The sequence below is a fragment of the Amblyomma maculatum genome, chromosome 3 (genome assembly GCF_055883805.1).
Source record: "Amblyomma maculatum isolate TAMU_Amacu chromosome 3, ASM5588380v1, whole genome shotgun sequence".
In the NCBI taxonomy this organism is placed as follows: domain Eukaryota; kingdom Metazoa; phylum Arthropoda; class Arachnida; order Ixodida; family Ixodidae; genus Amblyomma; species Amblyomma maculatum.
The window spans coordinates 39,841,550-39,913,638 of NC_139346.1; the positions used below are offsets into that span (position 1 = coordinate 39,841,550).

At 46.3% G+C, this 72,089-nt stretch overlaps 1 protein-coding gene, 1 non-coding gene and 1 pseudogene across 2 annotated transcripts; 2 read left to right on the forward strand and 1 right to left on the reverse strand.

The window, feature by feature from the left end:
* Nucleotides 1-1,697: 1,697 nt before the first annotated feature.
* LOC146194613 (uncharacterized) lies at nucleotides 1,698-2,216 on the forward strand (annotated as a pseudogene).
* Nucleotides 2,217-13,358: 11,142 nt separating this feature from the next.
* On the reverse strand, nucleotides 13,359-49,515 carry LOC146194614 (monocarboxylate transporter 13-like). The gene is made up of 6 exons (XM_084596598.1): nucleotides 49,406-49,515; nucleotides 29,729-29,854; nucleotides 26,730-26,876; nucleotides 25,116-25,259; nucleotides 14,491-15,276; nucleotides 13,359-13,567 (listed from the first exon to the last, which is right to left on the reverse strand). Exons 1-6 carry the CDS (start codon nucleotides 49,452-49,454, stop codon nucleotides 13,359-13,361), a joined length of 1,461 nt encoding a protein of 486 aa, XP_084452724.1. The 5' UTR covers nucleotides 49,455-49,515.
* Nucleotides 34,991-35,062, forward strand: TRNAQ-CUG (transfer RNA glutamine (anticodon CUG)). Its single transcript has one exon. It is a non-coding gene; the product is annotated as a tRNA-Gln (tRNA).
* Nucleotides 49,516-72,089: the final 22,574 nt, after the last annotated feature.

A 72,089-nucleotide genomic window follows, 5' to 3' on the forward strand; every position in this document is an offset into this window, starting at 1 on the left:
GGCTCTAACTTTCCGCCTTCCCTGATAAAGGCAAGCGCCCGTGCTGCGTGGTAGGGGCTTCTGGTATATGTGATCCTGCGTGCCCGGAGAGATCATGAAAGGTGTAGCACTTGCTGGGGTGGCGATGGGTGGATTGAGAAGGAGTTGTCGCAGTAGGCATTGTCCTGTTTCCGTGCGACTCAGGCGGAATAATTGGTTGGTGCGTTGAGCTTCTATTAATTCGTTCACGGTATGTGAGTACCAGTGGCCAGCAGACGTTCTGTGCTAACCGTCCGTGGAAGACGTAGGGCGGAGGTTACGGCCATGCGTATTAGGATGTCCGCCTGCTCTGTTTGGCGCTGAGTGAGTATAATATGGGAAGAGGTATGTGATTCGGCTAATGAATAATGCATTGGTCATATTGAGGGTTTCGCGTTCTGACAGCCCATGGTTGCACGCAGCCACACGCCTGATTAGTCCAGCAACCTGCTGTGTCTGTCTTTGCAATACTTGAAGGGTGGCGGTTGCATCAAGTGCGTTGTTAATGAGGAGGCAGAGAATCTTCATCTGAGACACAATGGACACTGGGTTTCCGTACATGTGAAGTTCAATGGGGGATCTCCAGGTATGGGTTTAAGCTGCATTAGTTCCGATTTAGTTGGGGAGCATCGGAGGCCTGTGTTTTCTAGATAGGTGGTGGTGATGTCTATGGCAGACTGAAATATATCCTGAGCTGTTCCAAGGGATCCGCCTGGTGTCCAGAGGGTTATATCATCTGCATATAAGGCTGTGTGGAGCTCTGGGATAGCAGCAAGGGCCTTTGCTAATGGCGCTAGGGCCACGTTAAAAAGTAGCGGTGATTGGACCGCCCCTTGAGGTGTTCCGCGGTTAGGCAGGGGGAAAGGCTGGGAGGCAATATCCCCAAGGTAAAGTTGTGCCGTGCTTCCCTGAAGAAAGGGCCGAACATACTGCCATATGCGCCTGCCGCAGCCCGTGGTGGCTAATGTCAGGATTTGGTCATGGCTTATCGTGTCGAATGCCTTGTGAATACCCAGGGCTGGTATGGCGCGCGTAGAGGCTGTACGGCGCTTAGTGTGTAAGAGAGAGTCTTTAAGGGCGAGAAGTACGTCTTGTGCCGAGAGGTTTGGACGGAATCCAAATTGAACATGGGAGAGAAAGCCTGTTGCTTATAGGAACGGTTGCAGACGATTGAGAATGACATGCTCGAAGAGCTTGCCGACACAACTCGTTAAGGATATAGGGCGCAGGTTTTGAAGAGCGAGGGATTTGCCCGATTTGGGTATAAATCGCATGCTGGCGTGGGTCCAGGTTGATGGGAGCGTCCCAGCGTGCCAGTGGTTATTAAAGAGTTCCGTGAGTTCCTGGAGAGAGACTTCGTCCAGATTGAGTAATGCCTTGTACGTTATGCCGTCCGGTCCTGGCGCCGTGGAGCGGCGAATCTTAAAGAGTGCTCGGCGAACTTCACTTAAGGTGATGTCAGCATCAAGTTCGGAGTTAGACGGAGGTGGATTTAGTGGATCTGCTGACTGAAGGGATATGGGTATATAGGTGTCCCTTAGTTGACCAATTACGTCGGTGCCTTTCTGGAGTTCTAGCTGTATCAGACGTTGTGTGTTTACTTGTGTCTGTGCTTTAGTGGTTGTTGGATCTAAAAGAGCGCGTAGGAGGGCCCACGTGCGTTTAGTGCTTAATGTACCCTTGAGGTCGTTATTAAGGGCCCCACTTCTCTAATAAATCTTCCTGGCTTTAGCCTCACTTGAGCTTGGTGCCCTGATTACATGCATTGCGTGCTGCTGGGCATTGCACGAAACATGACAGAACTCTGGCTGTCAGAGACAGGAGCTGATTTCTATTGTGGCAGGCCATCTTCAGTGGCTGTCATAAACAAAAGGTTTAGTGGGATCAGAATTCCAGGGTGCATAAATCGCCAGCTGAGATCACTACTTCTGAGAAAGTATTGGATTAAGGCATCAGAATGGCAGAACTGGCTGCTGTATTACAGCATTCCATGTCTTACTGATGTTTTGAATTCTGACAATTTGCAACACTGCAGCCTCCTTGTTTCAGAAGTGTACATTATCCTTAAGGACTCAGTTTCTAATGCAGATGTTGAAACAAGTTCCAGGCTGTTACCAGAGTTTGTTGTGACTGTGCAGTTTCTGCATCGGACCACCTTCAAATTACCAAGCGAAGATCGGAAGATGACAGGAGTCTGACAGTACCAACGTTTTGGTGAGCGGACCACCGATTTTTCGATTATCGCAGCACTTCCATCGACTACGCCGGCGTTAGGCTTAGCGCGGCAGCGGAGGAGCGAGTGGGACCGAGAGCGCCCTGCGGCTGGCGGCAGCCACCGCGGGGGCGAGGATCTAGACAAAGGAGGTCCATCCGGGCCAACATTACACATAAGCAAGTTACAGCAATATAAGAATACAAATTATTAGCTACTGACACAGACGTATGGGCGAATTATATAAGCACACAAATATACCACGTGAGCAAAACAAACAATTTTACTAGCAGGCAGGAAACAAAGCTGCTGAAATATACCATCATACACGTAATCAGCAGCGCAATTAGGGGGGAAAAAGAGAAAGAAATTTATAAAAACAGCAGATGAACTAAAAACAATAAACAAATGGCAGTGTGGAAGAATTCAATGTTCTATGTTAACATCAGATTAGCTAAAGCAGATTTAAACGCAGAATGGTCACTCACTTCAACAACCGATGGGGGAAGGCGATTCCATTGTGCCGATGTGCTGGGGATGAATGAGTTGTAGAAGTGATTTGTTTGGCACGAAGGAATACCAACCTTATGACGGTGATCGATCCGAGCAGACATGTAGCAAGGAGGCGTAATGAATTTTCTCTTAAGGATGGGGTTATTATAGCAGATCTTATGAAATAGACAAAGACTGAATATATTTCTACGTTGAGACAGTAGTGGCAGTGATAAGCTTGATTTCATAGCAGTGACACTAGAATTACGATGATAGTTAGAGAGAATGAAACGGGCCGCACGGTTCTGAGTAGATTCGAGTTCATAGATTAGTGTCTCTTGGTAAGGGTCCCAGATGGATGAAGCATACTCCAGTTTACTACGAACCAACGATTTGTAAAGGAGCAATTTTACGGAACTGGAAGAAAGACTAAAGTTACGACGTATGTAGCCTAGCATGCGATTAGCGTTGTTGGTTATGTGATCTATATGAGCCTTCCAGTTAAGATTATGGGAAATAAATACACCTAAATATTGATAACAAGGCACAGACTCAAGGCTACTATTATTAAGAAGGTATGAGGGTAATAAAGTGTTACGACGAGAGACACGCATATACTTGCATTTGTTAATATTTAGTTCCATGTTCCACCTGTTAGTCCATTCAAGGGCATGATTAATATCGGATTGAAGGAGAGCGACGTCAGAATCACTGTTAATTTCACGGTATATGGCACAGTCATCCGCGACAAGATTTATTGTTGAGCATAAGTTATCAGGTAAGTCATTGATATATATAAGAAAAAGAAGAGGCCCTAGCACAGAGCCTTGTGGCACGCCTGATCCAACTGGAGAAGTGAAGGATGATGTGTTATTAGCAGTGACAAACTGTGAACGATCTGTAAGAAAAGAATGCAGCCACCTGAGAACGTTAGGGTCAAGGTTAAGTTTACTTAGTTTCAGAAAAAGCAGTTGATGAGAGACCTTGTCAAAAGCCTTTGAAAAATCAAGAAATATGCAGTCGACAACGGAACCCCTGTCAAGGAATGAATTTAGATCATGCGTGAAGGTTAAAAGCTGCGTTTTACAAGAAAACAACTTTCGAAACCCATGTTGACTGTCAGTAAAAAAATTATTAGAATCAAGGAATGATGCAAGGTGAGAGTAAATAACATGTTCCATGATTTTACACGGAATGCTTGTTAGTGAGATTGGTCGATAATTATGTGGGGAATGTTTATCTCCGGACTTATGCAACGGAATCACCTTCCCGACCTTCCAGTCCCCCGGTATGCAGGCTGTTTGAAGCGATTGCTGAAATAGGTTAGATAGTATTATTGCGCTGTACACTTTGGTTTTAATCAAGAACTTGGAATTAATATTATCAACACCACATGATGAAGAAATGTTTTGTTTTTCGATTATTTTTTCCACACCAACAGAATCAAAGACAATAGAATCCATTGGCAAAAAATCAGCACTGGTATATGCAGGGGTTTCAGAACGCACATATTTAGAAAACGCTGAAACGAATACACTGTTAAGGACATTTGCACACTCATTTGGGTGGATTAGCTCGTCACTAGAGTCTTTAAGGCTGATGGATGAAGTGTCGTTTTTGTTAACTAAGCTCCAAAATTGTCTAGGGTTATTGATTAAGAGGGAAGGTAATGTGTCATTGAAAAATACATCCTTGGTGTGCTTGAGTGCAGTTTTATATTCAAGGGCCGCGGCCTGATAAGCAGACCAACGTTCTTGGGAACCGGTTAGTTTTGCAGAGCGGAAAATGCGTTTTTTCTTATTGCAAAGCAGTTTTAACGATCGAGTGAACCATGGTGATTGTCGATTACAGGTGATGACTAAACGTGGAACATATTTTTCGGTGAGCGCAGCAACTTTTTCTTTAAACAAGCTCCAGTTTGTATTCACGTAACGATCGTGAAAGCTTGGTAAGTAATCATCAAGAAAAACAGAGAGTTCATGGTTAATGGCATCAAAATTAGCATTTTTATAGTCGCGGATATATTTTTTGTGGTTACTCTGATGAGGTACGGTGCAAGATAAAGAAAAATGAAGCAGTAAGTGATCACTTAGCCCTGGTAGGAACGATAAAGGCTGAAAAAGATCAGGCGAAGTAGTAAGAATTAAATCAAGGATGTTAGAAGTAGTCGACATGATCCGAGTTGGCTGCATCACAAGCTGGGACAAGTTGAAATCACTGCACAAACTCAAAAATCTATCGCCTTCACTGGAAAAAGGATTACAATAAGAATTTACATCACACCACACAATGTTAGGTAAATTGAAGTCGCCTAGTAAAATGAAGGGACTGTTTGGATACCGCACAGTAATCATATGGATGACATCATGAAGGTCGTCGGCAAAGGTTGGTGAACTGGAAGGCGGACGATAGCAAGTACCCAATATCAATTTCTTGGAGCACGTGCGAATTTCAACCAAGACTAGTTCTAAATCGGTTGTACAATGGATAGGAAAAGACAAAATAGCATCACAGACGGCGATAAGCACGCCTCCACCACACCGAGCACCCCTGTCACATCGATAAATGTTGTAGCGCTTTTGACAGTCAAAGAGTTCACTGCTATCAACCTTCGCAGACAGCCAGGTTTCAGTAAGGCATACTATGTCGGCATCACAAGCATTGATAACAGAGCAAAGATCGTCGCGTTTTGGAAGTATGCTCCGTACATTTGTGAATAAAAATGAAAGTTGGTTACTGACGGGTAACTTTATTCCACTGCCCCTCGCGTAATGCTAATCAGTGATGGGCTGAGCGGATGAGGTGGAAGGAATAGATAGTGCATACATGTCATCAGAAGATTCGACCAGTGGCGTAAAGACACTGAAAAATACATGCACGCAATCATCAAAGGGATTGTAGGTGCAACACGTTTTGTTTATGTACAATTTATTGAAGCGAAGTTTGAAGGTTAATGGTTGGCTTTTGCCAAATTCAACCAGTTTCTTCCTAGCAAGACGAGTAGCGACGGAATAGTCTTCACTAACTCCAATTTTTTCTTCCTTCAGCTTAGAACTAGCGACGAGTATTTTCTGTTTAAGCTTGTAAGACGAAAATTTAGCAATAAGTGGTCTGCATTTATTCGGAGTATACACGCCGAGCCTGCGTGCTCTTTCGACCAGAATTTCGGTGGATGGAATTTTCAAACACGACGAAAGCATGCTAACCAGTTTTTCCTCTGACTGAGCCCAGGATTCGGATTGTGTGTCTGATAGGCCGTAGAAAAGAAGGTTGTCTCGCCGCTGCCTGTCTTCAAACTCAGCCTGCTTAGAGTGCAGTTGAGAGTTTTCAGTTGAAAGACGATCAATCGACTGGCGAAGACGCTGTAGCTCATCCTCAACTGCCTCAAGGGTGACGGTTTTGCGTTCAACCCCTGTTAGCCTTCTTTCTATATCTGCCAGATTTTCTTGAAATTTAGCCTGTGTTTTTTTAAGATCGTCAACAGACTTGATTAAATCATTCTGATCCCTTTCCATTTTTTCAGTCCGCGTGTTCACTGTTTGCAATATTGCAAGTATATCGTCCATTTGCATAGAACCAGAATCTGACGGAGAAAACACAAAATGCCGTACGACCTAACTAGTGCAGATTACCCGCAATACCGTGGGTTTACTTGCCAAAAAGTTTTTCAGGGTCAACATTCATTGCTCCTGAGTAACCGACGCACACTACAAGTACAAGCTGGAAAGACTAGCTTCTGTACTAGCCCCAATTTTGATTTTTAGTGAAGGAGGCCAGGGATCTTAGCATAATCGCGACAAATGCAATCGAGAGACTGTACTTTTCCAGTTATCACTGACAATAAAAAGATTATAGTACCGTATTTCTGACTGTCGCCAGCGTGTGAAATGATGGAGCCTTGCAGACTGTTCAGCATGCTGCAGAGGACAATTAACCTTATTTTTATACAATGAACATGTTGCCGCCGCAAAAATATCGATGAGTAAGCAGGAATAGAAAACGCAGCGTCAGGTGACGCGTTATTACGGGGAGTGAGAAAGGCGCCTTACGTCGCAAAGAACTCTGTTCTTTCTAGGAATAAACTTCTTTCGACTAATCCTGTGAATCCACTGACTCTTGCGCAAGCCTTGAGGTGTCGTGAATACCGCATAACCATCTTCAGGCCGCTTGCTGCAGTTGTACGCGTAACAGCACGGCATAGAGATTGCAGGCTGCAATAAAGCACAGCGCGCAATATTCGCTTGCCGAGCCTAGGAGAAAAATGGCGCTAAAGGAAAAGAAAAACATAAGGAAAACGCCGGACGCGCGTTGGTTTCCAAGGACAACGGCAGGGAGAGCAATCGTCGCTCAGGAAACCGGACGGAAATCCGGCTTTCAGCGAAGTGGCGCGCAAGGGGCGAGGAGGAGGCGAGGAAGTAGCGTGGCGGCGGCAAAGTTCAACCCGTGTCCGCTCCCCCCCCCCCCCCCCCCCCCGTGAATATCCCAAAGTTCCCAACCAGCCAACTAACCAACCAACCAATTGTTGGCGTTACTTTCAAAGTATCAAGGGGTTTTAGCGTTGCCACCGTTCGGGGACAGCCGCGCGCGGAGAGCTGCGCCTGGCTGCGCTTTCAGGGGTCGGTGTGGTAAAAGCCTTTTATTTTAAGGATATAAGAGCTCCGCTTCACACAGTTTGGCAACACGAATTAGTATATACTGTCATGTCTAGTGCGAGCATGCAGGCACTTAGCGCTTGCTCGGCAAGGATGTATACTGGAGTGTACCCCGAAAAACAATGTGACGGTGGGTCAAGGCCACTCGATTGGAGAGCTTGCATTACCGTGATGTTGCATTCGGATCAAGTTGTTTGTCACATGAAAATGTCACCCGGCTGTGAACAATTCAAAGCCCTTCAGCTGCCATGGTAGCCTAATGCATAACCACTTAACTATGTCGCGAATTCCGTGTGTCATTTTCATACCATTTACTCATTCCTGCATACAGCTTTTATACACAAATTGATGTCAACCTGTTTTAAGCTGACAGCGCAATCCAATAAAAATATATCGTCCTACTGTGAGCGACCTCTGTGAAAATTCGACATGTAACCAACCTTTCTATCTCATTCTGACAAATGTTACGTTGGAAATGTGATGTTTATTAGGTTAAATCTACATTATAACCTGGATTCTTCGACTCACTTGGAGACCTTAAACTTTTTACGCCAGAAGGCTACCCGTCATGGCTTCCCGCATTTTGCATCACCGAACTAAGCGCGCTTCATAGAGCCGGTCTGCCTCAAGGTGCTACGTATATGCGCCGAAAGATTTTATTACTATTTTTATTGGCTGCTCGCATACCCGTACAATTTTTGCTGGTTTGTAATTTTCATTGGAAGAACGCGCATCGAGTGTCCCTGTTGTGAAAATTTTAGCTACGAGCACAACAATGTTCAAGATTCAGGGCGCAACTGCAGCCGAGTAGGCTTATTAAATGGCCACACCAAAAAAGGAAGAAAATTACCAATTGCAGATGGAAAACCTTTCATGAGAGAGGTTTATGCCATAGCCATACGGTCGCTCCACTGTTGAGTTGACATTTCTAGTCCAGCTCGCTATCAGTGGGTGCCGCAACTTAACATAGCGCCTCAGCATGGACACGATCATTGTTTTCATCGATTAGCTGCAGGTACTGTGTACAGTGAGAAAACAATGATGAAATCAAAAGTTACACAGCTTGCTACTTCACCTGACCTCTTCAGACTTCATCATCCTGTTAATAAACGTGCTCGTAAGCTGACACAGCTTGATTACTTCTTTTGCGGGGTACATCAAGCCTCCTTTGTCCTTGTTTTCATCAACCTGTAACTGGTCCAGTTGACTCATATTTCCTGCAACAGGCTTTTGCACGACTGACATGTCGCCTCAAAACCATTACCAAATATCGCATAAATTAAGCAACAACCTTGTAGTAATAAACAAAACTTGGGGTTCTTAAATCTCTTTGCAGAGCCTCGTTAGAGTACCCGCTTTTGCTACCTGCTTATTCACCGTATCCCGTAATTGCTGCCTCTGTCGCATATCATTAGAATGCAGCCTTAAGCCACCGCATTATATGAAATAGCACCCTACACGTAGCTATATAAAGCCCCTCTTTACTGAAGCCGTACGAACGTGCCCTATAGGAGTATAGTGTGCCTGACTTGGGATCTAAGGGTCCCATTTTTAATTCCCATTTCACCCTTACATCTTATTGATCCTCGCTGATTTGGCAGCTCCTGCCACATTGAACATGTCATGTGTTCTCATTTATACATGGCAGCAATTGAATTACAGTAATGAAATTACTGTAATTTAATTACTTTTCTCGGTAATTTGTAATGCAATGAATTCCTTTTTCTGGTTGGTAAGTTAGTAATGTAATGAATTACTATTTGGCAGTAATTTCGCAGCAAAAGTAATTAATTCCTTTCGAAATTACTTTTACTAAAATGCGCCACTACTCCTTCAATAGATGACGAAGTAGAGTGCCGCGAAAACAGGAACGGCGTGCGGCAAGCGAAGCCAGCGTAACGGATCGGCAAAGAGGGACAGAGTTGAGCAGAGCAGTGCGTCTGAGACCTCAACCATTCTCCAAGCAGCAGGATACAAGGCGTAAAGGGAATGTTGAAGGGAGAGATGGTGCAAAAAGGCTGGAGCTGAAAACTAGTTTGGAGCGCGGCGTAGCGCCACTCCCTGTTGCGTCGGCTAGGGCACAGTGGTGCCTGGTTACACTCAACACCACGGGGCGAATGAGGATTGAGGTTCGGGGAGATAAGCGGAAGAGTCCATGACGTGAGGCACCGGGGCTTGAGCATTACTGAGCAGTCAGCACAAATGTACCGACGTCGATTCTTGGGAGTGTGAAAGCAATAAATAAGCTAGCTTCTTCGGGCCCTTCAAATGGCGGAGATAGCTTCGGGCCAGCACCGTTCGACCGTGTTTTTTTTTCTTTTTTGCTGTAGCTTTCTTTTTGTAATGGCACATACTGTAGGATAGAGAGAAGGAATAGCTCTCTGGGACGGAATTTGGCGGGAAGACGAAAGATTGTGTGTGCTTCGTGTCTGGAGAACAAGTTGTTGTTTTGTTTACTAGCTTTGCTTAGTTTTTGCATGGATGGAAACTGGAAAGTAATTTAAAAGTAATTTAATTACTCAGTAAAAGTAATTGTAATGTAATTTCATTACTTTTTGAGAGCAGTGATGAGTAATGTAATTTAATTACTTTTCTGCGATTCTCAGCAAAGTAATTAGCAATGTAATTTCATTCCTTATCAAAAGTAATTTTGCCATGTATGTTCTCATTGCACCAAAGGTGTCTGGCCATATCACCAACGAACGTGCCTCTTACCAGAGAAGTATTTTACCGACTTTCCGACGACAGAGCGGGCGCCGGATTTTCTGTGGAATGTGGCTTTTCAGTTTATCGCATCGACTCAAACAGTCTCAAGAGTATAAACAAATGTGTATGCACAGGCTTCTTTGCTTGCAAGGCCACTCAGAATAGCGCGGAAAAATTTAGAACAAATTGTATGCTTATATATAAAAAAAAAACGCTTCGTACCGTTTTCTGATATGTCCTCGCAACATATCGTGCGAGAAAAGCTTCTGTTGCTATTTTATCGTGTTCATCTGCTTCACAACACATCGTTAAATTCCTAGGTAACTAAATAGATTAAACAGCTTGACGGGAACACAGTAAAAGAGGACGACACAACTAGCGCGGTTGTGTCGTCCTCTTCTCCTGTGTTCCCGTCACGTTGTTTGAACTGTTAACCTATAATTAATCACCAACAATTCCAATCTGCTGTCCGCGGTGGGTGGGATTTTGGACAACTTTCGGCAGAATGGGAGAGGTCTGGTTTTCACTCATGAACTTCCTTCACAGGGTTCATTGCAGTTTTTAGATATTAACGTTACTTTAGGGAATGATCATGTTTGTTGGTTGTACGCTCCGCGGGCACAGAAACAACTTTTGCCCTACTCTTCGGCACATTCTAAAACTGTTAAAAGAGCTATCGCTAGCTAATGCTTAGGGTCTGCCCTCACGAAGTCGTGCCCGCATGCTGTGCAGTCGAGTTTTAAAAGGCAAATACAGCGGTTGCTGTCTGCTGGGTACCCCTGCGCGGTCATTATGTCAGTGACGGAAGCCCTGCTCCGGAAAACCAAGCGAGCCATGTTTGGAAAGAAAACTGCTCCGGTGAGAAATACGACTAAATCTGTAGTGGTACCGTATATGCATAAGATTGCGCACCACGTGAAGAAAGTGGCGAACAGACATGGCGTGCCGGTGGTGTTCTCCGCTCCGAAGAAGATGGCGGAGCTTTGCTCACGCATTTCGCGTGCTGGAAAACCGAGCGGTTGTGAGAAAAAACATGCTAAGCGGTTTGTCGACTGCTGCATGGAGGTCGTTTATGAGATCCCGCTGACCTGTGGGAAGGCCTACATTGGCCAGACCGGGCGCTGTATTAATGATCGAGCAGGGGATCATATGCGGGCTTTAAGGAGTGGAGGGTCAAATTTGGCAGCGCATTGCGCGAACTGCACTGCGTGCGAGCCGCGACTGGCTGACATTAAGATTCTGGGCAGAGGCCGTGACAAGACAGCGCGTGAGCTTTTGGAGGCATTCCATATCGGGAAAAGGGGAGATAGGTGCGTCAGCGATACGTCGATGCGGCTCTGGAAGGCAGAGATCAGTTTTCTTGATCGGGTTTTGTGATATTCCTTGATCATGTTTTGTAATATTCCTTTTTTTTTCTCTGTTTTTATGTGATTGTTATGTACTGCGCATGACCCCTTTTCAGCATATATTTGCTGTTATTGCTGCAATAAACCAGATGTGAGTTAGCGCGTGTCCTGTGTCTTCTTCTCTTGTGTGTGTCTTGCCGTGCGCTTTATCTTCAGTCAAATTTGTTATTTCAATAATTTCTTTTCAGACGGATTTAATGTGTAGGCCCAGTTCGGGGCTATGCTCTGCATCTGGAGGCTATGTACTGGGGGCTCTGAATACATCAGAGGTTTCTGGTACGTTATTTGGGTATTAACGAAGAATTTCTATTACGCATTCTCCTCGCGAATTCAACTATATCCTGGTGAAGTTCATATTCATTAAATCTATTGTTCGTTGGGCAGAAGGCTAGGCCTCATCTTATTTGTTTATCACTATTGCCTAAAGACTTAGCAATGTCAATGACGTTGCTGCCGTCTGTCCTCTTGTAGGTGAAACGCGTCCCTGCTACTAAACTGTAGGAGTTAAGCCTGGCTTGCTTGGTGATCTTTTTCTGGCGTCAGCTTTTCTCTTATGAATTCACTGTGCTTTTTAACTACAAGTTTTGTTCTTTCCTTGTCACTTATTCTTCCATGGTTAGTGTTGTTTTATTCAGTTGGTGGTAAACGCATCCACGTGCTCTTTGACAGTGTTGTGACATGAAATTTTTTCCTGCGCTGCACAGAGAAAGACAAGTCCATTTGTCGAAACGTTGGCTCTGCTTGCGAACTTACCCTTGTTCAGTGTTTTGCCGTTTTATGATATTTGAGCAGAGTAACTGCATTGCTGCTACTTTTCGATGCCGCACAATACACAGGATTGCACTTTGTCACGGCCCGCCGCTGTGACGAAGTGTTTACAGCACTCGACAGCCGAACCTAAGAATGCAAAATCGGATGCCGGCCGTGGCGGTCGCTTTTTTATGAAGGTGAAAATCAAGACATCCGTGTGCAGTGCGATCTCACAGCACGTTAGGAACCCCAGGTGGTCTTAATTTCAGGAGTCATGCACTACAGCGTTGTAACAGCCTGAGTCGGTTTGTGACGTTAAACACTACAAATGAGACCAAAATACAAACCAACCTATACTACGGAAAGTTGAGCTAGTTGGTACATGATTGCAAATTACGAGCGCTGCGACGGAGAACAACAACGAGAGAGTAATGACAAGGACAGGCGCTTTGCAAATTTGCAAACAAACCAACCTGTCATGCATTTGAGATTAGCCAGATGATTACTGTTTGCCATGGTCCACTGAGAACAAAACGTTTACCAGCACGAAAAAAGAGCAGTTCGCTTCAATAATAATCTGAAGGAATCACTATAGTTACGTCCGTAGCAAATAATGAGAACTGAGCCTAATGCATTGCAGGCCACGGGCATGCCAACAACCAGAATGTTCTTAATTTTAGGTTGTTAGCAGCACCGGGCAGTTACAGTGCTTGGCTCGACACAGATCGTAATCTTAAAAGAAAAAGGCAACAACGAATAAATGCAATGGAAAGAGCGCTAAATGTATGTAGTTTTTTGGTTGGACCTTCGTTTTAGATATTTCAGTGCCGACTGCAGGAGAGACGATTCCTCATTAAACTGTTTGTGATTTCCACTGACGCAGCTTCAGTGGTCTTCAGTTTTTAAAACAAAAGCAGTGTTCTTCACTCCTAAACACAAAGCCAGTATTTTGAGACAAACATTTGAATTTCACGAATAAAATCGATAACCTTTCTTGCACGCTGTCTCTGGCTCAGTGTCAGAATTATGTCACCTTTGCCTCTATTTGACGCCTGGTGTAGTGGATCACGCCGTAGGGCACGAAGATGCATAAGTTGCTGAATGTATGTCACGCCATATTTTCTATTGAGTGCCTGCTTGGTGTTTAATGGAGCTTCTACATTCTGCAGTGATGATGGTGTTGTTGGGAAGATCTGCTGTTTGGATTTTCATCTTCTTATGTCTTGCTTCCAATGACAAGACTAGAACCCACATAGCTGTGCCGACAAGGCTGAGAGATCCACAAATGATGAAGAGCCAGTCGTAGGCTCCATGTTTGTCTCTGAAGTAACCTGCAAAAAGAGCATCCCATGCTGTCACGCGCCAGTGAAAAGACTGTCTAGCTACATCATGTGGATAGGGAAAAGCGAAGAATAGTCTGGTTTAGTGCGAAGCGAGGTAGAGGCAAATGTTTGTTTATCACCACACCGTACAATGTCGGACTCCAAAGCACTCTCGCCATGAGTGTACAGGAACATCTTATTGGGAATTCGCCCGTTTCTCATCGCATCAGGAGGTACTGTTCCTACCTGAAGAGCACCTTACCACTGTTACCGCCCTTGACTCATACAGAGACGAACGCCTTCATACCGTCAGTATGCAGGTGGTCTGCTTCTGTTGCTGTGTTAGTTTGTCGTTCTTAATAGACGATTCGTCGTAGGCAAACATCGCGTGGAAGAAATGCTGTTCGTTCTCTTTTTCTTACAGATTAGATGTCGAGGAAAAATAAAAGGCATCGACAAGAAATGGATGAAATGAAGTTTAGGCTTAAACATGCGAGCCTTATTGACAAAAATGCGTAATTTCATCACATTGTTTTGTCGGTCGCATTTATTGTTCCTCATTCTCTATTCCATCAAACCATTAACTTTAAATTAGAGGTATTTCTTTGTATATTAGGGTCGAGGGTGTCATAGCCCACACATGAATTTATACTTGAAATACATAGAAAAAAATAAATAAAAATGGAGGACACCTAATTGGTATCGACTCTGATAAACTGATGGTGTAAGAATCTCGATAATAGTGACACACTCACGCCATGCATAACATCATAAATCTGAGTCCAACAGTGTGCCTAACGATGCCACCACCCGTGATAAACTCAGTTTTATGACGACATGAGTTCGAGTACTTTTTAAGTAGTACAAGTCAATGACTACGCGTTCTTGTTTCCATGTTTTACAGTGCATGCGACACAAGAAAATGTACGTACCCAAAAAGGAAGGCTTCATAAATGACAGCAGTCCTGCTGAGGCGATGACCATTCCAAACGACATGGACAACCTTTCTCGCCCGAAATAAGACGCTATAATCATCGGGAAAAGGACCATGCCAATTCCGACGAGAAAAGCTATACCCAGTGCTGCTGCAAATATTAGCCATGGAGTGGGCATCACTGGTACGAGAATAAGGAGAACACCTTCTGCGCCCAAGAGGAGCAGCATGACAGCTTTGTTCCCAATTAAACCATGGTCTACAGCGACCGGGACCATGAGTCTCCCAGCAATTTCAGCGACCGCTTCCGCTGATGACATCGTCACGGCGGTGGACACAGGCAGCCCTCGATCGATGGCGAAGTCGACAAAAAGCGCCACATAGCAATCGAAAACGAGACTAAAAGCATTGAAGCTGTACATGATGACATAAAAAATAGGTTCTTTGAAGATCGTAAACCCATAATGCAGCGTTCGGCGATTTCCTTCATTACTGCATACCGGTGTATTTTCGGCTATTTTCTCGGTTTCGGTGGAGTTATTCCTCCAACTTGGGGTACGTGGGAAGAGGGCAAATGCTAGACCGTTCATAAGGACGGCTCCGAAGATCAGGAGGGAACCGCGCAAGCCATAGGCTCCGGTGAGGTACTCCAATAGCTTGGGAAAAAACAACGTGCTCATGGTGACACCCGTGTAGGTGAGGCCCGTGGCAAGACCCTTGTGCTTGACGAAGTGCTCGTTGATTACTGTGGGCGCAACGATGAACACCATGCCGCTTCCGATAGCTGCGATAAAGAATTCATAAGAGTAAATGGCAGGCGTTAAAATGTGGCGTGCGAAAAATTTATTCGGATAAGACCCGAGTGCGGTGTAAGTATATCATTAGGTGTTGACAATTCGGTGCGAACCAAACATGTTCGCCGCTCCTCGTGATTCCTATGAAGGAGGAAGGCGCCACTCGACGGTGTCTTGTGAAGCTGCCGTACTGTAAGTATTGCCAGAACTATAAGTGCTTCGGCGTATAAGAGCTAGTAAGTTTACGCCATTTCGTATTGTATTGCTGAGACCACGTGCATTGTCGGATCGGCAGCAAAAAGCCGCCCCCGAAGAACTCGGGGGCGGCATCAAGTGCATTGAGTAAAAGATTTTGTCATTCATCCACACGCATCATAGTTAAATATCATCATCATCCTGACTATACCCACTTCAGGGTGAAGGCGTACCCCATATTCCTCCAATTGACCCGGTACTGTGCTAGCCATACTCATTTAACCCCTGAAAACGTCTTAGCCTCAACCGCCCGCCTAACTTTCTGTCGCCCTCTGCTACGCTTCCCTTCCATTGGAATCCAATTTCTTACCATAAGCGACCATCGATTTCCTCCCTTTGCACTACATGTCCTGCCCATGCCCATTTCTTCTTAATTTCTACTAGAATGTCAGTAACTTGAGTTATTTCTCTGACCCACTCTGCACGCTTCCTTCTCTTAATGTTACCCCTACCATTATTCGTTCCATAGCACTCTGAGTTGCCCTCAACTTAAGTAGAACCCTCTTGGTTAGCCTCCACGTTTCAGCGTCTTAGGCTAGTATAGGTAGGATGCAACTGTTGTATACTTTCCTCTTGAGCGATACCGGTAAGCTGCTAGTCATAATCTGCGAGTGCTTGCCAAATGCCGCTTCATCACAATTTTATTCTTCTCGTTATTTCTTTTTCATGGTCCGGATCTGCGGTTACTACCTGTTCTAAGTAGACATATTCGCCTACTAATTCCAGTGCTTTGCTACCTAACATAAACTTCTGTTGTGTTGGGCTTTATGGCGCATAAGCAACTAAGGCTATCATACGCCAAGGGCAAGGTTAAAATGTGTAATGTTCGGAAAAGTGAAAACAAGTGTGTTGAAATCTACACTTTGTTTAGATAGCGTGCTTATTTTAGGAAACTAAAAACACTTGTTAAGTTTACTAATGCGCTTTCTCCTAAAAGCAAGCTAGGATGGACTGGGATGACATAGTTGAAGAATAAGGTAAAATACTTTTTCCGTAGTGTCTCAAGTTTGGGGCATGTAATTAGGATGTGGTTGACTGTGAGTATTTATCCGCATTCCGCGCAAGTAGGCTTATCATGTTTCATTAGTAGAAAATTGTGTGTAAAGTGTGTGTGGCCAATACGGAGACGACAGGCTATTACTACCATTAACCGTGGATGCTGTGTGCTTGATATCCATTCTTCTATTATGGGTTGTACAAGACGTAATTTATTATTTTCTGTATTATTCCACACAGATTGCCACTCACCTTTCTGTTTACATTGTATTAACTTCAGGCAGCCTTTATGCGAAATGTTGACTTTTTCAATACTTTTATTGCGAGCTTGTGCAGCGCAAATGTCTGCTCTCTCATTGCCGTCGATGCCTACGTGGCTTGGAACCCAGCATAATGCTATGTTATGCCCTTGTGCTGTTATCTTTGCTATATTGTGTACTATATTACCAAGTAATGGCTTGGTTGCATTTTTGGAATTTAGAGCTGTAAATATGATGGTCTTGCTGAACCATAGACTACAGATCCATAATTCAGACAGGAGCGCACCATAGAACGGTAAATGTGGAGAGAGAGAGAGAGAGAGAGAGAGAGAGAGAGAGAGAGAGAGAGAGAGTAAACTTTAATTGTTTAACAGAATAGCGTGGGTGGTTTCCTCAGTTCAGAATACCATTGGCCTGGGCTGTCTCCCGGGCCCTGGTGAGCAGGCTGCGCTGCTTAAAGAGACCCGTGTGGGCCAGCTCTGCCTACCACTCCGCTTGGCTGAGCGCTCGGGCTTTATATTTCTCTAATTGCTCTTTGCAGTTCCATATCATGTGAAGGATGTCCGAGACTCCACCGCATGCAGTGCATGTGTTATTATTGAATTTTTCGGCCCAGATTTTGTGGTACGTTGCTAGGTTTGGGAATGTCCTAACCTGTATGTTCCTCCAGGTTACTGCCTCCTGGCTGCTGGGATCTTTGTGCGGTTCTGCGTATCGTTTTATTTCTAATTTGAAGTACTGTATTAGTTCCGCGTATGTGAGAGGGGTTGAAGGCTCTGGGGCAGCTGACGCAGGTGCCCGGAAAGTATGCCCTCGGGCTATCCTGTCGGCAGCCTCGTTGCCATCGATTCCTTCGTGTGCCGGTATCCACATGATTGTGTGCTTCATGTTGCCCGTCTTTTTTTCCTGCTCCATTATTCTGTGTGCCTGTTTGGATACGCGCCCCAGGAGGAAGGCACGACAGGCCTTTTGGGAATCGCTCAGTATTATGTGTTTTCCACCTTGGCTGCTGGCGTGTTTAACTGCAAGGGCGATTGCAACTTCCTCTGCATCTTCTATGTAGTTATTGGTCTTGATCGATGAGCTGGTTACCCCTCTTGCGGTGTGGTCAGCTGTGGTGGCTACCACCGCTTTCTTCCCCAGATATGGATTGGCGTCTACACAGAGTATGTCGCTATTATTTCTGACGACGTTGTTTTTATGTGGCGACTTCTCGCTTTTCGTCTTTCGCTGTTATGTAGGGGGTCCATGTTTTTGGGAATTGGAAAGACCTAGTATTCAGCTCTGCTTTCGGAAGTGAGTGTTTCTCTTAGGGGGTTAGTTTTCTCGTCGATGGATCGTCCCATGATGTTCAGTAGGTGTCAACCAGTCCGACTTTGTTCTAGTCTGTGTTCCTGGCAGACCAGGATTGCTTCTTTGTGTTCTTCGCAGGTGGCCGAGATGCCCATTGCCATAACAGCCTTACTGGATGCATGACTTGGTAATCAGAGTGCTAGTTTATAAGCTTTCCGAAACTGTGCATCAATTTTCTGTGATTCCGTTCTGGTGACGTTGTGGTACGGGAGGCTAAAGGTCCAGCGGAGGAATATCATCGCCCTTACTATTCTGATCGCGTCCTTCTCCTTTAACCCTCTGTTCCTGTTTGTTATTCTTCGAATCATGCCACAGACCTTACTCGTTGCCCGAGTTACTAGCTTGATTGATGCGTTCTTTCCCTGTGGATCTGTAGCCACATACCTAGTATACTCAAGGTTTTTACTTCTCTGATTTCTTGGTTTTGAAGTCGGATTTTAATCGGCTCTGCCTTGAAGTTTTTCTTGTGAATTCTAATGAACTCGGTATTTTCAGGGGCGCACTGCATGCCGTTTCTTCTTGCAATTTCTTCAATGCCATCCAGGGCCCTTTGCAATTTGTCCTCCTTTTCTCCCGCTGATCCTGTCGTCGTTCACACCGTAATGTCGTCGGCGTAGAGTGCATGACGAAATCCAGGTATGCTTTCCAATTTCCTCGCAATTGGCACCATGGCCAGATTAAAGAGAAGGGGCGAGATGATAGATCCCTGCGGGGTTCCTTTCCCGGCAGTTTTTCTTTCGTCGGTCCTGATACCGCCTACACTTATCGTTGCTGTCCGGGTGCTGAGAAAGTCCCGGACGTAATTGTACGTTCTCTCCCCGTACCCGGTTTCCGATAAGCTATCGAGAATTGATTTGTGGCTGATGTTGTCAAAGGCACCTTTTGGAGACATGCTCTATCTGAACCCCAACGTTTGCGCGACAGAACTTTAAGGATATTAAGAGCTGGGCTAGAGTTAACTTTTAGGTGTTTTATGTGCGGTAAGAATGTGGGTGTTTTGTCAAATATTACGCCTAAAAACGTATGTTCCTGCTTCATTGGAATTACGGTGTCAGTTAGGCGAAGAGTAGGATCTGTCTGCAAACCCCTCTTGAGCGAGAGGGGAACAGCAACTGTTTTCTGTGGGGAAAACTTGAATCCATTTTTGTCTGCCCAATTTCCAAGTTTGTTTAATGTGAGTTGGATCTGTCTTTCACATGTTAGGTTGGTTGATGTGTATGCAATCTGTAGGTCGTCCACATAAACAGAGTACATAACGGACTTCAGAATTGCTTCGGATATGAAATTTATTTTTATTATCAAGAGCGTGGTACTGAGAATACACCCCTGCAGTACTCCATTTTCCTGGATAAAGTTCTTTTAAAGTGTACAGCCAAGGCGTACTTGGAAGGTGCGGTTAGAAAGGAAGTCATCCAGGCAATTGCCGAGATCGGATAGGTCTTTGAGAATGCCAAATCTCCAGGTGGTATCATATGCCTTCTCCATGTCGAAAAAGACAGCTAGAAAGTGTTGTCTATGGACGAACGCCTCTCGAACTGTGTTTTCAGGTGGAACGAGGTGGTCCGCTGTTGAACATGCTTTTCTGAAGCCGCTTAGGTGTACATCTAGAAGCTCACGTGATTCGAGAGTAAACATTAACCTCTTATTTACCACGCTCTCGATACATTTAGCAAGGCAGCTCGTGAAAGCTATGGGTCTATAGCTGCCTGGAGAAGTTGCTGTTTTTCCAGGCTTCAGGAATGGTATGATAACGGATTTTTTCATGCCATCAGGAATTTTTCCCAATACCCATACTCTGTTATAAAAAACTTAAAAGTGCCTCAACAGCGAGCGCTGAGAGATGGGCCAATATCTCGTAAAGGATTTGGTTCGAGTTGGGTGCAGTCTTTTTTGCCAAATGTGACTACTGCATAGATTTCTTTATGCGTAATTAATTTATTTTAAGTCTCGGTCAAGCCGCCACTTGTAGGGAGTTTTTGTTTTTCAGCTGTGTTTTTGAATTTTAGAAAAGAGTTTGATTAATGAACTGAGCTTGAAATACTTGAGAAGTGTTCGCGTAGTATATTTGCCTATTATTCGATGGTTGTTTGTGTGCCAGGGGCTGTGAGAAAAAAGATTGTAAAAGGTGAGGAGCGGCCATTTAGTTTTGTAACTTGCTGCCACATTTTCTTATATGTGACGGAGCTGTTGATGGACGACACATATCTTTGCCATGGCTCTTTTTCCGCGTTTCGGCGGATATATCGTGATTCTGCGTTTGCCTTTTTAAAATTTATTAGATTTTCATTGGTTGGATATCTTCGGAGAGTTCCCTATGCTTTATTTTGTCATTTTTTCGCTTCCCTGAATTCTTGTGTATACGAAAGCTTGTGATTTTTGCGTACTTCTTCCGATGATTGTGGTGTGGCTAAGAGTGCTACGGCAATGATACAAGCAGCGAATATTTTATTCACTTCATTGATGTTCAGATTATCTGAATATAGCTCATCGAGTCTCGCTTTGGATTTAAAAAGCGCCCAGTGGGCTAAATGAAGCTTCCATCGGCGTGGCATTTTCATAGTTTGTGATGGTGATGATGTCATGCAGATAATTACAGGTAAATGGTCGCTTCCATATTGGTTGTCTAAGACGTCCCATTTAAAATAATTAAAAACCGAAGGTGAACAAAAGCTTAAATCTAGACAACTCATTTTCTTAGTGCTTGGCGAGTAATAGGTATGTTTTCCTGCATTCAGCAGACAGACATTATTGCAAAGAACAAAATTTTCTAAAATTTGGCCTCTGGTGTCAGTTTGCTCACTACCCCAAAAAGGAGAGTGGCCATTAAAATCTTCTACTAGTAAAATTGCTCCGGTAGCTGTGATAAGGTCTTCTAAGTCGTGAAGTGTTACTTTTAGGTGAGGCTGGAGATGTACAGTGCATATTTTGATCGTTTTAAAGTGGAGAATGGTTACAGCAGCGGCTTCATATTTGATGTTAGGAGTGATTTTGCGAGTTGTGACCCCCCTCTGAACCACGATCGCGACACCTCCAAAGAGCCTCTTTGTTTCTTCTCGGTCGCAGCGGAAGACTGTGCTTCGTAAAAATATTCTTGTGTCGTGATCCTTAGTTGGTTTCGTGTGAATATGAATATACTGGGGAAAATTAATTTAAAAGATCTATTATATCAGTGTAAATTTTTGTGAGGCCACGACAGTCCCAGTGTATCAGGAATGCCATATTGAATTATGCGAATGTTGTTAAGGTTTCCATACTCTCTGGCCCTGTTATGCGATTTCTCTGTTTTTGTAATTTCTAGAGAGTTTTGCCGCCGCTGTAGCGGCGGCGAATGAGGGTTTGTGTCCATTGCCCATTCACAGGCGCTGGAAGTCCGCGGATGAATGAGTTTCAGGCTTCTCCTGTTGGGAGGAAGCCTTGTGGGCTACCGACTCTGAGGCTGACGTGCCCTGTTTCGAAGATGACAGGGCAGCTTGCGGTGTCCCTGCCTGGAGCGGGGATGGCCGTGCCTGAGGCTTTGCCTGGGCATGGGCCTGTTCCTGTTGCGCTGTGCAGCCCCCACGCGCCACCACATTAGAATCGTCTGGTTTGACTGTGAATACGAAAGCTCCTTGTAAAATTTGGTAACGCTTTCGTGCTTCTTTGAACGTTATGTTTTCCTTTACCTTCAGGGTGACAATTTATTTTTACTTTTTCCAGGACGTACATGACCGCGAGTATGCGGCGTGGTCACCTTCACAGTTTGCGCAACGCGGCGTAGCACACATTCATCAGCACTGGCAGCATATTTAGAACACGCTTGTCGGCCACGGCAAGACTGGGAGCCATGGCTTAATTTTTGGCAGTTGAAACATCATCGGGGATTGGGGATGTATGGTCGAAAGTCTACTTTGATGTAACCTACTGCGATGGAATCTGGCAGTTTGCCGGTGTTGAAGGTCAGAACTATGTGCTTAGTGGTATCTCTTTGTTATCTTTTCGGATTTTGATCCGATGCACAGCGATGACATTTTCTCCAGAGAGTCCTTCGAGCATTTCTTCCTCAGTGAGCGATAGGAAATCATTCTCGGACATCACACCTTGGACAGTGTTGAGAGATCTGTGAGCAGTGACACTTAGTGGAATGTCGCCAAACGTCACAAGTTTCTGAAGGTTGGAGTACTGATCTTTGGTTCTGATTTCGAGCAGGAGATCTCCGCTGCTCAGCTTAGTTACTTTGTAATCGAAGCCTAGTATATCTTTGCGGCACTTTGAAACTATGAATAGTGATATCAGACGAGCTTGTTTTTCATTGTTTTCACTGTGAATAACATATTTGGGGAAACTTTCTTGTTTTTTAGGGAAGAACTGAGAAGCTGCTTCGGTCCGCTTCTTTTTACGAAAGCGATCTTTCAGTTGTGAGGAGGAAGCCATAAGAGTTGCTGTTTTTTCGGCAATGGTGCCAGCCACCCGCCATGGAGCCCAACTAGGGAACAGAGCAGGAGCTTGAAGCAAGCCCTGCCCACGCCAACTGTGCACAATAACTATAACCGAATATGGGGCAATTCAGGTTAGGTACTCCACACAAGGTTAACCCTCACCGGCAGAAAAAAAAAGAAAATAGTAAAAAGAAAGAACACAGGACAGTTGTAAGAAAGAAGATAGGAAAGCAAAATATGAAGGGGAGGATAGGAAAAGGCGTCTGCCGATTTCCCCCTGATGGGTCAGCCTGGAGGTGCCGTCTATGGGGAGCATGGGCCAAAGTGGTGTGTTGCCTCCGCCGAGGGGCCTCAAAGGTCCAAATCCTTGGCATCGGCTCAACAACCAGGATCCCCTTTTCTCCAGACACGGCGATGCCAGGCACGGCTAAACGTGGGCGCTCGGGGTCCGTGGTTTCGCACAGTACACACAAACACCTGATTTAACAGGTGCCCTCTGCGAGGCTTTTGCTAATGCACAAGATTAGCACTATCCGCATTCATTCACAGCCTGGAGGCCTATTGTTGCGTAGCCAGTAGCCCAGGCATTGACGGCAGGTCTGAAGCTTATTATAATCCGCCCGTCTACTCCAATGAACGCGTAGATAAAACACAAAAACGCGCCTTTCAAATGTCGAGCTTATTACTAAACAATGCATGTTGCCGCTCAGTCGGAATATCCTATCTGCTCTCATATGACCTCCCGGCGCCACAGCTCCAGGCATGCATGCGCCTACGATTTAAGCATTAAATAGCGGCACCCGATCAGTCTGGCACCGTGAACTGTAGTGGGTACAAATCATTTCTTCTCCATATTCGTATCTAGGTGAACGCGGCTGAACGTAGCAATATGCCGACACAGTCAACATATCCGCAAGCATTACGCCAAGTATAGGGCTTCCAACCTCAAGTTTCGTGGAGCGACAGCAGCGCCAGAGCGGCGCGAGGCAAAATTGCCGGCAGCCGGCCGGCAGCGCAGTGGCGGAGTGAAGCAGGCGCGGCAACACGGTGAGCGGTGCCGAAACGTGCGTCGATAGTAATATTATTCAACTGGTTGTATTGACATCTGTCCCATCGTCTTCGCGAAAAGCAGGAAGCCGTTACTGTTGTGTTGTGAGACTGCGCAACACAAAGAACTGTGATCTGCCGGTGAGATTTATACCGCTTCATCGGCAAATGGTATGAGTAGTAGAGACGCGATACATGAATAGCTGCGGTTTGCAGAATTCAGTGAATATCTCCTTTTCGGTAGTGCCAATTTAATTCCTATCGCGGAGCAATACTAGTAATCGCTGTCGTGCCTCAAACTCACTCGAAGGGTGGCTTTCTTAAAAGAATGCTGGCATGCCCTACCTAAAACCCAACTAGCTCGCTGTATTTCACGCATTAAAAGACAGCGCAGTTTGACAGTTATGTTAAATCAACTTGACAGTGCTGCATGCAATTGGCAGGATAGAAGCTAGCTAATTATTGCAACGTTTGCAGCTGCGAAGAATTGTAAATTCCCAATTCACTTTTAAGTGCAGTTAATCAATATTTCACTGTGTAAAAATAAATTGCACTAAACATACGTCTAGACAAGCGCGCAAGTGTACTCAGCGGACAAAAATGGAGCCTAGTGTTTACATATGCGCGGCGTGTTTGTGCGTAGTTTTTATTAGGAAACCATTCTGGGGGACCGTATCAGTGATGTTGCAGCGCGTGCACACATGAACGCGTGAGCTACAATGTCGCTGCGAGCTCCTCTAAACCAGCGCAACCGGTCTTTTGACTGGCCCCCTGTTTTTGGGCTAATAAATGAGTTTACCACCACCTCAGCGAACTGAACCGCGCTTATACACTCACGAGCCAAATGTGAACGATTGTATGAAAAAAAAAAGTTCGAAACCACATACGCGAGAACTGGGTTTTCACCTGTGACGCCTACTTCGCTTCCACAGAAATATTGCTGCCTGGTTGGACTTGTTCCACACTGTCGTGGACTCTAGATAAATCGTTTTCTAATGCAACAGAATAAATTTTACACACTGCACAATAATTATATCAACCCACAAATAGCAAAACCTAAATAAAACGATAAGGCATTGCAGAAATTTCATTTGATAGCATATGCACCACTTGCGAAGAGGAAAAATAATGGCAGGAGATAGTTTATGTTAGATCAGTGTCCCATAGATGCCGGATATGTGGTTCGTATTTTTGCTCCACGACCCACAGTTAACTTACATGTCATATATTTTCTTGTGAATAATGATTTGTTATTTGTGCTCACATATTTGTTTTTTTTTTGTGCTGCTGTGGTACGCTTTTATTCTGCTTTTGTTCTAACATTATACTTTGTATTCCCCCCCCCCCCCCCCCCACTGTCTCTCTTGAGACCTGTAATGTATTTGCAAACAAATAAATGAGTAAAATGGACGAACTCGCCTCATCACGTCTCCGTTAATCAAAATACGTTAATTGGTGCGCATTGATATTGCAGCAGATAATACACCTCTTTTAGAGTCTTACCATGTACGACGCCGAGTGTAAACGTCATGAAGCCAATGCTTGTAGCAAAGTAGCTGACGCTGGCGCCAATTCCTGCAGTAGCCGCTCCTGCTATGATTACTGGTCGTGCAGTAAACCTGTGGGCCACAGGACCTGTGATCAATCCTGTAAGCAAAGCATATCGAACTTCAAGACGCACAGTAGCATCACCGAAGCTTCTGCATTTTTGAACTGTCAAAGCAGGATTTCAATAACTTCTAGAGGCAACAAGAAACCACATAGAATTCGTATTGTGATTCTTTAGGGAATAATCTCTAAAAATTGTTCATTTATTTTACACCCCAGTGCCAAAGGTATTACCGAGGGGAAGTGGTGAACAAGGAAGATGCATTTATCAATGAAAAAATAAATGGTCCTAAATATAGCAGCAAACCAATAAAATCTTTATTTGTTCTTTTTTAGACAGCCCCGGAAAGCGGCCTTATCACTCTTAATCTGGCAAGCGGAATAATTCTGTATTCTTTGTTCATACTCGAACTCGCGAGATGCTCCTTTATCAGTGGCGTTGTCGCGCAAGATGCGCCGAGATCTGTCTCGAAAATTCCGACCAGTCGCGTATGTTTCTATAATATTCCAGGTTGTGCTAATACCAGTTTGTGATAATATCTAGATATTTCTTAGCCGACATTAAATTGAGCTTTGAAGTGTGCGACAGGCATTATATGTTGGACGACCGCCGAGCACGAGTTTTGCTATCGCCGCCGCCGAATTGCTTAGTTCTTTTGCGGACGCAAGTCAGCCCAATGAAGGGTTTCTTCAGTGCACTCACTAGAGTCTTCATTTGTGTCGTCGGCCTCTTCACAACCGAGTGACAATATACAACGCTAGAGAGAACCTGAGTATATTGTTAGCTAAAGCAGAGCGGGAAAGGTAGTTATCGTTAATATGCACAACATCTACGTGAAGGTGGATCCACTCGCGTGCAGTACGGAGTACGAATGACTGGCCAGAAGCTTCTATTCTTGATGATTCGATCACCACTTGATTGTGATGGGGATCGAGACGGTTCAATATGTACTGAGTGTACGGGATAGGCTGATTGCGGAGTGTAGGCGATGATAAAGTTTAACAGTTTAAGAGCTGTATCTTACCCTTACTCATCCATGGAGCAGAGACAGGGTGACTAAGGAACAGGTTTCTGTTTAAATTGAGTACAACGAAGAGAGTTATGGAACGAAAAACTGAAGGTTTAGCGTTAAGAGATGGGAAGCATGCAAAGTCCTCCTTGGAAGAATTTACTAATATATTAATTACAATTAAGAAGAAGCAGGCATAGGCAGGACATGTGCCAATGCAAAATAACAGATGGCCGATAAGGGTAGCAAGGGAAGGCAAGGGTATTCGAAGGGAAAGCAAGCGTAGGAGGTGGCGCTAGAAATTTAGGTGCACGGATTTGATTAGGAACTCCGCCGGTGTGAAGTGGATGTAGCTGGCACAGGAGGAGGTAACTGGAGGAAAAGGGAAGAGTCTTTCCCCTCTTGTGAGTATAGTCGGGTCGTTGTTGAGGATGAGTGGAGAGAAAGTGAAGAATCCTACCCTTTCCCTGTGCAGCTACAATATTGGGACTCCTCTCACCAGCAAGGTAGATGACCGCTCCCATGACCATGATGGGCCACGAGCCATCGCTTTTGTTGGTCCGGAAGGTCTCCTGCATTGCGACGAACAGGATGCCTGATGAACGCCTTCCCGCCATGGCAAAGCAGCTGGTTATTGCACAGGCTCCTGCATGAGCCAGTAATTACGAGGTTAAGCGTAAACACGTACCCACCATCATAATTTCTACCGATTTGCCTCTTGAAGCGTGAAATAGTACATGTTAGCTTGATAATGCATTTCTTCACTTTGCACCGAACATGCCTACACTGTAAGCGGAAAATATCCGCGTAAAAAGAAAAGAAAATATTAACATCTTTTTCTAGGGGAATCCCTAAAGGGGGCAGGGCATGCTGTCCATTAGCTAAGTTAGATTTCACTCATTGAATGATTGCATTGCTTGGCAACCGTGGAAATTCTCACTTAAAATAGCTTGTTCGTGTCGCTTCCTCCGTCCTCGTCCTTTTGCACTACCTTGTATTCTATGAAATAGCTTTAATTTATCCAGTTAGTAAAGCAAGAAAACTGTTTGCGCGCTTACTCCTCATCCGGTACGCATTACGGATTCTGGCAATACAATATTTGAGAGCAGCTGTTAAAGGAGAACTGCGGCGATTTTTCGGTGCTCACAGATATCAACGAAATTTGCATTCTTCTCAACATCAAGATTACGTATGCCGAAAAGCAGAATTTAGGACGCTTTAGATTTCTCGCAAAGACACTTAAAAAATAGCGACCCTGGAGTCGTCACTCGTGCTGCCAAACAGAAAATGTTTACGACCAACTCTACGCTTGATGACGTCACGTTCTTGAAGGAGCGTCGAGCACACGACGGCAACATTGCAGGGGATGTACTGGAGCGGTGCTCTTGGCACAGGGCAGGTGTACTACAGCGCTAATCGGAAACAGCCTGGCACGCCGCAGACATGGTCGACAGCTTGCTTGCAAATAGCATAGATCGGGTAATCACAGTCTAGTGCTGTGTTATTGGGTGCACGAATTATTGAACGAAACACAACACAGCGATTTATCACCGATTTCCGAAGGACAAGGAGGTTCTCGAGAAACCGAATCCTGTGATCCGGCGCCCCCTGTGAATCTGAGAACGCGTGTGTGGTCAGAACATTTCACGCCGAACTACTACCAATACAAAATTCCTTCAGCGCGGTTTACGGCGCCCAATTGTATATCAGGGCTTGGCTCTTTCACTAAGACCCAGTAAAACTACTCACGACAGTAAAGTTTTCTCACTCTCTCTACCAATACAACATGCTTCTGAAGAAGTTTGGCTTCGCGAGCATCTGGCGATGGTTGACACCGGATGCTGTGTCGACGACCTTTCCATACAAGACTCAAGCTAAACTCTGCCGCACTCTTCGGTGCCGGTACAGCGGATTTTCATGAAATTGCGAGCCATCGCCAGAAAAAAAAAGTTTCAAAATCTATTCATGTCCTAAATAATACGCGTTTGGCTAAATTACCAAGGATCGCTGGTATGCAACGAGATTCCGGTATGAACTGCGATACAAGCAAATTGTAGCTCGTAGCTGCCGGCGTGGCTCAACTCATCCGATTTCATACTCTAACTACGCTGTTATGTGGCGTCGCCAAAATCCTATTACTGTGAGACAATTGGGTTCAGAGTAAGGTTGTTCCACGAGTAGACCACTTATTATAGCGCGCGGAGCAAGATGGAAAAGAAAACAGCTGAGAACAATTATGCAAATAAGGTGGAAGACCAAACTGTAAAAGAAAATGTAAGGTAAAATCATTAAAAGCCCTTGACAGTAACAGCAACTCACTCGCAAAAGTTTGACATTAGATTGCTCCCTTTTGGGGACATTTCTTCCCACTTCGCAAAAGGAGACTTTGTCCGGGGGCTTTTTTATAGGGCCATAGTTTCCGGGAACGTTTAATACTGGGAAGTTCTTTTCCTGGGGTGCTTTTATCGGAACCCGAGAAAACGCTGCTAGTTCGTAGCAAGACACAATTACAAGGGCCGTAATAAATAGATCAGGTCCAAAAGCGACCAAAGGAACGACAGAAGGCTGGTTCACACTGGCGACTCGTGGAGGTCGTGCGGCTCGATTCATCACGGAGGGGGAGACCCGCGACTACCGTCGATCAACAGGGAGTGTTCACACCGGAGTGCGACTCGCTTCAACCCCCCCCCCCCCCCCCCCCCCCCCCCCCCCCCCCCCGAGCGTGATTTGAGCGAAGAGCCGACTTTCGCGCCTTTACTGCCTCTGCTACCGCGCTCAGGGTAGATCAATTCGGGCTCATTGCGGGTATGAATATGTGCAATTATCAGCGAGGAACAGGATCTTGGGTTGTCCCCATGTTGAGGACAGTTTCGACAGCCAAAAGCGCTATAAGTAGACGAAGACGGAAGCGGCGGTGTTGTGTGCGCTGTTGTTTGCGGTCTCGCGAAAGAGCAGATGACGAAATCGCCTCATGCCCGAGCATCGAGCGCATGACGAAGAATACGAGTACAAACGCGAATTAATAAGCATCACTCTCGGAGTGATCCTTAGCATATGTGCCCTACAACTGCGGGCGCAGTAAGTCGATCGTGCACACGCGCGCTTGCGCTCTTGAAATTTTCCACCTTAGAAGGAGGCAGAAGCGCTGCGGATTGGCTGAGTAGTTGTGCGACTAGAAGTCGCGTCGCAAGAAATCGGTCAGCGAGCGACTCCCTCCAACTACCTCAAACGGGTCGCTGGCGACTCTTTCGGGTCGCCCCCTCCGTGAGTAATCGCCCCCTCGGTGAGTAATCGCCCTCTCCGTTACATTGTGTCGCGCGACCTCAGCGAGTCGTCAGTGTCACGGCCGCTCAATGAAGGCGCCTCCATTGAGTGGCCGTGCCAGTGTGAACCAGTCTTAACGTGCAAAGTAGTTTACAAAAGCTGAAACCAAATTTGAGTGACGTTAAAGGAAATGCGTTCTGCTCGAACATTTGCCCCGAGCTCTTTGCCGCTTACCAGCTACGAGCCAACTGTGGATGCTGTCTGGACCGTGTTGGCGGGTTCGGATGCCCCATCTGCACCGGCTCCGTTGGCAACCTTTAGCTGCACTGGATTCCATTCCTGGGTGGAATGGAGGGTCCCCTGTATAACACAGAAACAATGCTAAGCGTTCATGATCCTCAAAGTAAATGATCAAAGTGCTTAGCATTCGTAGGCTAACATGAAGCCGTGAAACTGCAAACATTTTAACGAAAAAAAAATGGTTCTGGCTGAACATTTTTACTTAGATACCTGCGCGCAAGGAGTTCCTCTATTTATTTCCGTTATGTAAGCTAGTAAACAATATAAAAAGTGGCATTCAAGGTAGAAATGAAAGCACGCATTTTGCCCATCAACTTTTTCAACGGCTCACAAGTCCATTAGCGCAATGCCTTGCGATGAAGCAACAAGAAAAAGCGCAGCTCTGAAATAAAAAGTTGCAACTCTTTGCTCGTAGCTGGTTATGAGAAGCAGAGGGCGTTTGAGGCGTATACAAATCGGTGATCCGCAACAGCGTCTTGAGTACACGAAGAGCAGCACATCTGTCGAGATCAAAAAAAGAAGTCAATGTTTGCACTTCAGTTTGGCCATTCAAGCATTCCGTGGAATATGAAAACATTCTCTGCATTACCGACTGAAAATATTAGTCTCGGAATTGGATGCTACGGCCCGTCGTTGTGGTGCAGTGCGCCTTTTACAGTGCCTTCGTAAAGGTTGAGTATTTCAAGGATTAGAAAGTTGGTGCGACACGAAATAAAGTATTCGAACGTAGAAAATTACTGGAAGTTTGGAAGGCATCGAGGTTGAAACTGCGCGGCTTTGCAAGATTAATCCTCTATTCGTACTGCGCCTGGATAAATAAAGACCAGTTGGAACGAAGCTGTCCGAGCAGCATGACTAAAGAGAGCAACATAAGCAACATATGGCAATCGTAATTAACATGAGTTTAACCAGAGTTGCTCGCAAAAACGCCGTTTTACAGCGCAGTTTCTAGTGCTTTATGTAGGACCGAATATTTTACTTGACTCTTACTCGGTGATTTTGAAAACAGACCAAGGTGGAACCAAGCACAGTACCCTGTGACTAACATGTATGTTATGTACAATTGAAAATGGATTTGAAAGAGCACTGAACAAGGGTACACGGGGAGCCTCAGTTCTCAAGCCGAGCCAACGTTTCGATAAGTCGACTCGTCTCCGTCTGGGCACCGCGTTGGTCACTAGTGGGGGTTTAAATACGCTTTTCCATTTCCCTTCCGAAGAGGAAAAAGAGGGATGGGGAGGGCGGGAGAAAAAAAAAGTACGGCAAGGAGTGAAATAATGTTTCTTCGGCATGCATTTCTGAGTCTGGTACCGGTGATCCCGTGGACTGAAAAAGAAAAGAAAAATCGGCAGCAACAGGAAAAACTACAATGCAGGGTGGATGATTAATCAGCGCCTAAAGCAGGTTCGATGTTGGCCTTTCTCGATAGGGACAGGCATCCCAAATAGTCGTGATAAAGAGTACAGCTGCAAGGGAACAGTTCTCAAAAGCTTTCTGCAATGAAGGTTGAAGGACAAAGAAACAGAATAATGACAGGTTTGCCACCTCCTGAGAAAAAAAAAAACAGTTCGAGGGCCAACCAAACTATGAATTTATAAGAAACATGCTTGGATAAACACCCGCAGCTTATGCTATTGCGAGGGGGGATAGAGAGTAAACGTGCTGTGAATAAACTGTACAATTAACGCTAAACGGGATTGTTTTCCCGACTAGGTAGGTCGAAGAGGGAATATATTTAATTGATTCTAACAATCCTTTCAAGATATTTTTTCCTGCTCGTTTAAATGTTAAAAAAAAGAAAAAATCTCCCGAAAGGAACATAAACATGTACAGCTTATAGTATTGCTTATGCTACATCCACCTTTCCAAAAGGTTTTCGTCGCGGGTAAGTGCCTATGAATAAAAGATAAGGAAAGCGATGTCCTCTTTTTTGTGCCCGCAGCCACCATCTGATCACCTAGAGCGGCTGTTTGAAGCGGTGGCCATCTGATCACCTAGAGCGGCTGTTTGAAGCGGTGGCCCTGTGGTCCAAGATATTCTGCTTACGCTGCCCTTGGTTAAGAAACGAACATTGCTGGATGCGATTCGGATGAAAATGTTAAGAGGTTACTGAACAGGTAGCTCTTGGACTAGTATCTAGACTTCGCCTCGGTTTCTGGGCCGTGTGTTTCTCCGTGTTTCCGATCAATCATAGCTACAAGAATTCCACGTATAAAATTGAAGCGTGACTAATTCATATAAAAATAGATGAATACCAGGTGTAGCGCCGCCAAAAAGCAGCTGCGAGGTGGCTATGCTTACATATTTGTGCACAAATTCTATAGTGTATTGCAGCGTTGCTGCACGAGTTAACAGACGCATGTGCGGGGATTTTTTGAAAGAGTGGCCGCTAATTAGCTCGGATTTATGTTGAACGCCGGCGTGGCCACTGTAAACACGCCACGCGTGTTGCACTGTAGCTCCTCATGGGCCAGTGACTCTTTTTATCTCATTGCGACTCGGGCCTGAGATCGTGCGCTCCTCATATATTTAAGCTGATGTTTTGCAGGACACTGGCTCCAGGACACGAGGGACGAATGAAACGCCGTCTTCGTTATTCTTGCTTTCTTTGGCCGTGTGCTGTCGCGCTGGAAACTACGAGCGTAAATCCAAATCAGGAACTAGCCCAACAATTACTGAAGTGCTCATATATCTCTAATAGCAAGGCCTTACATCTTCGCTCTAAATTTGGACATCACTCACGTCTAAAACTTATGGTGGGGCACTAAACCGAATGTATACCGAATGTATATACCAAAGACGTCCACTGAGAAACTGGCTTGCATTCTCAGAGCTACGATATAACAGTGTTCAAGTACAAGACGACTCAAGCTCGGCCGCACAGGTTTAGAACACAACTTTCATCACCCGAACACATTTCTCCAGAAAGGGTGCAAAACTGAATACTGGCAAAAAAAACTTAGGCTGCGAAAAAACAAACCTTCTCAATACCGAAATTTTTATTGATTATACAATTAGTATATATAACCTTCGTCATTCAGTTCTACAAATGAGCCACCATCATTATCCCTCTAAACGTTTTCTTTCCTGTCTTTTCTTTGCTGACCGCTAGTCTTTCATCTTTATTACAGAAGTAGATAACGTTTTTATGTTTACCTTTGAACGTTCTCCGTTGACAGCCGCCGACAAGTTCTCTTATCACGCTGTCACACGAAGCGAGCTATCGGTCGTTTGCTATCTATGTGCGGCTCTGAGGTGTTTGTGAGCATGAGCTTATCACGAGTTCAAGGTGAGAAGGTAAGGGAAGTGAAATGAGCGGGTACGCCAGCGTTTAGCCAAATGATGCGCATTTACTCCACGCGACAAAGAAGAAAACTTGCTAGTTTGGTTCGGTTCGATTTATGGGGTTTAACCTCCCAAAGCGTCTATGAAAAACGTTGCCTCTGGAAATTTCGACCACCTGATATTCTTGAACGTGCACCGACACCGAAAGGTGCGTTGCTTGTCGCCTCCATCGAAAAGCGGCCGCCGCGGCCAGGAGTCGATCCCGCATATTGGGCACATAAGTCGAGCGCCATAACCACTGTCCCATCGAGGCGGGCCGAAACGCTGAAACAGACACGCAAAACAAAGGACAAAGACGAATATTTCTAATGGACCAATCCTAGCGTCGGACGGCACCGCATACGGTGTGACATACGAAGCCTCTCTGGGTAATACCTATTGGGGCAGAAAAATAAATTATTTCGTTAATCTATATAGAACTGGTAACTTGGTAACTTAAAGCGGTATTTCTTGCTCCTGATGGAATAAGCTGACACGATATTAACAATCACAACGAAGGCTCTGTCCTGACGAAATACGAAAGGTGCGGCGCCCAGAGACGCAGACGACGCCGCAGAAGCTGTGTAAAAGTTAGAAGCACATGTCTTTGCACCTTCTCTTCGTCCGGTTTGTTAGCGCTGTTCACTCATTTTTCCCTGTATGCATTATTAGGCCCGCCTTAGCTTTCTTCTTGACTGAAATATTGACTATAGTCTCTATCACCCTTAATCGTTTTGTACTTTTGCTTCAACACCTTCAATTTTATGATTTCGCTTACTTACGTTTCCGTTCAGATCGTTTAAAATTTCCGCTCTTCACCGTCTCCCTTCTGAAGATATTGTTTACTCAGTTACGGGAGTATATTTTTTTAAGAATCGATATGTATTGCCTCGGGGCATCAGTAGGGCATGAGATGAAGAATGAATAAATGATTAAATGAATGGAAAAAGGTTGGCTGATTTTATGAAGTCCAGGAGTGAGCGATGGTGAGATCCCTGCGTCCAAGCGATATATGAGGCAGGATTGGCTGCTGAACGGCCAGCTATCGTCAGGTGCCGGATTCTTATTGGTTTCAGTGCTGGGCAGTCCCACAACAAGTGACTTATTATTAGTCGAGAGTCTACGAGTTCCCCAGCCAAGCCTGTTTCTGCTTCTTCTTTCACTCTTGAGCTTAATCTTTTCATCACGCTGCAAAGTATGTGACGTTTTCCCCCTCTTCGAATTAGCCCACAGGGCAAGCAGCTTAAGTAAAGAGCCGATGATGGAACCCTTTTAGCTGAGCGACATGAACCACCTGGGTCCTGCTTGAGCATTTCACGTCAATCAGGCGCTCCAGAACTACGAAAGAGCCGCTATAGTGGAATAGCAGCTTCTGAAATAAGCCACGTTTGCGCAGCGGCATCTGCAGCTGCACTAAATCCCCGGGCACATGAGAAACACGTGGGCGTCGGTTGTCGTAACGCTTCTTCGAGCGCTCCTGTGACTCTGTCACACACGAATATGCTACGGTGTAGAATGGTATACGCTCTGTGTGTGTGCAAGCTTAAAAAGCAGAGAAGGCTTCGAAGGGGAAACTCAAGACGCCACACATTATACATGACTGAACAACAGCGTACTACACATACACGAAAACAAAAAGCCCCTTCACCAGCGAAGTGAAAAGAAAACAGGAGAAATTGTACGCGCATGTCACACCTTGCAAATCGAACATCATGCAAGCGACTACAGCGAGTCTTCTAGGCGCTCTCCGCAGTGGGCTACTGGTTTTTCTGCTCTCAGGGCAACAGCCGTCTCCGGCGTGGTCTATTGGCTGGGATATCTGGCTTTCATCCTGAAGGCCCGGGTTCGATTCCCGACCTCGGAACAAGTGTAGGTATCATGGTGTAATGGTTAGCACTCTGGACTCTGAATCCAGCGATCCGAGTTTAAATCTCGGTGAGACCTGTTTTTTTTTCTCCCACAGGACAATTTCAAACATAGTGATAATGCCCAGTTATTTGTGATTTTATCCGCTTTGTTATATATGGCGCTCCGATTACCATAATTGCCACAGAATCTACCAATCCTTGATCAAACATTTTTCTGACCTATAATACATTTGTTTCTTAAACTGATCGTTACACGGTTTCTAAAACCTTGATTTTTTTCTCCCTTATATGAATAATCATTTGATATATGCATATTATGTTGACATCATTCATAAGTTATGAACTGAAAACTTGAAATCGTGATAAGGGCGTTGAAGAGATCTATGAAATAATTACAGGGTCCCTTAAATGTCTCTTAAGAGGAGAATGACGAAAGGCTACCCGTTTGGTTTGGTTTGGTAAAACTTTATTTCCCACAGTAGAGATCCTGGAGGACACTCGGCTAGGCGCCAGGTGTAGAGGGCAGCTCCCACGACGGCACAGAGAGCCCGAAGCTCTCCGCCGCCGCGCGGGCCTCCTGGACAGCCCGAAGCTGATCATGTAGTGAAGCACTTTTCAACACTTTGTCCCAACGTTCCTTGTTCTTGGCGTAGGCGTCGCTCGATGCACAACCACACAGCATATGGTTTAAGTCCACACCCTTCCTCTGCTATTATTTGCTTCTCATCAATTTCCTCTTGTCGGCGTTCGTTACAGTGCTACATAAAATTACAATTTGTTTACAGGGAACGAAAGGCAAGTGTGAGTTTTGACAGTACACCTTCGTTCCTGTCGCCTGGCGTACCTTCGCACGCGTTCAAGTTGGAATTGCAGATGACAGGAACACTAGAAAAACCACATCTCGAGGAATCTCGCGGAATATGACAGATGTCACGCAAAAATCTCGCACAAAAACCTCGCTCACGGGATTTTGTTTCATGAGCCTAGAAAGGCTTTCGTCTAAATAACACTACAGGAAACACTACGGTCCTACCACACTAATGGTACTCACGCGTAATTCACGAAGTAGCATACTCTCCGCGGTTACAAAACGCGGGTGGTTCGGACGCTATCTCGGACACGGAGTACAGACCCAAACCCCAAGTGGTAGCTAGTCTCAAGGGACGCCAGTGTTTCAAGAGAACAGCTGGAAAATTTTCGAACGGTTCCTTTCTCCACCATTTCATCCACCTATTCTTGAATTATCTTGTTATCTTGCTGAAAACTCTGTAAGGTGTTTGGCGACTAGGGGGTGCGTTTCATGTGTTGTTTTTATGCTGTAGTCGAGAGACTGGGAAATGGTTACCCTATTTATTGGAGGCAAAGTCGAAAACTTGGGCATGAATTGTAAAAATATCTTGCAACGTGCGACGGTCACTGGAGGGAAGCGATTTGTTGACCATACGCTCAAGCTCAGTAGAATATTCTGACTTCTGTTTCGCGGCTACTCTGTAATCAGGAATAGTTCCAATGGTGTTGGTCACATGTTTCTCAAATCTCGCGAGTTCAAAACCAGAAGGAAGACGAACAGGCTCTCCTGACACGTTCACAGTCCAGAGGTGTGCCCAACCGTCCGCTGCCCGGTCGCGCAACGGCGCGTGGTACTAAATATTTTTTTTCGCTCCCTTCGAAACATCTGGCTCGACGACTATTGCGTGTTTGCCTACATGTCCTGGTGATGTCTTAGAAAAGTTAGGGACAGAACCGCTCTGTGGGAGATCGCGAATCTAAATCAATGGGTTGAACGACTCAAAAGTGGTGTAAACACACACTAGAGAGATCCCAGCCGCCGGACATGATATTAAAGATTCGAGGTTGACCCACATGTGGGAAGCCCACGAGAGCCTTACGAAAAGATGGAAAGAGCAGAGGCGCAATAGAAAGCTAAAGAAGAGAATATCTATACTTTAACAACAGATAGAAGAATACGCGAACGAACATCACAGTCAACACTGGGGGCAGATTTGAGATGAATTGAATGGGAAACTTTGGTGTAAAAACACGTGGCAATTTCTTCGCGATCAAGGCCAAACTAAGACCACCGCTCAAGGACAGCAGAAAAGATTGGTTCATAAATACCAGGGCACGGCTGAAGATCTCATAGAGGAACTGAAGAGCAGACACCTTAACACGTGCAAAGGGTGTTCAGAACACAGATCTAGATAGAGACATATCAATAGCGGAGGTATGGCGAGCAATGAGTCGGCTAAGAACCATATCAGCAGCGGGAGCAGATGGGGTCACCAATAAAATTCTGAGAAACCCAGATTTAGTATCAGTCACGGCACTCACAGACTTTCTTAACTGGGTATGGAAACGAGGTAGAATGCCTTCAGAGTGGAAATATGCTAAAGTGGTCTTCATGCCGAAGCCTGGGAAGAAACATCAAGTAGGCAACCTGAGGCCGATATCGCTAATATCGTGCCTAGGGAAGCTGATAGAGCACGTAACACTAAAGAGGCTTCAGGAGTATGCAGAGGAAAGAGAGCTATTTTCCGAAACAATGCTAGGCTTCAGAAGCAAGCTGTCCACGCAGGATGTAATGATTCAAGTCAAAGCAGACATAATTGACGAGCCCAATAAAGGGAGTACAAAAACTGTACTTGGCCTTGATCTACAGAAAGCCTTTGATAATGTCAAACACGAAGCCATATTAAATAATCTGGTGGAAATTGCCCCTGGCAAAAGGATTTACGATTACGTTAGCGATTTTCTAACCGACATAACAGCATAAATAAGCCTTGGAGACATCAGGTCGGAAACAATTATGATAGGAGACAAGGGCACCCCACAGGGCTCAGTTCCTTCCCCTTTTTTATTCAATCTAGTGTTAAAGAACCTTTCACCATTACTGAAAATAGTGAAAGGGGTGAAACATACGCTATATGCTGATGATGTCACGTTATGGACATGTGCAGGCAACGATGGGAAATAGAAGAAAATCTTCAACAGGCAATCGAAATTGTTGAAGAATATGCGGAATGGGCAGGGCTGCAATGCTCACCAAGCAAATCGCAACTTTTGGTAATCCGAGGAACAAAAAAACGCAATATCAACGCTGAAGACATTTTGGTGGTATTAAATGGCTCACGGATAACAAGAGTGGACAAAATCAGAGCCTTGCGACTGATAATCCAAGACAATGGAAAGAACACTGAAATAATGGATCGACTTAAGTCAACAATTAACATGGCCGCCAGGTTGATAAGGCGAATAGCCAACAGAAGACGCGGGGTCAAAGAGAAAGATTTGTGCCGAATTGTTCAGGCTTTTGTGATAAGCAGATTAGTGTACACCATCCCCTACCTGAAGCTAGGGGTGGCAGAAAAGAACTAAATTGAAACAGTCATACGGCAGGCATATAAAGCAGCACTGGGGCTACCCCACTGCACTCCTACGGAAAGACTTCGTAAACTGGGGGTCTACAATAACACCGTGGAACTATGCGAGGTACATATAATAACACAGCTAAAGAGGCTCGCTACCACATCGACGGGGTGCAAAAACCCAGGGAAATTAAGACTACAAGATATAATCCCGGAAAGAAATGCACAAGTAAAACTGCCGACTGAAGTAAGGAACGCACTCACTTTTAAACCGCAACCAAAAAAACATGCACCCTACTTTTCATGAAGGCAGGAGAAAAGCAATAGAAAAAGCCCTTGAGGCCAAGTTAGAAGCTCTGAATACACTGTTTATGTAGACGCGGTGGAATACAAAGGAGGTAACTCTTTTGCTATCGTGGGCGTGAACGACTCGGGTGAAACATTCATGGCAGCTAGGTTCAATAAAAACAATCTATTCAGGGACAGCGGAGGAGGCGGCTATCGCCATGGCGATGGTCAGCACCAAAGCGGTTACCATAATTAGCGACTCCAAATCTGCTATAAACAATTTTGCGAGGGGCATAATCTCCAGCGAGACACAACGAATTTTAAGATGTAAAGACTGGAACCAAAAAGAGGTGGAATTACTATGGGTACCGGCACACTCGGGGAACAAAGGAAACGAGTTGGTTTACAGTACAGCTCGAGGTTATGTCAGCCGAGCAGTGAGCCAGGTTGATTCCCCCAATTTCTCGAGAGATGCACTAATCTCATTTCATGACTACACTAATCACTTTAAACTAGAAAGGCGGATATATCCTCCACCAGACAAGAAACTAGACAAAAGGCAGGAAGTAATCTGGCGTCGGCTCCAGACGCGTGCCTTCTTCAGCCCTTCTAAATTAGCGCACAGGTAGCCAGCAAAATAAAATCCAAATTTTAAACACTGTGGCGAAATAGCAGGATACGATCATATATTATGGAGCTGCAAAAAAGCGCCGCCATCAGCGGAACTACTACCAGTCCCTTCTTTAGAGCGGTGGGAGGCTATAATGGTCAGCTCAGACCCGTTAACGCAAGTTCGGGATACTGAGTGGGCTCAAAAGGTCGCCGAGAGCAACGGACTCGAGGCCATCTAAGTGTAGCGCCCACAAATCGCTCATTGCTGACAATAAATCTTTTCCAATCGAAATACGGCGCAAATGTTGCCGTCCGTTACCACAGGCCGCAGCACATCTTCCTTCAGGGAGAGAACACATTCACGACTATGGGACATGTTCTCCGCTAATGACAGGATAACGTTCGGCTTCAAAGAAATTACACCGGCACTGAAGTCTCAGTTCAGCTCAGTCGTGTCCGACTCTTCATGACCTTATGGACCATATCACGCCACGCTTTCCGCTCTCTCACCATCTTCCTAACATCACATAACTTCATCTGCAGCACCTCGATGATGCCATCTAACCATCGCATTCGCATCCTATCCCTTCTCCGGTGACCCTCAACCTTTCTCAACATCAAATCTTTCTCCAGCGACTCCTCTCTTCTCATCAGATGACCAAAGTAGCTGAGCTTTAACTTTAGAATTTGACCCTCCAATGAGCAGTCAGGTTTTATGGTCGACAATATCGACTGATTTGATCTTCTGGCAGTCCAAGAAACTCTCAAGAGTCTCCGCGAGCACCACAATTCAAACGCGTAAATTCTTCGGCGGTCAGCCTTCTTCACAGTCCAACTCTCGTATCTATACATCACAACTGGAAAGAGCATAACACGAGTTATACGGATCTTGGTTGGCAGTCTCTGCTATTTACTAGGCGGTCAAGGCTAGCCATGGCTCTCTTTCCCAGAAGCAGGCGTCTCATAATTTCATGGCTGCAGTCTGCTTCCGGGGTAATCTTGGAGCCCAAGAAGAGAAAATCTGTCAAAGCTTCCACTTCTTGTCACTTGATGCTCCAGGACTTGATAGGGCGAGACGTCATGATCTTTGACTTTTTAATGTTCAGTTTAAGCCCAAACTTCTCACTCTTTTCTTGTACGCGCATAAGAAGTCTCTTGAGTTCCACTTCACTTTCTGCCATTAAAGTGGTATCATCCGCATATCTAATGATGTTGATACATTTTCCAGCAATCTTCACTTCAGCTGAACACTCGTCCAGACCAGCTTTCCTCATGAAGCACTCAGCATATATGTTAAATAGGCAGGGTGACAGTATGCAACCCTGTCTTACTCCTTTCTCAATCGGAAACCAATCAGTAAGACCTTGACCAGTTCTGACTGTGGCCTCTTGCCCTTAATGCAGGTTCCTGAGGAGACAGATGAGGTGAATTGGAACTCACATTTCTTAAAGAGCTTGCCGCAGTCAGCTGTGATCTACGCAGTGAAATGCTTTCGCATAATCAATAAAGCAGAAGTAGAGGGGTTTCTGGAACTCTCTTGCTTTTTCCATGATCCAACAAAGGTTGGCAGTCTGGTCTCTAGTTCTTCTGCCTTTGCGAAACCCAGCTTGCACGTCCGGAAGCTCCCGATTCACATACTGCTGCAGCCTACCTTGGAGGATTTTCAACATCACCTTGCTAGCATGCGAAATAAGCGCGATCGTGCTGTAGTTGGAACAATCTTTGGCACTGCCTTTCTTTGGAATGGGGATGTAAACTGATCTCCTCCAATCCTGTGGCCACTGCAGGGTTGTCCAAATTTGCTGACATAATGTATATAGAACGTTAACAGCGTCATGGTTTAGGTTTTAAAGCAACTCAGCTGGAATGCCATCAATTCCGCTAGCTTTGTTCTTAGCAAGGCTGGCTAAGGCTCATTCAACTTCACTCTTCAGGATGCCCAGCTCGAGATCAGCAATCACAACCGTCTTATGTTGGGTGTGCACATTCGGGTCCTTCTTGTACAGTTCTTCTGTGTATTCCTGCCACCGCTTCTTTATCTCTGAGGCTTCAGTGAGGTCCCTGCCTCGTTTGTCCTTTATCACACCCAGCTTAGCACAGAAGTGTACTTTGATATCTGTGATTGTCTTATACAGAAGTTTTGTGTTCCTCAATCGGCTGTTGTCCTCAACTGCTTGGCACTGTATGTTCAGGAAGGCATTCTTATCTCTCCTTGCTATTTTCTTAAAATCCGCATTGAGAACCTCGTATCTTTCTCTTTCCCCCATAACGTTTGCCATCCTCTTTTCCTCAGCTATTTGCAAAGCCTCTTCAGATAACCAGTTTGCTTTCTTGCATTTCTTTTGCTTTGGAACTACCTTAGTAGCAACTTCTTGTATTATATCACGAACATCAGTCCACATCTCTTGAGGCTCTCTGTCTTCTAGATCTAATTCTTGAAATCGATTTCTTACTTCCACAGCATATTCTGATAGAATTTGATCCAGATCATACCTGAAAGGCCTTCTAGTTTTCTGCGTTTTTCCTCAATCGAAGCTTAAATTTGGCTACAAGAAGCTGATGATCGGTGCCACAATCGGCCCCAGGCCTTGTTTTTACTGCTTGTATAGCGCTTCTGCATCTCTGCCGCCAAATAATATAATCAATCTGATTCCTGTACAGACCGTCCGGTGATGTCCATGTGTACAGGCACGTCTTGTGCTGTTGAAAATGGGTATTCGCTATGGTCAGGTTGTTTTCTTGACAAAACTCTACTAGCCTCTGCCCAGCTTCATTTGGCTCACTGAAGTCTAGGGTAGCCTTAAACTCGCGCAAAACGTCAATGGCATGACTTCACACAACGATTGCCCTTCTGTAGCACTCGTCACCTAGCACAACAGAAGCTGAGCACAGGCCAACCGGAACAAAAGTTTCACTCCTCAACTCCACATAACGTACTGTTTTTGTCCCACAGGAACATAGCTTACGGCCGAAAACGGTTCTTAAATGAAAGGTTCATAACAGACACAGCGGCACCACTGTCAATCAAAGCATCTGCGATGTGGATTTAATAGTTCGTTTGAACGTCTAGCGCTGCCAGTAATTCGGGCAGAGCAGGGTCGAATTGCCAGCCGCAGGGCACAGCTTCAGCACGAGAGATGGGCGCCGGAGCCAAGCGATGGTGATGGCGATGCCGCAGCATTTTCCGTTCTTTGTCTTCTTTACATTTCCCCCACGTGAAGAAGTCGCCATCCTGGCGACTCAGGGAGAAGAGACGACCAGAGGGTTGTAATATGGCTTGAGGCGGCTAACGTGGACAATCTCGCGGCCGCGACGGCGGTGGTCGGAAGAAGGGGTGACTGGCTCGATGACGTAGTTCACAGGGGATGTGCGTTCCAAGACGCGATAAGGTCCGTGGTATTTGGTGTCTAGTTTGTTGGTGGCAGGAACGCATAGCCAAACGAAGCTGTCGGCCTGGAACGTGGGAGCAGGAGTATCGGTATCATGCTGATCTTTGCGATAGCCTTGAGTGTTGGAGGTAAACGTGCGAGCTAGCTGACGGCATTCCTCGGCCTTCTGTACAATGTCTGACAAAGCACTGTACTCAGAGGCATCTGGATGGTATGGCAAAATTGTGTCCAGAGTACATGATGGTTCACGGCCGTATAAGAGGAAGAAGGGCGAAAAACCAGTTGTTGCTTGGGTGGCAGTGTTGTACGCGAACGTTACGAATGGCAGTACTTGGTCCCAGTTCGAGCTTCCAGATTCAGATGTAACATACATTGCGAGCATGTCCCCAAGCGTACGGTTGAAGCGCTCCGTGAGGCCATTTGTTTGCGGGTGGTACGCAGTTGTAGCTCGATGTATCGATTTACAAGACGACAGGAGCTCTTGGACTACTTCGGAAAGAAAGACACGACCTCTATCACTCAGTAGCTCGCGGGGGGCGCCGTGTCGAAGAATGAAGTGGTGCAGAAGAAAATGGGCTACCTCTCGAGCTGTCGCCGCGGGAAGTGCAGCAGTCTCGGCGTAACGGGTCAGGTGGTCGACGGCGACGATGACCCATCGATTACCAGCGGCACTGCATGGTAGCGGACCATAGAGGTCGATTCCCACGCGATCAAACGGGCGAGCTGGACACGGTAAAGGCTGAAGAGGGCCAGCAGGGTGGCGAGAAATCTTGCGTTGTTGACAGGCGGTACAAGAGCGAATGTAGCGACGTACGAAATTGTACATTCCCCGCCAGTAGTACCTTTGACGAATTCGATCATATGTTTTGAGGACGCCGGCATGAGCGCTTTGCGGGTCACTATGATGGTGGGCACAAACCTCGGAGCGGAGGTGGCGCGGAATGACAAGAAGCCACGTTCTGCCGTCTGAGTTGTAGTTCCTTCGGTAGAGAAGGCCTTCCCGAATGGCGAAATGGGAGGCCTGTCGGCGGAGTGCCCGAGGATGCGTAGCCGCGGAAGTAGTGCCAAGGATATCTAGCAGGTTAGAAACCCAAGGATCTTGTCGTTGCTCGAAAGGCATATCCTCAATGGTGAGTGCTGACAAGAGTGTTTGAGGAGGGGACGATGAGTTAGGCGAGCACACCGGTGACCGAGAAAGAGCGTCGGCGTCAGAGTGCTTGCGGCCAGAGCGGTACACTACACGGATGTCGTATTCCTGAAGCCTGAGAGCCCAGCGCCCGAGACGGCCAGACGGATCCTTGAGAGACGCGAGCCAGCAGAGAGCGTGATGATCTGTAACTACCTCGAAGGAGTGGCCGTATAAGTAAGGGCGGAACTTCGTTACAGCCCACACGATTGCTAAGCACTCCTTTTCGGTAACGGAGTAGTTGGACTCGGCTTTGGTGAGAGCACGGCTGGCGTAGGCGACAACGTATTCGGAGAAGCCAGGCTTGCGCTGGGCGAGGACGGCGCCGAGGCCGACACCACTGGCATCGGTGTGAAGTTCTGTAGGTGCAGTAGGGTCGTAATGGCGAAGGATTGGCGGTGACGTTAGAACATTGCGCAGTGTCGCGAATGCATCATCGCAGGCTGGCGACCAAGAGGAGAGGTTAGGGGTGCCTTTCAAGAGCTGTGTAAGGGGGGCTAGATGGTTGCGAAATTCCGAACAAAACGACGAAAGTATATATATATATATATATATATATATATATATATATATATATATATATATATATATATTGCGATGTGGATTTAATAGTTCGTTTGAACGTCTAGCGCTGCCAGTAATTCGGGCAGAGCAGGGTCGAATTGCCAGCCGCAGGGCACAGCTTCAGCACGAGAGATGGGCGCCGGAGCCAAGCGATGGTGATGGCGATGCCGCAGCATTTTCCGTTCTTTGTCTTCTTTACACATCCATTTTATCATTGGCTGCATCTTCTGACACTTTGTTCTTAAGCATGACGATAGGCAAAATATTCCTAAAATTGGCAGTCCGGCGACCTTAACTCCATATGTCGCACAACATAGTTTCCCAGCGGCGGAGAAACAAAGTGGCGACGTGGGGATCGGCGGAGGAGTGATGCTGCGATCGAACACAGGAGATTCGTTGCTTGCACTGCCCGATAGAAGGTAGCGAGTGGCTGCTCCCACTACGCGTCATTCCTGAAGCGTGGTGCCCGTTGTATAGAGAGTCGAGATACTTAACGACGCGGGCAAAATCGAGAGATGTGTCCGCTGTACCCACAGCCATAATATATTAGTGGCTGGCGGCTTTGATAGCTGATCGCATGATGCCTTGTAGGCCGAGACGAGGCGACAGACGCGCAATGAGGCATTTCATCCGGATGCCGCTGAGTATCCAACTCCTCGCGTACAGTCCTCCTGGCCATAGAAGCGATGTCTTCAGCCTCCGTGATGTCAATGCTGGCAATGGCTGTCTTATTGAAACGACGGTCGAATGTGGACGCTATCCGGTGTGCTTTGAGCGCCTCAAATGCACGGCACTGCTTGGTGACATCCGCAGCCGTAGCAAAGCTGTCTCGCGAAGCAATCCTCTTGAGCAGGTGCCCTACCTTGTGTTCTGGCATCTACCCTTCCTTCTCCTTCTCCTTCTCCTACTCCTCCTACTCAATTTATCGTGTGCAAGTCACACCGGGCAGTTGGGCTCGCTGGGAAAGTTGGTGTTCAACGCGTTCCTTCTTCGCAAGAGAATCTCGTAAGGACTTAGTGATCTCTTCAACAAACCGGTTCCAGGTGTGAAGGTTTCCTCATGTTCGTCAAATCAAGTCACAGCCGTGCCTGCAAGAAACAAAACGTTGTAGAAGTGGGCGGTAGAGCTTCAATGGTTGTACTTGTTGCGCCTTTTGTAATGTCGGGGCAATTCTTCAACGCCACATTAGGGCTCACCATGGAACCTACGCGGCTGTCGCTGATGCGGCAAAGTCGTCTCTTCTTCAGCCCGTCGTTCCAATCTGCGTCCCTTGGGTGGTAGCCATTGAAAGGAACTATTGAGGCGATAATGGTGGCAAACCTGCTACACGGCGGCTGCAACGAGGTACTGGCAATCTAGGACGCCTAGCACCAAATGGAGCAGATAACATTGTTTTAATACAGGTGAATGCTTTACTAATGAAAACTGGTTGCCGATGCCTCAGAGCCCAGATCGGCCTTCGCGTGCCTTCCTCTTCGTTCTTCATCTCCAAATCCTCAGTAAGCCGCATTGCAGCGTAACAATATTTGCTCGTGTATGGGTCAACAGCTGTTTTTCATAACCAAGGTCTCCGAATTCGGAGATCCAGAAGAAAGGCCCAAATGCGGCTTGAAATACCTAAAAAATTAGAGCCGACGATAACTACTCTTCTGGCGACACGTTTGTCGTTTTCAAAGCTCTACCAACTACATCAGGTGCCATCAACATCTCATAACGTGCTCGGGAAGCACAGGTGGGCTATTTGCTTATTCGTGTCAAAGAAAAGATGCTGATTTGAAGCACATACCAACGCCATTAAAGATGCGCGCTCGCCCTTACCGTGCATTGTAGAACACGCCGCGCGGCTTGCAACGTTTTTCAAATAGTCTCTTTTCTGCACCAAATTGAATTAGAATTGTGCTTTTAAATATACACTTTAAAACGAGTAGGAAATTTGTATAACTATTCCTAACTTGTCCAAACATCCGCACAAAAGGGACATCGTTTCGGAACATGCCAGCCCCGAATACTACCCTTAATTATGTCTGTTACCCTTTTTAGCCATCAGTAATCTTTTCGTTTCAATATATTCGGACATCATTGACATTACGCTAATTAGGCGAGGCATTGTGCGCTCATGTTAGCTCTTAACATCACTGATATTGTCCTTTCCATAGCTCTCTGATTTGTTCTCGGCGTAGGTTCAAGCGATTTTGTACGCCTGCACGTTTCAGCCCACTAAGGTAGCGATGGTGAGAAACAGTTATCACCACCGTGGTTGCCTAATATATAGGGAATGCGACTATTGAGTCGGACATCATGGCTTGATTCCGACCGCGCAGTCGTTGCTCTTCGCTTGAGGCAAAACTGAAGGCGCCGGTGGGCTGTGCGATGTAAGTACATCTTAGGATCTCCAGATGGTCAAAATTCTCGCGAGCCCGCCACTTCGGCATCATTCATAGCCAAGCCGCTTAGGGACGCTAAACCCCACAGGTCATATGAAACAAAAATAAACCAAACGCTTGTCTGCTTAGAGAATCTAATAAAGTGTCATGATATGAGGTTATCTAACAAACTAACGAACTATTGGACCATTTGCGGAAAAGCTCCTGCGTATGCGCGACAAAGGCGCAACTAGCGCCATTTGTAGGCGATTTCGTTTTGGTTGGAAAACGTGACGCGCCAGTGCTGCCTAGCCGTGCATTCTTGCGCTGTTGAGCGGTATATGATTTGAGTTGCTTGTCTCGCTTTCACCGTGTGTGCGTGCCCATGGCTCGGGAAAACTTATGACGTATTCGAAAAAAAAGTGGTACACGTGAAAACAGGTCGTCTGGATATTTCATGACTGGTCCCCGAGCGCGCGTCGTCTGCTAACGAAGTAGAGTGCTCGGAGTCCTCTTCTGCTGCTGCTTTGCGGAGGCGCTTTTGTTCTCCCCGTTTTTTTTCCCGCCTTCTTTTTTTGTCGGTGCCAAAATCTATTCTTATATGTTTTGTTTCCTTCTACAGCCGCACCATTTACGGAAAAGGGGCCATCTGTGCCTTGAGACAAGGTAGTGCAGAGCTTGCCTTTGACACGTAATTTGCCGAAGTGAGTTCTATACCTTCAACAAGAACTATCGATTTGCAGAGTACGTCCGTGCAAGAAGAAGCATCCTAGTGCCCCCACAGAAACACTCAACAGCAGCCCTGCTACATGCTGACAGGTTTCGCTGAGCCTTCAGTAAGGAGTAAAGAAACGCTTCATTGTTCACTATTGCATGCAGTCTAAAGACAGCCATTTGACTGGAACGCCTTCAATCTAAGTTAAGCATGCGCCATGCAACAGCGACACTTGTACGTATATATATAGGGCCACGACGACATACAAGGCGCGAAAGACGAAGCCGTTTATGGGGTCGGTTGTGCACATCCGGCCCTTTCCGAAGTAGCTGAGCGTTCTTGCTGTATTTGTTTTTTTCTGCCAAATGAACACATATCGGTTTTATAAGAGCTCTTCCATCAGAAAATTCGGTGGGAAATGAATTTTATATACTTTTATGAACATCCACCCGAAGTCCAACAATACAATAGCAAGGTGCGCTATATCTGAACAGCGGGAGCCCAGCAGAGTGCAGCCTACGCAGGAAGTGGTCCGTCAGTAAGCGAAGCTCTCGGGTACGAGCGTGTTGAGAATAATCAGTAAAGCCTGGCCTACATCAGAAGCTGCAGGGGCGAAGTCAGCAGGAACTCTTGCCCTACATCAGAAAACCCAGACAAGCATTTGCGCGTGTTACAGAATACTGGATCCCATGTCACTGTAACACTCGTCTGTGCATTAGCGCCCATGCAATACGCGTTCATTTTGTGTATCAGCATTCTGCACAAGAGAGATACATATGTTTTTAACCAAAATATCTCACCCCGCAATGCAATCGCAGTGAGTTCAAACGATGGGGTCCGAATCAACAGCCAACCATGGCATTGTCGCATAAACACTGCGGTCTTTATGGATGGTGCTCACTCTCATCAAAACTTATTAGTGGTATGAAGATTCGAGTTCCTGACATGGGCTTCCCCCTTTAAGCATCGGCCGGGATGCGCCTGGCGAACAGTTGAGGACGCTAACTGCAGGTATTGCTCATATGTGGTCATTATTCTGGCTGCAACCCGAAAAGTCGGCGCTGTACATCGTTCTCCTTCTGTGTCATCCTCTTTCTTCAGCATGTGCACGGTTTCATCAAAAGAGTAACACTAAAACAACGATTTAAGCGCACGTGAAACGCCGAACGCTGCCTTGCGCTTGCCAGTTCGAGAAGCCCTTTCCAACCAAAAGTGCCGGCGAAGCTTTCCATTTTGGACGACAGCTAGCGCTCGCTTTTCCGCAAATGGTCGTTTGATCTTCAGGATCAATTTAAAGGGATGGTTAGGCAAATAATTTCAGTGAAAAAAAAAAAACATGGAATCATGAAGTGGTATGTCGGATCCGTCATCTACAATAAATACCCATTTACTGGCCTGCTAGGCTGCGAAGGAGTGAATGATTTTTTCTCGGAATTGATCCACAACCGTCCTTACACGTTGCAGTAAAACTGGCTTTTGCATGAGACTTAAGATTTCTTGCACAAGTCAATGGAATAGTTCGCGTCTAAAATTAAGAACGCTAGGTTAATATATGCTAAGTTCGTCTAATTTCACATCGTCACAAGCTGTTCCGCTATGATACCTCTTCTTTGAGCACCATAATCCACTCTACAAATATAATAGCTTTTGCACATTCATGTTACGAGGTTAAATTACACTACTTCTTTTTTAGAGCTAGTGAATAAATTTAACATTGCCGTCTCAAAAATGACAATCCCATTCACGCTACGACAAACTACGATGCACCTGCCCTGCTGTGCATGATGGTTTGCAATGAACTGATTTCGATTTCTATCATGGGTTTATATTTGAAAAAGTCCTCGATGAAAACAAACCCTAATTATTATGTTCAGGGAATACCGTAATCATCACCACGCACGACTCTGACCGCGTTTGCAAGAAGAAAGCTTACTAACCTGAGACAAGCAGAGGTTCCTTGGCGATGGTTGTACGGGACAGCTGCATTCGCTATCTACTCGGGTGCTCGCGTATCTCAAAGCCCTCACATTTCGAGAGTGTCGAGAATGTAGGCGGCCCGCTACCCTATCAAGGTAAGCGTTGAATCAGCACTAACCGAGGTCAAAGACACTTAGGGTTTTACGATTGAGGTAAGGCCACTGTCGTCACCGATAAGGACTGTAAAAAATGTATCCGGTGGAATCAGTGGCGTTTATTTTTTGGTGCTGTAAGTGTGGCGTAAACGTACCTGCGCTTACGGAGCTGGCTATCGTTTCATTTTCTTCCTTCTTGACCCGTAACCATGTCCTCTGTGCCTCCGCCATGTCCTGTTCGTCTGCCCCTTTCATGGAGGTGGATCCACGTGAATGACGAAATCGCGATGCCGGACCGCAGAACGTGCGCGACGTGTTGCTATGCAACCTAAAAACTACCACCAGCCTGTGAGTGTTTGTTCATTACGCTGACGACGAAATGCAGCATATCCTGCATGACGCGGACTTCCACGATAATGCGTAAACTATAATGGGTTTATTATTAGGGGAGATCTTAGTCTTTCGTACATAGATTTTACGTTGGCAACATTACAATGCCCCCCCTCCTCCCATTATTTTCCTCTACCTTGACCAGCAACGCCTAATGTCAAGTGCATCTGCTTTGTAGTATGCTGTGTGCACTGTTACGTTTCTCCACCGACAAGTGGACAGCTGACGCGGCCACCGCGTGGCAACAGGCAGAACCGCGAGCGGATCGGCCATTCCGACGCCGTTCAACGGCCGCGCAGCGCTTCCTCCCGCGGGCAAGTTTCGACGTGATCTTGCCACGCGCCAAATGTGTGTGCGTGCGTGTGTGCAAACGCCGGCCAAGCCCGGAGCTTGGGGGAGAGTGCACCGCCCTCGCCCGTCTGCAGGAGGTGGAGGAGATGCGGTCGGACTAGGTCGGACCACCTGCGATTGAGTCATCCCGTCGTGCCCATACTTGTCGGGCTCTCCATTTCCTGTGACGGCTTTCCCTTTCCCTGTGGTCTGGCAAGCCTACGAAAAGCAGCGGCCGACTCCGCTGAGACAGAGACTACTTTGACGCGCCATGAAGACGACGCTAGACACCAGCTGTGTGAACGTGTCTGTATTATCTCTGGGTCAGCTTCTCTGCCCGTTCCTTCACGATGTTGTAGTAAAGGTTGTTTCGTTAGAAGACGCCTCGTCATTGCTGGGACCGTTGATGCCGTCCGCCGGTCCACGGAGCCGCCAGGCGAACGCTACCGAGGGGTCGCGCGCCGCATGTAACAACTGGTGTCAGCGGTGGGCTGAGCAACACGAGCCACACACCTAATAACTGGTGGCAGCGGTGCGATACCCCGGCTCACGCGACCCCAAACCTAACAACTGGTAGGCAGCGGTGGGACGACCAAGCCGTAACCGTGGTCGGAGGGACGAGCCAGGCGATACCGTCGTACAACAACTGGTGAACAGCGGAGGGACGAAGACGACCAAGGAGTGACCGTAGTCGGTGAAACGAGACAGGCCTGACCGAGGTGCAACATCTGGTGGGAAGAGCGGAGATGTCCCAGGCGTGACACGTGCAACAAGCAGCTCAGCGGAAAGGCGGGAGCAGTGCAACGAGCCCTGTGTGATGACTGGTTGCCTGCAGCGGAACGACTGCGTTGGATTCTTGGCTGCGAGGTTTGGTGAGTGCGGGACTTTCTTCTACTGAGTTTTGCCAGGCTTTTGTTAAGTAGAGAACAGAGCTGGTAATTGTGTTGTCGTTGTTGCTGGGTTAATTGCAGCAAGGCAATAGTGGGCAGTAGAGAAGGCAGCACTCGAAACAGCCATGGGTTCGGAGTTGAAGTCGTTGAGCAAAACGAAATTGCTGGAGCTTGCGGAGGAGCTGGGTCTGAATTTGTCAGACAAACTCAGAAAACCAGAAGTGTTAAAGGCTAATCTTGCGTTGGAAGCTGAAGATGACGAGCTTTCAGAATGCCTTGAGATCATTGACGAAAGTCACGAGAAAGAGGAACGTGAACGTCATAAGAAAGAGGAATGTGAACGTCACGAGAAAGAGGATCGTGAACGTAAGGAGCGTCACGAGAAAGAGGATCGTGAACGTAGGGAACGTTACGAGAAAGAGGACGCCCGCGTAAGGAAACTGATGCAGCTGGAGATTTCAGCACACGGAATGAGCGTGGCAAATATTAAAGCTTTTAAGGCCATTCATTGTAACAGTTCAATACCGCGAGACGGTCCACCACCGTTCCTCATCGCCGCGGATATGGCAGAGTATTTGACAGACTTTGAGAGTGTCTGTAGAAGTAAACGTTTCGAGCGAGATAGTTGGGCGCAGATGTTGGTAGCTCTTCTCTCCGCTGAAGCGTCGGAAGAAATCAAGCGCTTGGTTGGCGACCGCTTGAAAAATTACGATGAACTAAAGGAATCATTGCTGATACGATATCAGACAACGCCTCATGATTTTCTGAAAAGATATGAGAGCGAGAAAAATTGTTACAAGTCGTACTTTGATTTGGCGTATCAGTTGAAAGCCGCTGTAAGCGAATGGCTAGATAGTGCGGAAGTTCCGGAGCAAATCGAACTTGCACCAGGGTGTGAGACACAGCTTGGGGAAACGACTGGGCAATGTGACCGCAGGAGCGAGCTGACCGAGCCTCGAACAGAAGAGTATCCTGTTACCTTGGTCGAGCCACTAGCTGAGAAGGTTAGCGCCTGCTCCAACGGCGGGAAATCCGCAGGAACGCTGTTAAACGAGGTGAACTGCACGCCGACCCAAGTAGCTGTAAAAGATACAGTTCCATCAAATGAGTGTGGGGAAGTGGTAGTACCTGAACCGCCTCTCGAGTCGAAAGCAGAAGCTCGTGTAGAGCGCGACGGATATGGAAACGAGCTAGACAATGAGAAAATTGCGGTTTCCGAAATAAGCTGTGTGGTAGAGCAGGGCACGCCAAAAAACAAAGTGCCAATCAGGGAAGCTGAGCAGCCCGCGAGTTGTGATCAGCCAGGGCAGACCGACGAGGAGTGCGCGTCCGCTGTAGTGATCGAGACTTCCAAAGGTGATAGCGAACGACCAGGGCAGAGTCAGAATCGTTCGTGCCCCGATACCACGCTAGGTTGTATTCACGAAAGCAACCTCAGTGCGAACGCGGATGTGGCACATATGGCCCTCACGCAATCCGAAGCGCCCCAGCTGTCGAAGGAGCTTGATCGTGCGCCGGTTAGCTCTGAGCGAGGCGACGCACTGAGTGGCGAGCCGCCAGAGCAAATGCATATAAGCGAGACTGACGCGGATGTCAGCCGTTGTCGTTCGGACATGACTGAAAGTGAGTCATGCGCTGTTGGCCGCGAATCAGACGCGGCACCGAACTTTGACTGCTTTGACCACTTCGACGACACCCGTGCCCTACTAGCTCCGGTTACCGCTAGAACGGGTACTGCTAGCTTGTCAGAGAGGGCGCCAAACGAAAGCAGAAGGCTAGTATTCAAGTGCTGCCACCGAAAAACGCGGAAAGGCAGGCGCGAGAAAGATTGCTGCCATCGTAAGGATTGCAAAGTCAAACGATTGCAAAAAGAAAGCAGAAAGCCTGTGTTCCAGTGCTGCCGCAGAAAAAAAGAGGAAAGGCAAGGAAAGAATGGAGCAAGTTGAAGCTATCGCGAGAGAGAAAGCGACTATCCCAAAGGCACAAATGCGCCCTAGCCCAGAAAATGCGCGACTGGGGCGCAACCCGTAAAGAGAGGGATAGATTGTTCAGAAAAGTGAGCGATTCATGCTCATGTGTTTTTTTTTGCACAGAAACAGGAAGGCAAGGTTGCTCCATGAAACGGACAGCCGAAGCTTTAGTGAAAAGGGTGATCTCAGTGGTAACGCCGATGGCTTAAATCGGAGCCCCTAACGTGAGAAGAAGCCTGTTTTCACTTGCTGGTGTTTTTCTTCTTGACATAGGATTTTGAACATATTGTATTGTATTATCTTTGGTTGAAAGTGATGTTTTTGAAAGCGCAATTTTCGAATTTGTGGACGCGTTCCAAGTGCTGCTGAGCTGCCCTTTAAATTAGATGGAGGCAAAAGAGGGAAATAGTCTTGCAAAACTTAGTGAAGCTTGTGCCGTGCTTGCTGGCTGAACGGTTGGTTTTTAGCGTGGTTGTGACGTTGTGGGTTGTCAGAAATCTCTCCTGAAGACAAGTTGCAGAGTGCCTTGGAAACCCGGACTTGCCAAGGACTTCTTCAGGCTAACCGGCTCAAGAGAAACAGAGTCGGACGACCCCGGCTAGCAGCAACATCCCAATCCCTCCGGACAGCGGATGCAGTCCCCTGCCCTTCAGGATCTCCCTTCCCCGGCGGGGCAGTCTGTTACGTTTCTCCACCGACAAGTGGGACAGCTGACGCGGCCACCGCATAGCAACAGGCAGAACCGCGAGCGGATCGGCCATTTCGACGCCGTTCGTCGGCCGCGCAACGCTTCTTTCCGAGGGCAAGTCTCGACGTGATCCTGCCACGCGCCAAATGTGTGTGCGTGCGTGTGTGCAAACGCTGGCCAAGCCCGGAGCTTGGGCGAGAGTGCGCCGCCCTCGCCCGTCTGCAGGAGGTGGAGGAGATGCGGTCGGACCACCTGCGATTGAGTCATCCCGTCGTGCCCAGACTTGTCGGGCTCTCCATTTCCTGTGAGGGCGTTCCCTTTCCCTGGGGACTGGCAAGCCTATAATAAGCAGCGGCCGACTCCATTGAGACAGAGACTACTTTGACGCGCCGTGGAGACGACGCTAGACACCAGCTGTGTGAACGTGTCTGTATTCTCTCCGGGTCAGCTTCTGTGCCCGTTCCTTCACGATGTTGTAGTAAAGGTTGTTTCTTTAGAAGACGCCTCGTCTTTGCTGGGACCGTTGATGCCGTCCGCCGGTCCACGGAGCCGCCAGGCCAACGCTACCGAGGGGTTGCGCGCCGCATGTAACAACTGGTGTCAGCGGTGGGCTGAGCAACACGAGCCACACACCTAATAATTGGTGGCGGCGGTGCGATACCCCTGCGCACGGGACCCCGAACCTAACAGCACACATTAGCGCTTTTACTTCGGCCTTGAGAGAAAGGAATCGCGTAGTGCTTGGCGTTGTGCGTAGTCGACGGAGCCACAGAAAGTCCCTGCCATGGTACAAGACAGCCAGATGCTCAATTTGTGCCCTAGTTCTCACGACACATTGTGGGAGGATGCTGCGCCACAGCCAGCGTTCTGCGCAACTGAAGATCCCAGTGTGCATAGAGTGTTTGGGGAACACTTAAGCCCCACTGTGAAGGCTTTGACGCGACAACGTTATAGGCGGCCATTAGTCGGGTTCCGATGCGTATGCCCGTTCACGTACACTCGAATCTCACGAGCATTAACTCGCGTCGGACTACTAAACACGCTCATGATGACTTAGGCAGTCGATTCAAAATTCACAGCATTTGGCAATTTGCTGCGTGTTTGCGAGGTGACGATTGCAAAAATAAGCATTTAAAGAACATCAAATTTCAGAGGGCTTTGTAATTCTTACTTTTGTAGTGTGATGATGATGGTTGTGATGGATTTAATGGCAAAAGAGCATCTTTGGCCAAACAGTGCTAAACACGAGGCAAAAGGTCAGCTCAGGCCAATAAAATATGCTGGGTGGGATGCTTAATGATATGATAAAAACAGTGGAGTATAGGGCCTAAACATTGATTTACAGTGTTTAATGGTCTGTGCAATAAATAAAAGGCGACATGTACATGTTAAAAGACTGAGCTTTCTCAGAAACATTTTTTCCTAAGGCAAGGTGCCTGATGTTGTATTAGAGAATAAATATCAGCCATCCAAGAAAAGGAAACGAGCGCCCGCATGCATGCATGCATGTATGCCCACGTCGGTAAGAGATCCAACACAGAAAACCTACTTTTGATAAAACTTTAAGAACACTTTCTGAACCGAACATTAGATTGTCACCGATAAATATGAACGGATGTTTGGGTATTTGGTTCTTGTGTAACTCGAAAAAATGACGTCGCCTTTGATGTTCAAGTCGCTGGCATTAAAATGGAACATGGATCACAGTAAGCCGATCACCGCATCTGAAGCAATGTGCTGCAGGAGAGATTGTTAAAAGATATGAAGGTGTTGTGTATGTGCACCTATTCTCAGCCTGCCCAGAGCTACCTCTTTGAATGTGTCTCGTGCTTCTGTAGTGTACCTGCTTATCCTGGCTTTATTGTGTATAGTTTATTTTCAATTGCTATGTCCCATTCTTTTTGGCATTGTTGCGGAATCTGCTGCTAATGTGTGGTTTGAGGTCCTGATATGGTACAATGTATGTGGTATTTCGAAGGGCAGCTGACACAGCAAGCTAAGGAGCTGCCTTGCTGCCTGCTGCCTGCTGTGCAAGGGTGGCCTGTAACACAACATAGTGTAATTTTATGTTTAAATTTATAAGTAGACATTCAGTACTGGGTACTTATTATGCAATTTCCAAGAGGATAGGAAGGTTAAATCACAGTTAAGGTGGTCCCTGCGCTATTTTTGTTGATATGTGTTAAATCACTGAGGGAGCCTGTGTATACGAATTACGTATATATCTTGTTTTTAATGTGTCTCACAGCTAACAGGATACCATGAGTGACATTAATAGATAAATATACTTGTTCGTCTGTTCAATGTTTCTGACTGAAAGATGCGGTCCACGTACTGCACAAGAAACTTGAGTCGACTTAGAAGCATCGGTGTAGTACTCAATGGTCGCTTGATGTGACATGAAGTGCTGCTGTATGGCAATAGTTTTTCCACATCATGGAACGATAGGTCACAATTAACAGCATGCATTTCCGGAGGAGGAATTAAGTTTTTTATGGACGTTATATCAAGACTGGTAACGGGCATGTCCAGGAGTTCAATATGCGTGGCTACTGTGGTCAGTTATGGTTGCGTTAGTGATGGTTTTCTTCAGAACACTTGCACCCTAGGTGTGTCAAGTAGAAGCTGGTGGCTTGGATGCTCCAGTGTGCGAATCACGTTTGAAGCATAAGTTATACCAATAAATACTCTACTTTGTTGCAGTGACCATAAGTCTGCTTCAATACAGAGGCTAGCAATTGGGCTAGTTGGACGCACCCGTGGTACGACGAAGGCCGAGTGGTACACTGGGTGGAGCATTTTAAAGACAGAGCTTGGTGCTAACTCGAAGACTACCGAGCCATGGTCAATACGTGACAAAATAACGCTATTTAAAAGGCTCAAGAGGCAAACACGGTCCGTGCTCTATGGCTCATGGGACAGGATTTTTTCTAGATTCAATGCTTTCAGAAATTATAGTCGCAACCGTTTTGTATATGCAATAAAAGATAATTTTTAATCAATTGCACGCGAAGAAATTTGTCTTCTTTTTAAACACCAAGGCCCTGGCCTTTAGATCTTGGGGTTAGATCTGTGCCACGAAGCTTACCACAATTATGCACTCTTTTCGGAGTTCAGTTTAAATTATTTATTATCAGTCCACTTAGTTCGTTAACACCTGTTTGAATCGGTACACATATGGCCAAGTTGAAAAATTGGAAGCTAATTCACATCATCAACGTAAATATAGTAAGAAATAGTTTTTGGAAGCGCGCTTTTTAGACAGTTCATTTTGACTATGAAGAGTGTGCAATTGAAAGCACCTTCTTGAGGAACACCACCCTATTGAAAAAATCTATATATATGGGACTTAATTATTTATATCGGTTTATTGGACATGCGAGTTGGGGGGAGTGGTAGGAGCTGCAGGTTAGGGGGGTTGTAGAATGTGGTCAGTGGCCTCGTTCTGGTGATCCAGAACGGATCCAAACTAAAAAAACGTTACGTTATATAAAACGTGTAGGCAAATTAATAAAAAAAATAAAAATTAAAGAGCACAGCAGAATCTGCATCGGAGTAATTGGAAAGCACGGACGCTGCTGTTGGTTGCTTCTGGTTGCTTATAGTTGCTTAATTCACTTCTCTGTTACCCATTTTAGTCTTTGGTACCTTCAAATTGCGCGCTAATCCCTGCGTATGCCCCTTTTTCGGATCTACTTCCGATTGCGTGCCGTCACATACTTCACGTCATATATACTACGGCACCCCTTTTTCTCTTTTCGCATTCACTCCTACCTTCCTTCCTCCCCTTACGAAGAGGTTCAGGTGTCCACAGAACAAGTGTGGCAGATACTGCGCCTTTCCTTTGCTGTAAACCAGTTAATCTAATTAATTCTCTAATTAACTTATTTGCCTAATTATTTTTTCGCACACAACATTACGTCATCCTTTATCGATTGACACCGCTCATTAGGCTTTACCACTTCTCAATTACTCACAACGGCTGCGGACACGATTTTGTGGACACGTTCTGCGGACGCGGCCTGTGGACAGAAATCTGTGAACATAGTGAAGTAATGCTTTCGCATTAAAAAACACTAACCATGCTAGGAATTGAACTATGATACTATGTACCCTAACGTACGTCAGCCCAGTACGCTGATCTCTGCCCTATGGGGACTTTTGTTTTACTTTACGGCATGAGAAACCTTCCGTAAAAAAAAAGGACAAACTCCGCTTAGTTAAACTTGTCCATGTCTAAAGTTACCGGGCTGCTTAATACGAACCCGCCATATCCCTAGCCCGACAATGCACCATCATCAAAAGATATAAATTCTGGGAGGCAAACACATGCATCTAGATACGGTATCCAGTTTGGAGGTTCTTCACGTGCGGCATATACACTCCTCACTAAAGCACACTACTCTCGAAACACGAATTTGGACGATCTTGGTGGCTCGGCATGTCTGTCCATCATACGGCTTTTGTAATGAACAGGTCCATCAACACAAATAGATCGTAAGGCATTACTGTTTTGGTTAGGAGGCGAAAACCTAATAGTATGTAGTGTAATTTTAACGTCTTTTTTTAAAAGTTGTTTGTAGTATGTCCCAAAAGAGCATAACATCATGGCACAGTATAAAGCAATGATCAATTGTCTAAGGCACGCTACACAGACGGCAATTCTCCGTCCAGGGCACAAACATCTCCTTATCATTAAGAAATGTCTTGACAGGCAGCGTCGCTGTGTGTAGTTTGAAAAATGACGTCTTTGCGGCTGCCTGATTGACATTCGCCTAACACGCTTTAAAACACCGCCAAATAAGGCAGCCAGCCGATACAACGGTGTAGTGAACAAAGCCTCAGTGAGAACCTGGGTCATCTGCTTTCTTGAGAGGCTATACAAACAATCTAAAAAGAAGCGTGTAGTGAGGAAATTGAAAGTGTCACTGCATTGGAATCTGCTCAAAATCGTGCCGTCCGGTTCATTCATTCCTCATACTCGTACGACACCAGTGTTTAAACTTTGAAAGTGAAATCCGGATTTCCACTCCACTCATTTCGTCGCCGCATCGCTAGCTTCGCTCTTTTTCACAAGTTTTTTTTTTTATTCTTCTCTGAATCAAGCACCGTACATCACAGCCGCAGCACGCAAATCTCACCTCACCAGTCACCCACTGCAAGTTGCTCGCCCACCATCGCACACTACTACTTTTTCTGCCTCGCTCTTTTCTCGAACAGCTTCAGACTGGAACGCCCTTCCCTATGACATCGTCGTTATCGCTTCGCCATCTGGTTTTCAAGTGCGTGTAACAGATCATCTTAAATGTTAAATAATTATTGCAGTTTTTTCACATTATCAAGTGTAGCCGTCATCATCATCGCTTCGCCATCTGTTTTTCAAGCACGTGTAACAGATTATCTTCAATGTTAAATAATCATTCATGTTTGTTTGCATTTGCAACTGTATTCCCACCCCTTATGTAACACCACCTGAAAAGGGAGCCTCTAAGGAATGAAACTGAACTGAACCTCCTTAAGAAATCCCCATAAAGCCCCTTCACTAGCCTGCCCATTCGGTGGGAATAAGGTAAATGATAACTGAGACGCTTAATGAGAACAGCTACAAGATACGGGTGGTTTGCCGATTTGAAAAAGAAAAACGAGAAACAAGTTCATGCACGAAAAGGTGAACAAGGCCCACTCCACCAGATTCTGAGAAGGAACAAGTTGACACGTCGCATGGACTTCCATTAAGAGCGCCACACGAAAGTTGCAAATATTTTGTATATTGCTTGTACCTTTCTCGTCGGACAATGTAGAACATGAAGGATTACGGATGCCTTGGAAATAAAAATATTTTACAGACCTGCGCCCTAGCAAACACTGAAAGTTCTCTACCCATCCAAACCTGTGTTAGGCACCGCATAGGTAAGATTTGTGAATCTCAGCAGCCTGCACTGTTGTGAACTTGGAGGGCTACAGCCCAGCATGTTACCAAACTGAGTTGGCATAGTGTCCCGATGACCCAGCCAAAACCCTTAGGATTTAACTTAATTAAGAGCCGCGCCTGATACATCGCAGAACTGTCTAGACAAGTGTAAAGCCTCAAGTACACTCTTTTTCTCAGAACAAAAGGGGCGACATCATCAGAGCAGGGTAAATTCTTACCTTCACATTGAGTCAGAGAGAAACCACTGATAGCTGCGGTGTTAAATATACTGAGACAGAGGGGTTCAAGATATAAGGCAAACAATGGAGAAAATGGACTTTCTTGAGGAGTGGAGGATTCCAGTGATATTGGGGTCGTTAGCTCCTGGTTCATAATTAGTCTTGTATAGAACTTATAGCACAGTATTATGCCCTTGACCAAAGTCCAGTTCTGTCGTGTCCGACTCTTCGTGCCCTATGGACCATATCACGCCACGCTTTCCGGTCTCTCACTACCTTCCTAACATCACATAACTTCATCTGCAGCGCCTTGACGATGCCATCTAAAAATTGCGTTCGCTGCCTACCCCTTCTCCGGTGACCCTCAACCTTTCCCAACATCAAATCTTTCTCCAGCGATTCTTCTTTTCTCATCAGATTACCAAAGTAGCTGAGCTTTAACTTTAGAATTTGACCCTCCAATGAGCAGTCAGGGTTCAGGGTCGACAATATCGACTGATTTTATCTTCTGGCCGTCCAAGGAACTCTCAAGAGGCTCCGCCACCACCGCAATTCAAAGGCGTCAATTCTTCGGCGGTCAATCTTCTTCGCAGTCCAACTCTCGCATCCATACATCACAACTGGGAAGACCATAGCACGAGTTATACGGATCTTGGTTGGCGGTCTCTGCTCTTTACTAGGCGGCCAAGGCTAGCCATGACTCTCTTTCCTAGAAGCAGGCGTCTCTTAATTTCATGGCTGCAGTCTCCTTCCGGGGTAATCTTGGAGCCCAAGAAGAGAAAATCATTCGCAGCTTCCAATTCTTGTCCCTTGATGCTCCAGGACTTGATATCCTTGACCAAAACGTCACCAATATTTGCTTACTTCAAAGCCGCGAACAAGAAATTGTGTTGAACTTTATCGAACGCCTTCGCCAGGTCAATTTGAATCAGAGCTAGTCGGTCCGTCTCATCTTATACTGTCTCCAATACTGAACGTGCAATATGGATATGTGTTTGAATACTGCGGCCTCTGACACCACAGACCTGATAGGAACCCACTATGTCCATATTGGCCAGTTGCAGACGGCAATAAATAATCTTGGCAAACATTTCGTAATCAACATTACAGAGCGAATTTAGGCGATATACTTCGACAGTTTTCAACCGATTAATATTTTGCTTTTGGGGACAAAATATTGTGTGCCGCGAATAGAAAGTCGAAGGCATTAAACCAACATCGTAAGATGCTTGGAAAACGTCCATCAAAACCAACTCGTCAGGGCGAAAATGTTCTATAGAATTCCCTAGTGATAACATCTGAAACAGATTTCTGGCTCTGACGGCCGGAAATGGCGGATATAATTTTGTCCAAAATGGCGGGTCCTTCACCTACAGCACAATTCTCGTCGTCAAGTCGATGAACGTTTTCGAGTAAGGAATTGTGATCGGAACCATGATTTGGATCTCCACAACTGCCTAACAGCTTCCGATAATAGTCGAAGACCGCTGTAATAATACCAGGGGCATCGCTAGATGTGCAATCACCACGCTGAATTTCCAACATTTCCATTGTAAAAGCATTCTCTCTTTCGTCACTCAGGGCCCGACGAGATGGTTGCTAGTCAAGAAACCTTCGTGAACTAGATGTTATCAAGGCCCCCTTGTATCTTTCCGTCGCAAATCGTTGAAGCTCTACTTTTACGTTTCTAATTTCTTCGACATAGGCACCCGGGCTAACCCTCTCTAGCTCATTTAGCTCAGTTAGGGTACGCCCAATGTCACGAATGGGGTGCCTCTTCAGGAATGCGATTTTTGCTGAGGCTTCAATTGCTAAGTCTTCGGTTTAAAGATGTCCCACGTTTGAAAAACTGACAAATTATGGCGCGACCATACGTCCTTCAAACAGGTAGGTACAGTACGTTGAAAGATTTCATCTGAGAGCAGACAGTTATTCACCTTCCTCAGCTCCCATTGAGGGTGATGGCTGTGCCGACTATGCCTCCCTATCTCAAGCGACACCTTACAGTGGTCACTGAAGAAGGTGGGCTGCACTCAGTAACCAAACACACTTGCTAACAAGTCTACAGAAACGCAAATTCTGCAAAGGCGGGCATAAGAGGAAAACTGAAAATGAGTGAAATGAGTACTGTTGCCTTGTTTCTGTCCAATATCTACAAAACTATATTCGCAAGCCAAATAAGTAAGCAATGAAGCACTAGGGGCATATCTTTTAACTAACACAGATGAGTTCTCACTCCCACAAGCACAAAATAAAATCTCCCAACAATATAATTTTGTGATCCGTGCACAAATGGTCAAGTAATGAGACAAAGAAAAGCCTTCTACCTCGCCGCTTTGCGTAGGCGTAAACACAACTAATTCGCCACCGCACACCTGAACTTGTGAGGTCGCAGCTTATAAATCGCTCCCCGTCATCTATATAATAAGACATGACTCTCACCTCTAGGGTTTGCCCAAATAGCATACACCATCCGGATAGCGTCTTGCGTGGCGAATAATAATGTTGCTTTCCGGCAAATACGGTTCGAGAGCAGCTTCTGTTTCTTCATCGGAGAACATTTTTGTTGCCTAGATGGCTATTTGTTTAAAAGATGCCTTAACTGCTGTTGCCTCTAACGATTACGCATGCTCCTTACGTTAAGGGTAGCGACTTGACTTGCTGCAACGTTCGCCATTTTTGGTGCCAGTTCTATTAAACGCCATCCCCTGGAATGGTGTGGCCCGCCTGCAGATCGACGATGTTTTGGGCAGACATTGCCGCCCTCTTTAAAGTCGCCGTTTGTGTTGCCTCTACACAGTGCGCCTTCTGGTCAGTACCATCGACGCACACCTCCTCATCATCTGCAGAACGTTTCAAAGGTGTGGTGTTGTCCATGTCCTCCTCTAAAACACTCAAGACCTCGGCCCACGAACCCAATTGGAGCACATTGCTCGCAGCCACAATGACAGCCGACAGAGAAACGGACGCGCCAGAGATCAAGGCCACACACCGCTCACTGTTACCCTCAACGAAGGAGGATTGGCGAGCATTCACAGACAGTATCGTCTTCACTGATTACACATGAGGCATATCCAGACCTTGTCCTTTGGTGACAGGTGGTTCCTGTGCAGCAAGCACAACACTCACAGGCGGGCCGTGGTCCGCGCGGCTCTGACTCTGGAAACAGGGGTCTAGATAGCCACTCGATGCAGGTTCTTCTGTGTTCATATGAGGCGCGGAAAGCTTCTGGTCCCCATCAGTTTGGGGTTCACGACTTAGCTCACCTGTCACATCGACAACCTCTGACACATCCGTTACGTGTTTGTGACGCCACGTCATCTTTTCCTGACCACTGGCTTTCACGCAGCCTGTCAGCATAACTCAAGACACAGGCCTCCACAGTATGCGCTAAACGCCGGAACTGGGTGCATCGAGGCGCGCGGCACTGGCGCCGTACGTGTCCAACCCTGCTGCATCGGAGACACAGTGGAGGTCTCCTTGGGATAAGAACTAATATCTGCACCCCGTAAATATCAGGAGTGTGAGGAATTGTGCTTCCTGACACTCCGTCCTTGAGCGTGAGGGAGATTTCACGGTTCGCCGTTTCCGTATTCTCCAACCTTAGGCACCGCAACTTTTCACGCTCCATAGATTTAATCTTTACATAAGCCTCTAAAGCTTCCATAATCCTCCGGTGCTCCATATAGCGGGGAAGCAAACGAGCTTAACCTTGGCGTTCTTTCTGCACCTAATTCCTTTGACAGGAAACTCTGCTTAGTTAACAACCTTCTCCTTGGAAGAATTACTCTCGCAGGTAACCACCCACACGTGGCTCGTTTAGCATTGACGAATATTCAAAATTTCCCCGGAGGTCCAAAATCTGTGCGCCTGTCTCGGAAGCCAGGAGCTCAGTACGGGCGACCATTAAGGTCACCATGCAAGAAAACGGTATCAAGAGCAACGTTGCTGGTAGGCAGTCGATGAAAGACAACTTTGTAGGAGTCCGTAGTACCCTCAGAAGTCGGAAGACCTCGGCCAACGGCCGATGCATTGTTCGTCGGAGAAGCCTGCCATTTGCCTTTGGACACTTAAATGATATAGGTTTTCAGCATTAGGGTATCGTTGTAGTTTCCACCATGTCCGATTTTGACTTTCGCGAGCAGTCTTACATTACGTCTTCAACGAAGGTCTTCCTTGTTTCGCTATCTGCTCGATGTTTGTCTAATGCATATTTAGGCACCCCCTTTACTGTGTAACGTGACCAAAAGCTGAGTTTCGTAAACTCCATAATCAGGGCAATGTTGAGTGTTCCCTTAACATTTCCCAATCAGCTTCATTGTCTTTAAACGTTACAGAATTAGTAGCGCTATTTTTTTTCCCTGCGTACTTTATGGACATCGGAAAATGGTCACTTCCGTGTAAATTGGCAATAGAATCCAACTCTGCAGCTTCCAAGAGCATCTAGGAGCCGATAGCTAGATGTATGGCTGTATATTTGTTTAGTTAATCTGAAGGCTGGGCGAGTTAGTACGCATTCATACTGGGGAAAACGCAACAAAGGCGGGACAAGCTCAAGATAGGTAAGGACGAAAGAGGTGCTGCGCTTGTCTCATCCTTGTCCCGCCTAGCGTTTTTCTCGGCCTTGTCCCGCCTTTGTTGCGCTGTTCTCCAGCATGCGTGCATGTTTTATGTGCTATGTTGTAGCATGTTGGCTCTTTTGTGTTAAGTAAACATGGTAAACATGACAAGAGGACAATAAGAGCTTTTCAACTTGCACACCTCGGGAGTCTGATCTTGTACAACCGCATAATGGGTGTGGTCTATTGAAGTCTCCAACCAGCAAGAATTGCGTTGGAAATTGGTCAATTAGTTTTTGAAACTTTTCGCTACATTAGCTGTAATCTGGTGGAACGTACAGTCAGCATATTGTTGTTATTTTACCGAAAATTAAGGCTCGCATTGGCTCTGCCTCTAAGTCTTTAATCGAGCGAGGCGTTTCAACAAGGGACAAATTTTATTTTGTGCCACAATGGCAATGCCACCAGATGTGCGTGAACTCCTCCATCTTTTCGGAATACTGCGTACTGATTCAGGAAACTTGTGTAAGTTGGATTTACATGCCTCTCCTCCAGGAAAAGTATGTTCGATTGATATTCAGAAATAATTTTATTATGTCATACAGATTTTTGTGCAGTCCTCGGCAGTTCCAGTAAATGATGCTCTCGATAGCCATATTCTTCTTTCTTTCTTTTCTCCTTTAAAAAAGAGGAAGAGTGAATTGAAGATTCGCCACCCTGATCAGGTGGTTTAATTAAGGTATGCTTTTTCGACCTGAAGCGGTCCAGCAGGCCTCACCTTTCATTAGGAGAACTGCTGGGCGTAAGTGAAGCTGCACGGTCACTTCCATCGCTTCCGCTACAGAAGCGGAGGCAGATGTGTATTTGTCACGAGGGATAAAGTCCCGCTAGATGACTTTGATATCCCGGAGGTCCGTGAGAATGTGAGCGCTGGGGTGACAAAGATTGCTGCAGCCGGTGCCTGCTTCGTGAGAAGCCGTGGTTGGAGCACGTGGGCAGCATTCCACTGCGTGCCCACCGTTACTAGACGCGGCCTGACTTCTCTTCGGGCTGCGTAGACAGAGAAAGTAGTGGATATCAATCTGCTTTTTCCGAGCTTCTTCATAAGTTATTTTTGTTTCTGTTATCTGCAGATTTATTATCTTTCTTGCTACCGGGCAAGTTGCACAAGACCGTAAATATGCGGGGTGTGTCCCCTCATAATTCACGCATTTGAAATCTGCTGTTCTGCATCATGGTGATGTGGACTGCACTTCGCGCCGGTTAATCGTCCTCTACATGTTTGATTCAGGGGACCAATTGCAACTAAAGAATAATGATCTAGACAAAAGCAGAAAGGTAGGCCTAAATATTAATATTGTTACGATACGGCAAGCCGATGAAAACAGGAGAACAGAGGACAGAGAGATGGCCGATGACAGTGAGATGACGTTTAATGAAAAAATGTTGCCGGGCCTAGCGCGAGCGCTCCTGTCCGCTCCACTGCCTGCTTTTCTTCCTTGATGTCGTCCGTAACATGACCGGGGGCCACCGAGCGATCGTCCCGATCGTGGACGAGGAAATTCACGATGTTGATTATCCCATGGCATGATGATGGGCGTGTCTAGATGCTTGAAAAAGAAGAGGAAGAATAGAATGGCTTGCCAGCACGACGATTCGCGATGAACCTTGGCAGGACACTCTCGGGCCACACGTTGCCACGACTCGATGGCGGAGGCCAAGGCACGCACCGCATGGCATAGGCAGGGGAGAATGTCTTGAAGTGTAGCGGTGTCTTGGGTCGTAGGGTCTTTGGTAGGCACATCAGGTCAGTGGGGTCACATTAGGTCATTCGGGTGTCTCCTTGTGTCTTGTGGTCATGTGTGGCATCTCGGGTCAGTCTCTCCGTCGTGTTTTGTGGGCGGGGCGGGGGGGACGGGGCGGAGGAACGGCAAGGTCTTGCTGGGTCCGGCAGGCTGGGGAACAACCATGCAGTGCCTCCTAACCTTTCGCCGACGGCGCAAGAAGTCGCAGGGCGCTGATGCTCCGGACCAGGATGGGGGGGGGGGAGGTGATGATGAAGTACCAGCACCTCCAACCAAATGTTACGATACGGCAAGCCGATGAAAACAGGAGAACAGAGGACAGAGAGATGGCCGATGACAGTGAGATGACGTTTAATGAAAAAATGTTGCCGGGCCTAGCGCGAGCGCTCCTGTCCGCGCCACTGCCCGCTTTTCTTCCTTGATGTCGTCCGTAACAATATGCAGAAAACTAAGGTAATGCTGAACAGCCTTAGAAAGGAACTGCAGTTCAAAATAGGTAGCGAAGCGGTGGACGTGTAAAGCGAATATGTCTACTTAGGACAGGTAGTGACCGCAGGTCTGGACCACGAAAGGGAAATACTAGGAGAATAAGGTTCGGATAGATAGGCCCTTTAGTGAAAAACAGATTTTAGGCGACGTTTAAATTTCACTGACATGTTACTCTGTGTAGGAAGGGGAATTGGGGAGAGAAATATTGAAAAATAATAGTGAATATAATAAAATGAGTGAAGAGGGAGATAAAATGCGGCCATTAAATGCGTGGTAAGGTGCATCGTGGAGTAACGGTATAAAATGAAATGATGAAATGCATAGTCCGATAAACGGGCTTATAGAGTTGACAGCGTGAAAAATGCCTGAGGGTAACATTCAAAGTGAACTTAGAGTTTGTCTAAAAGCCCAATTTCTTTTAAATATGAAAATGAAAAGTTCACTGCAAGTCTCTGTTGCCTACGGCAGGCTAAGGGACATAAATCAATGTCCATTGTTAAAGGCACTGGGGAAAACGTTTCCATGCTATGTTCGTAGTAAGCACGCTCCTCAGCGTACGCAGGACACTCAAGCAGGATATTGTCACGTGGTGGTGACCAGGGTTGATAGCACAAATGAAAAGTCGGTGATTGCACTGAAGAAACTCTTTATTGGGCTGACTTGCGCCCGCAAAAGAAATAAGCAACTCGGCGGCGGCGATAGCAACAAACGTGCTCGTCGATCATCGAACAAAGAATGCCCGTCACACTCGTCCACGCTCAATTTGAAGGCTGCTCAGAACAATCTAGATAACGTCGCAAAGTGCTACTAGCACAACCTGGAACATTGTAGAAACATACGCAAGTTATCGGAATCTTCGAGGCAGATCTCTGCCCATCGTTCGCAACAAAAATAATGATAACGCGTCGGTGTCGCGACAACGAGTTTGAACAAACACGGGATACAGAATTGATACGCGTGCCAGAATCACAGTGATAAGGCAGCATGCCGGCAGCTGCTAAAAAACAACAAATACAGTTTTGAAGGTTTCGCGGCAATATGGTGCATAGGTTTAACCGAACCACAGTGTCACAATGCGGACTGTTCATTTGACCAAAACGGTACCGCAAGCCATTTGTATATGCACAGTTCAGGCGTTGTCATTGGTAAAGAGTTTCTAGTTGGCGAGGAAAGTTCGGAGAGACTCTTGATTTTAGATGTGAGTCAGTCGAGTAAAGAAATTGATAGTGGTTTGTCGGTAAGCTCCAAAGTTGATACTTCGCTCCAGCAGAAATTTTTAGCCAGTTGGGATGCATCAGGTTTCGTGAAGAAGGTCTGAATGTATCTTTGATGTTGGTGGCCCTTACGAGCCGCTTCATTGGCTTTTTCATTGGCCTTAATGCCATTGTGGGCTGGTATCCACTGAAATGTTATGCAGTGGCCTGCGGCAATAGTCAAATGATGCAGGTACCCGATGTCAAGGGAACAGGGTGATGATTGGTTTTCTTCAGCAGGCTATACAGGATTTGCAGAGATGCTCTAGGATCCACGAAGATGACCCATAGTCTGGGGGTCTAACGCAGGATATAGGAAACAGCTTCTGTAATGCCATGAATCTCAGCTGTCGTAGATGATGTCTTCCGCTAAAGTCAGTAAGACAGGACATGGTTTGTTGAGGGCGCATAAAGGTTACAGGAAGAAGTGTCTTTAATAGTTCAACCGTCGGTGAATATGTGGGTGTACTGTGTATATTTCTTGGCTAAGTACGTGAGAGTGGCTTGCAGAAGTGCTACCTGTGGAATGCGGCTCTTCGTTTCCACTCCAGGAACAGACATATTCACCTTTAGAGATGGTAGTGTCCGTGGGGGAAAGGTGAGTGGTAGTAGATTTTGTGGCTGAGTAGTAGTAGGGAGAGCAGAAACGGTACAGCTTGACCGAAGTCAGAGTTGCAGTGCGTTTTGTGGACATGATTTAAGAAGTGCTTCTTCCCTTGAAGGATATGTCGGAGATCGGTGCACAGAGTCTCTTGGGCAGCAATCGCATCCAGCGGAAGACATCCTACGTCTGCAAGTGTTCCTAATACAGATGATCCCTTTGTGTGTCCGAGTATGGAGCGCATTTGGCAGGTACTCAACATTATGACTAGCAGCTTACCAGTGTCACTCAAGAGGGAAGTGTATATTAGTTGCATCCTACCGGTACTTGCCTATAGGGCTTAAACATAGAGGTTAACGAAAAAGGTTCTGCTTAAGTTGAGGATAATGCAGGTGGCTATGAAACGAAAAATGGTAGGTGTAACGTTAGGAGGTAGGAAGCATTTTTGTGACCGGAGTTCCGGCCAGGGTTCGGCAGCTCACAATGGAGGCGTACTTAGCGGACGCCGGCGAGCGACCGCGAACAAAAGCAGCGAAGCGACGGCGACAACAGGGCAGCCATTCTTGTGCTTAATGGGCACGAGACGCGTCGCCGAGCAGCATTGACCCCGCTCGCCGAATTTTCGAGGCAAGCAGGTGGCCCCCTTGGAATTTCGCGGGGTGATTGACCACCGCCAATAGGCGACTTCTCGGACCATTTTGCCCTGGTACCGAAACTCCATTGCCCGCACAAAATCGTCATCGACATCAGAAGGTTTGCCCTCGCCACCGGACGATGTGCAAGGACGTTCACCCTCGGCAGTGGGCAGCACCTCGAGTGATCCCTTGCCCCCACTGATTGGATAGCATCGATGAACTTTGTTTCCCCAGCTAGGGAACTGGGGATACCAAACCATATTTAACTGAAGGATTTTGATTGTACAGAGAGCTCAGTTTTCCTCTCATGACTTGTACCTTTTTCAGTATGTAAAAAGTGTACATAAACTTTACAATTTGCCTCTCCTCCCTGGCTTTCGTCCGCCTCGATTCCTCGTCGTCTCCTGAGCTCGCTGCGGTGAAGCTCGCCCCCTGAACCCGACACACATCAACTGGTTGGCTGCGGTGGGAGCGCCCACGCTTGGTCCTGGCATCGGAAATGTTGAGCGCTTGACTTTCTCCGAGAATTTGGCAGGTTTTATAACTCAGGGACTTTATCAAAACTAGTAGATTTCATTTTGTGCTTTTGAAGCAGCAGTGTTTTATGAAAGTCATCGTTTAAAAGTGGCCATGGACATCAGCAAGTTAAAGAAACGGTTGATTTTGCTTTGCGAAGAGCTTGGTACTGAGATGGGGAGAAGCCATAGAAAGTCACAGCTTATTGAGGCTATCCCTTACGGAAATGGCATATCTGGACTTATAAAAAAAATACCAGATCAGGTATATCAGGAATTGGGCAGATATGGTATATTAGGACAGATCTTGGCCAGATAAGGCATATCTGGTTGTATATGCCTGATCTGCCCAATTCCTGATTTCGAGTACCGGATAAGGCATATCTGGTCAGGTATGCCTTAGCTACCCAATTCCTTATTTAAAGATCTAACCTGCATGACATGTAGGTTTTGAACTATAGATCTATATATCTACATACCAACATAACACGTTATTACAATACACACAAGATAATTTCAGTATTCCAGCTAAGTTCAGTTCAGTCGTTCAGTCGTGTCCGACTCTTCGTGACCCTATTGACCATGTCACGCCACGCTTTCCGGTCTCTCACTATCTTCCTAACATCACATAATTTCATCTGCAGTGCCTCGAGGATGCCATCTAACCATCGCGTTCGCTGCCTACCCCTTCTCCGGCGACCCTCAACCTTTCCCAACATCAAATTTTTCTCCAGCGACTCCTCTCTTCTCATTAGATGACCAAAGTAGCTGAGCTTTAACTTTAGAATTTGACCCTCCAATGAGCAGTCAGGGTTTATGGTCGACAATATTGACTGATTTGATCTTCTGGCAGTCCAAGGAACTCTCAAGAGTCTTCGCCAGCACCACAATTCAAACGCGTCAATTCTTCGGCGGTCAGCCGTTTTCACAGTCCAACTCTCGCATCCATACATCACAACTGGAAAGATCATATCACGAGTTATACGGATCTTGGTTGGCAGACTAATGTCTCTGCTCTTTACTAGGCGGTCAAGGCTAACCATTGCTCTCTTTCCCAGAAGAAGGCGTCTCCTAATTTCATGGCTGCAGTCTCCTTCCGAGGTAATCTTGGAGCCCAAGAAGAGAAAATCTGTCTCAGCTTCCACTTCTTGTCCCTTGATGCTCCAGGACTTGATAGGGCAAGACGCCATGATCTTTGTCTTTTTAATGTTCAGTTTAAGCCCAAACTTCTCACTCTCTTCTTGTACGCGCATCAGAAGTCTCTTGAGTTCCGCTTCACTTTCTGCCATTAAAGTGGTATCATCCGCATATCTAAGGTTGCTGATACGTTTTCCAGCAATCTTCACTCCAGCTGAAGACTCGTCCAGGCCAGCCTTCCTCATGATGCGCTCTGCATATAGGTTAAATAGGCAGGGCGACAGTATGCAGCCTTGCCTCACTCCTTTCTCAATCGGAAACCAATCAGTAAGACCATGCCCAGTTCTGACTGTGGCCTCTTGCCCTTCATACAGGTTCCTGAGGAGACAGATGAGGTGAATTGGAACTCCCATCTCTTGGAGAGCTTGCCACAATCTGCTGTGATCTAAGCAGTCAAACGCTTTCGCATAGTCAATAAAGCAGTAGATGGGTTTCTGGAACTCTCTTGCTTTTTTCATGATCCAGCGAAGCTTGGCAACTTGGTCTCTAGTTCCTCTGCCCTTGCGAAACCCAGCTTGCACGTCCGGAAGTTCCCGATCCACATACTGCTGCAGCCTACCTTGGAGGATTTTCAACATCACCTTGCTAGCATGCGAAATAAGCGCGATCGTGCGGCAGTTGGAACAATCTTTGGCACTGCCTTTCTTTCGAATGGGGATGTAAACTGACATCCTCCAATCTTGTGGCCACTGCAGGGTTGTCCAAATCTTCTGACATAATGTATGCAGAATGTTAACAGCGTCATGGTTGAGGTTTTGAAGCAACTCAGCTGGAATTGTATCAATTCCGCTAGCTTTGTTTTTAGCAAGGCTGGCTATAAGGCCCATTCAACTTCACTCTTCAGGATGCCCGGCTCGAGATCAGTGACCACAACCGTCTTATGTTGGGTTTGCACATTCGGGTCCTTCTTGTACAGTTCTTCTGTGTATTCCTGCCACCTCTTCTTTATCTCTGCGGCTTCAGTGAGGTCCTTGCCTCGTTTGTCCTTTATCACGCCCATCTTAGCACAGAAGCTTCCTTTGATATCTTTGATTGTCTTATACAGAGCTCTTGTGTTCCTTAATTGGCTGTTGTCCT

Coding starts and splice junctions, on each gene's coding strand:
- LOC146194614 (XM_084596598.1), bottom strand. CDS start 49,454: ATGCAGCTGTCCCGTACAACCATCGCCAAGGAACCTCTGCTTGTCTCA. Junction 29,855..49,405: donor GGAACCTCTGCTTGTCTCAG/GTTAGTAAGCTT, acceptor TGTGTTATACAG/GGGACCCTCCATTCCACCCA. Junction 26,877..29,728: donor CCACAGTTGGCTCGTAGCTG/GTAAGCGGCAAA, acceptor TGGCTCATGCAG/GAGCCTGTGCAATAACCAGC.